Source organism: Salvelinus fontinalis, chromosome 37 (genome assembly GCF_029448725.1).
Source record: "Salvelinus fontinalis isolate EN_2023a chromosome 37, ASM2944872v1, whole genome shotgun sequence".
Taxonomy (NCBI): Eukaryota; Metazoa; Chordata; class Actinopteri; order Salmoniformes; family Salmonidae; genus Salvelinus; species Salvelinus fontinalis.
In genome coordinates this window covers 10334333-10406421 of record NC_074701.1, presented here as the reverse complement: position 1 = coordinate 10406421, position 72089 = coordinate 10334333, and the positions used below count along the sequence as shown (strand labels likewise).

General features: G+C 40.9%; 2 protein-coding genes across 2 annotated transcripts in view; both read left to right on the top strand.

The window, feature by feature from the left end:
- si:dkey-192p21.6 (uncharacterized protein LOC565246 homolog) overlaps positions 1–35946 on the top strand; it is a 41298-nt gene extending 5352 nt beyond the window's left edge. Inside the window, exons 2-18 of the mRNA XM_055901908.1 lie at positions 505–602; positions 1106–1227; positions 2253–2371; positions 4865–4934; positions 5046–5109; positions 6157–6239; positions 13355–13431; positions 14135–14165; positions 15067–15227; positions 19346–19458; positions 19674–19795; positions 23006–23129; positions 23362–23448; positions 24267–24344; positions 31795–31865; positions 32876–32988; positions 33265–35946. Of these exons, the coding sequence (XP_055757883.1) occupies positions 505–602; positions 1106–1227; positions 2253–2371; positions 4865–4934; positions 5046–5109; positions 6157–6239; positions 13355–13431; positions 14135–14165; positions 15067–15227; positions 19346–19458; positions 19674–19795; positions 23006–23129; positions 23362–23448; positions 24267–24344; positions 31795–31865; positions 32876–32988; positions 33265–33446 (1715 nt within the window). The 3' untranslated portion in view covers positions 33447–35946. The remainder of the gene's footprint in view (positions 1–504; positions 603–1105; positions 1228–2252; positions 2372–4864; positions 4935–5045; positions 5110–6156; positions 6240–13354; positions 13432–14134; positions 14166–15066; positions 15228–19345; positions 19459–19673; positions 19796–23005; positions 23130–23361; positions 23449–24266; positions 24345–31794; positions 31866–32875; positions 32989–33264) is intronic.
- Positions 35947–40656: 4710 nt separating this feature from the next.
- Positions 40657–70788, top strand: ret (ret proto-oncogene receptor tyrosine kinase). Its single transcript, XM_055901907.1, has 20 exons — positions 40657–41015; positions 57481–57717; positions 58181–58468; positions 60279–60517; positions 60609–60804; positions 61007–61206; positions 61492–61780; positions 62382–62513; positions 62763–62873; positions 63011–63124; positions 63344–63600; positions 63764–63911; positions 64657–64764; positions 65119–65336; positions 66848–66970; positions 67134–67204; positions 67621–67758; positions 68006–68105; positions 68674–68821; positions 69937–70788. The coding sequence occupies exons 1-20, from the start codon at positions 40952–40954 to the stop codon at positions 70092–70094; spliced, it is 3339 nt and encodes a 1112-aa protein (XP_055757882.1). The 5' UTR covers positions 40657–40951; the 3' UTR covers positions 70095–70788.
- The last annotated feature ends 1301 nt before the right edge of the window (positions 70789–72089 follow it).

Here is a 72089-nt window from a genome sequence, read left to right as displayed (position 1 = left end):
GTTCAGACATTTTTTCTTTCTTCGTTCAGCTAGCTAAGAACCTACCCAAAACTCTGTAGTGGTGAGGAGTGAGGCAGAGTTGAGTGAAGCAGCATCAATGGCAAACTTGACCTCACCCTTATAAATCATAATATCACTGGCGTAGGCGTGTTATCCTACCACAGATGAGAAGTGTTTTTTTCCCTCTTTCTATGGAAACCCAAAGGAGTCATACCTAACCACCCCAGTGACCTTCCATAGCCCCCCTACACACACCGACGTGCTCTGTCCATTATGCTGACACAGCGAAACTGGCATACAGATTTTGCGCCAACCTGTCATTCAATCATTTGACCTTTTTTGCTATTTTTATATAGGGACATAAAACTCAAACGGAAGGGGCATGTTTTGCCCACTCTGGGCCCAGTCTTAAAAAGCCTGTTTTATCTATAAGATTCAGATCAAGCCTTTTAATGTCATTGTAAAATTACAGTATCAATATTGTTATGAATCCATTGTATTTAGGACGGCCTGCATTGAAATTAGACCAGGCATGTCTTACGTTCCATAACCAGCTACCAACCGGAGTTGATGTCCTCTACACATCTGATTACTGCTACAAGGTACAGTGTCTATTACTGCTACAAGGTACAGTGTCTATTACTGCTACAAGGTACAGTGTCTATTACTGCTACAAGGTACAGTGTCTATTACTGCTACAAGGTACAGTGTCTATTACTGCTACAAGGTACAGTGTCTATTACTGCTACAAGGTACAGTGTCTATTACTGCTACAAGGTACAGTGTCTATTACTGCTACAAGGTACAGTGTCTATTACTGCTACAAGATTGAAAAGGGTAAAAAAAAAAGGTCAACGAGAGATTCAGAGAGGCAATACGATATTTAGGTAAAAAGACAGTTGCGTATTTTAGATCCATTCACAGGTGCAACAATGCTAGGTATATCTGGCCCAGGGTGCACATTACATGACATAGCGTATCATGCTTCCATATTTGTATGAAACAAAGGAAGTTATACGGTGTGTTCGACGGCAACATCATAACCAAACGTCACAGACCTGTGCCGCCTTAGAATCTGCTTAGGCTGTTTTCTCCCCCATTGCAGTGTCTGTACCAGCCCCTGGTCAGTGTTCTAAATGGTCCCCAGAATGCATCTGTCGTGGTCAGCACCGTCCTCACTCTGACACTGCGGTTACAACCAATGGGCAGAAACACGACTCTCTGCAGGTAACGTATTTATAGATATTGAACACCTAATTAGGCATGCGACTGACCTGGCATCTACTTAGGCAATACATAACAATTGCCATAGATAGTGTTGCCATCAATGAGCAACATACATGAATGAAGCATGATATTTGTAGGTTGCAGGTCTGTAATGTTCCCAGGTCTTGGCACAGAGCAGAATATACTGCATTGGCATTCCAATGATTGCATTGGAAATCCATTCGATTATTTACCGGGGGTGGGAATGTAATCCTGACCTGCTTTCTGAGCCTGACATATGCTCCTGCCGAAACTACCTCGCCGAGTATTGATCAGAGGCCTTTTTTGGGGTTAACAGGAGCTGACACTCCAATAAAATAGGAAAGAGCCATTAAGCCCGCAAAGAAACATGTCTGGTGGAAACCTCAGAAGAGACGTTCTACAAGAAGAGGCCGTGGCCATATTTATAAACAATCAGACCTTTACAAGAGGTTAGGGCAGAGCATTCCATTTGGGGCTCACCCTTGTACGTGCTCCAAGGGATCTAGTTTCACTCAACAAGGCAGTGGCAGGTTTCTCTTCTCCTCTTCAGCTGAGGTCTAGTCTTGGGCTTCCTATAGATCAATGCTGAGGTCCCTAACCAGACTGAGCCACTATCGATTTCCTTTATCCCTTAAAAAAAAAACACTCCAAGTGATAGCTAGCATCTCATCCCCAAGATATATCAATAGGAGCTTGTAATGCACATTTTTGGGTGTTGAAACCGGAGATGTATAGGATACAGCTGAAGGCTGCCCTACTGGCTTATAGACACTAGGTGTCCTCACAAGCTACATTTATTTCTGTGCAGAAACCTCAGAGGGCATAGCGTGGAAAGGACCATTTACCGCTAAGGTCAAAGGGAAATTCATACTCAAGTGTACTGTAGCAATGTCTAGTGAATGTATGATACAGCAGACTAAAAGGACAATCAAATGCATGCATTTTTGGTGATGAATGTAATGATGAGTGTCTTCCCCTTATTGAGTGCATTGTTGTTGATACAGTTGGAGTCAGTTGTATGAAGAAGCTGGCCATTACTCTGTCTGGATCCAAGAGTCAGAATCTCCCGTCAATGTCATTTGCTATCAGACTGTGGATGTCAGTCCAAATAACATCTATTTCCGTGAGTTAACAAAAACAACATCCTGTCATTTTGAAAACAAAACATTTAGAACAGCACCATTTTTTTTATACTAGATACTCATACTTTACCAAAACTATTATTTTATTTTATTTTTGACAGAAAATTTTACAAATTTTACATGTTTATTTCACAGATAAGATTATGTAAGATATGGACCGTTTGCATTTTTATATACTTTTTGTGGCATCACAATTATCGAGTACAGTGGATGACATGCAAAATGACAATACCATTTTAAGTAGAAAGTACTAATGTACTTGACTCCTACTAGGAGTAAGGTTAAGCCTGTGACTGGATCCTCACAGTTCCTAATTGAGACAGCAAAGAAGAGACATCAGCTGTGTTGTACACTTCTGTTGAGAAGTAAACCTCTTTCCTCTCATGGGACAAGATGCGTATCGATTAGATAAGACGGACGTTCTTGAAAACTGATAAAATAAAAGCTTTTCTGTTTGTTTTGGTCGGTGCTCTGTGCAGGAAAGAGATTCTGGGTAATACATTAGGGAGCGTGAAGGGATTAAGCCGTAATGGGATTTTGAAAGCTTCTCTCTCTATAATGTACACTCCACTTAACAATACTGCAGATTGTGTTGTAGATCAGACTGTTAAGGCCAAGTAGCCATTATCTGGCAGATATGTGACTAGTGTGACTGCATCCCCCACATTATGATCAGCTTCCATTTACTTCACTGTCCGGTGATTATAGTCAGGCCCCATAGGGCTCTCTCAACTTTAACTAACGGGCTGGTCATCAGCAGAAGCTCAAGGCTAAAGGGAGCAGGTTAGAGTTGGCCTTTTGCAATTTAAAAAGTTCACGTTATACTGAGTTGTGACTTGCATCTGTCCCTTGCGAGGTAAATTTATGTTTAAAATACAGTATACAGTATGTGATAGAGAATGTGTTGCGGTCCTGTAACTCTACGTGCATGTCAATTGTCTCATGAGCTATAACACCATGAATATTACAGTGGACGTGCAAGTCCACTCTCTAATGTTGTTAGTACTGTATTGCACACACAGTACCCCAGACCACAAGTCACCTGCATGGTTAATCTAAGCCATATTGCTTCCTGAGTGGTTTGTGGTATAGTGACCATTAATAAGCATTAATCTAACTAATATACATGCCTCAAGGTCATTTTAGGATCTAATTTCCATGTCCATTGCCGTTTCAGTGTTGAGTTCAAATGAAACTGATCCTGGATCTGTAAGTTGTTTAGCTGACAATGAAGATGACTCTACTGTACATATGTAAAGCGATTTGATTATTTTAACCAGGACATGATTTCCTTTCATAGCACATTTCTATGTTGAGGATAAGGACTTTACCCTCTCCATGTTTTGAGAGTCACGAAGGTCTTTTTCAGGAGGGATCCCGTGCGTAGTCTTTGTTCAGAGCGGATGTCATAGTGTGTATTCAACCCAGGATTAAACGGGCTCTGTGTTTGTTTTTCCACTCCACGACAAACAGGGAGCACTGCATTTCCTGTCCCCTCTGCTTTGAGTCCTCTAATTACATAGCTGTTTTCATATTCTATAGGTCAATGACACTTGTTTGGCCAATTTATATATTTGTATATTATATGGCTATTATCTTTCAATTTGGCACATTAACCTATCCAAGAAGGCAATATCACTATTCTTTCTGTGGCCCGGCCCCTGACATACACTGAGTGTACAGAACATTAAGGACACCTGCTTTTTCCATGACACAGACTGACCAGGTGAATCCAGGTGAAAGCTAGGATCTCTTATTGATGTCACTTTTGACATCCACTTCAATCAGCGTAGATGAAGGGGAGGAGACAGGTTAAAGAAGGATTGTTAAGCCTTGAGACAACTGAGGCATGGATTGTGTTTGTGTGCCATTCAGAGGGTGAATGGACAAGACAAAATATTGAAGTGGCTTTGAACGGGTTATGGTAGTAGGTGCCAGGCACACTGAGGGGGGTTGTACTCTACTGTCCCTTAGCTTACATAGATTGACTGCTCTGTGATGGATTGGTCTAGAATTTCATATTGGGCTGTGTTTGTCCCTTGAGGGATCCCCTGGTCACCTGGTTGGGTGACAGTAAGCCACTGGGGAGCTTAGAGACTGACAAGGGGGAGAAAATCGTTTGAGCTGGCCTGGAAGTGGTAGTTAGCCCTCGTATCCCTAGTCAGATCCTGTTTTGATAGAGGGGTATATAACTCTCCTGACATGGACATCCAGACTGGGCAGTGATGTAACACAGGAAGTTGTTGTCTGGTTTCTCTCTTCAGTTCAGTCAGAAAGGATTTGGGTCATTTAAACTCTATTCAGTTATTAACTCATTATTTGTATAGTTTTATTTACTAGGATTATAAAAATAAAAATAAAGTTGTATAATTTTTTTATACGCATATCCCAAATTTGCAAGGGAGATCCATTCCCCCGCTTCCTATTCGCAAGTGCCCTCCACTGACTCATCCACTTTTGATCTTGTTGTGCAGCTCTGTTGGTGGCAGCTCTTCTCCTGGCACTTATTGGTCTCCTATGTGTCGTTGTTCCCTACCTGTACAGGTACTGTATTTTAAATCATTTTACAGGGAGCTTTCTAAAAGCTGTATGCTTTGATCTGAAGCCAAACGGACGCGCTGTTGACAGTTGAAGCTCCTTGTTCTCCGTTTACAGGAGGCGTTGTACGACGAAGCTTATCAAGACCATTTGTCGCGAAGGACCGCAACATGCAATGGATGTAAGTATAGTACTCATGTTCACTTATCACAACGCAAATCTCACATTAGGATTATGTTTCTCTATGCAATACATTATGTTTCTACATCCAAAACATCACTTATCTTATAGAATTCATTGTCCTCTGGAATCTAAACTCGACTTCAGCTTTGATCTACTGAATGCATTGAAATGTTTTTCGTGCACTTTTTCCCGATTAAGTTTAAGAGGCATTTGAAATGAATGAAAGCCTCCAGACTCCGGTCACTAAGCCATTTGTGAGATACTAATATGATAATTGATACAAATGTTAGCAGAGTCAGCAGACCTACATTAGTGATAGATCAAGCATTGTATCTATCATCTTGTCTTGGTCCATGACGTGACAGCCTGACGGGCTCCTGCGTATTTCTGGAGAGCATGAATGGCTCCTCTCATCTTCTCGAGGAAGAGGCCTTCATCTCCCATATGCTCCCATGATGGCAGTCAGATCCATCATACAGAATTAGTGCTAGTGTCTTCCTGCTCTGGCCCTCCAAACTGCTGCATGGAGGCCAACAGGCCAGGGTATTCAAACTGGGAGGGCAGCAGGCCAGAGTAATCCAAGCCCGCTCTTTAAAAAACAAGGACGGGGCGGCCAACTACTACTCAGCAAGGCTAGAAAGGAGGATGGAGACATACACGTCCAACTGGATCAATCGGACTCATTTCTCTACTCTGTAACTGCAAATTCAAGTTTTCTTTGGGTTTGTTACACACTAGCGGAGGCGATAATATCGAGTAAGCATGATTTGACTATGGATTTCCACCAAACAAAATCGCGTTTTTTTTGCCAACTGTGAACATTACATACTGTACTGTTTACATTATTCAAGGGAATTTATTTATTCAGGTGTAACTTATGTAGTGTGCCACAAGTATGTAAGTCATAACTGCTTGTACTGTACTCACTGTACTCACGTGGTTATAACAGGTTATTACACTGGCTTGTACTTTGGTATAAGGCCTAAGTCATGTAAAGCGGCACACCCAAAAATGAACGTTTGTTTACTGAAATGCTTGTGTTCAGGATGAAACCCAAGGTTGTGGGGATGAGGTTAACAGTACCCAACCAAAACCAACACGACTGCGCTCATTGGACACTTTCCGAGGGTATGTACATGGAATTGATTGTTCATCTCTCTATCGCTACGTATGGCTTGTTTACATGCTAATTGATTTCAGGCTAATCCTAGGCATGCTACACAGAACACAAAAGGATGTATTGTGTAACAACATATTATACGGGTCACTGTCTGGTTACATGGTCACTTGAGCCTTTGTTTTCTGGCAATCGCTTTGGGCACGATTTGTACTATCTTGTTGTCTATCTATGGTTGAGAACAGCGTATTTCTGTTGGACAGGAGTGGTGTGATTTAATCTTGGATCCCTGCTCTACTTAATAGTGGCCTCGGGGCGAACACAAAGCACGCCTCTCTGGAAACAGGAAGCTGGTGTGGGTTTGACCTCCCCTTCGCCAAATAATTGATGCAATAATACCATCAACATATCAGCACATATCCACCGAGCCATAGATCTACAGCTGGGATAGAAAGGAAAGAGCTTCCCAGAGCCAGGGGTTTTTAGGATCATGGAGACTTCTCCATATCTGCTCACTTCATCTGATGATTTTGTAAATGTTGAAATCTCATTCCCTGTGTCTGCTCAAGCGGACGTAATGTTATTGTGGTCCGATTTGTATATCTTCAAATCAACATATCAAGCCTTCGTCAACCGGGAAAATTAAACTGCTCATCATCACGTTGTTTCAAAATGCTTTTAGTTACCAGGAAACTACCATGATGTAGATACTAGTGATGGGGGAAGAAAATCAATACAGTTACAAATAAATATATTTGGGGGGGGGGGGGGGTGATATGATATATCGATATTTGAATCCAAGTAGCGATTTGTAAAAATCCCAACGCTACTGTAAAAATCCCAACGCTACTGTAGAAATCCTAACTCTACTGTACTGTAGGTAGCGTTAGCTAGCACCAGTCGGCTGTACCTGCGCCAAAACGCCTGTATTTTTCATCCTATAGCTTGTTCTACGTCTTCTTTTGAACTGGTGGGCGAGCATTCTTTCCGCACTTCTATTCCCCTGACTGATCGGAACTCGTTTTCTCGTGGCTCTCTTGTCCCTCTGCAGCAGACATATAGTGAGCAATATGTTTGGAACATCGAATCACAATTCAAATGCACGATTCAAATCACAATACATGCAACATTCTCTAGAATCGCAATACATACTGTATCAGCACCTAAGTATCGTGATAATGTCGTATCGTGAAGTCCCTGGCAATTCCCAGCCCTGGTAGATGCATTACCGTATAATAAATCGTAGTAATAAATCCCATTTTCACACGCTCTAGAGAATACAAGTGTTCTTACTACTGTTCCCTGACACTAACCCGTAACTTTACTCTGGGCTTTTCACACATAATCAACGACAGACCTATCTCATCAGAAACATGTCAGAATGTTGAAATGTAGGCGAACATATGTCACTGTAATGACATATTACTGTAGTTATGGCTCTTACTAGGAGACAGAAGGACTCTGGTGCTAGTGTGGACGGGAGACGTACAACATGGGTTGATTCATAACAACCTTTATAATGCATTTATTCAATATCATTCATCAGGAGTTTTCAAAATAAAAGTCCCATTTTCGTTACAGAACGAAAAGTTATCAGTAACACTGAAATAGATCTTCATGTATCCATTGTACAACTGACATTTTTAGTTCCACAGTCACAGTACCCAACCCAATCCATGTGTTGTTCTAATGGCACTTGTTTCTGTCTGTTATTGGCAGAAAACGTAATGTAGGCCTAACATGAAGGTTACGAATGGTGCTCCAGACCAGAAGGCGCTGTAGGCCAGGTACTCCGTTCACTTCAGATCCAACTTGTCCCAGAAATCGTCACAAACAAGTTCATAATTCAATATGATAATATTGATCATTCCAATGGCTGTTTACCCAGTGGCATCTTGCCGCATTGAAAGATCTCAAGAGAGGATGCAAGACACACAATGCACACTGTCACTGATCACCAACCCTCTGCTGCACCCAGCCTGTTACGTGAATAGTGTGACAGAGGGTTGGGTACTGTGGCAGTACCAAATTTCCATTGTACAATGCTGAAATTAAATAAAGATTAATTTCAAGATACTTTTATTTTTTTAAACTTGTTGTGAATGATGTTGAATAAACGTGCTAAAACGTTTTATGACTGATACCGCAACGCTCATAAAGTTGTTACGACTGGTTTCATAAAGATGTTACGAATGCCTTGTATGAATGTATATTCTCTTCAAGTAAAGTTACCGGATTTTATCATATGTAATACAAAGTTACATTGGCCTGAGAAGATATACCGCTGAAACAATCTGTAACGTGTCGATGTTCTCATATTGGTTCCTGTATCAATTGAATGGCCTATACCTCGAGACGTGCTTTATCAAAGCACAACTCGGGGCTCAAGATTAACGTTCCAATGCACCTTAGCTGGATGAGTTATGATCCAGATGCCAGTAAGTAACAACTTTTCACTGAAGAAAAGAGGCATCAGTCATCTGCCATGAAGGCTGGTACATTTTTGAAGCCAAAGGGTTTTTTTCTCCGCTGAAAGACTTTTCAGCTCATTCCTCAGACTCCACTACCATGAGGTATAGAGAACAGCTCTGTCAGCTCAGCTTTGTTTGCGTTTACATTTTTCTAAAAGGATCTTGATTTTAGTCTTGTGGCACTTCTAAAAGCCTTCAGCCGTTTCACTTATTTTGAAGATTACGCTAAAGATTAGTTGTAATAAATTGAAGATGCAACAACAATTACATTAAACAGGAATGTGTAATTTACAAATGGAACCAGGGGGCTGGGACAATAACACGTCTCATTACAATATGACAAAATAGCGACATTTAACCTTTGTCACCTAAACTCACGTCATATAGCACGGTTAGGGTACCGTGTTAACATTCTGGCATTCATATAATGAATAACAAAGATAGTTACAGTGCGTTCGGAAAGTATTCTGACCCCTTAACTTTTTCCACATTTTGTTACGTTTGAGAGTTATTCTAAAATGTATTAAATACATGGTTTTCCTCATCAAGCTACACACAATACCCCATAATGACGAAGCAAAAACAGGTTTTTAGAAATGTTTGCAAATGTATAAAAAATAAAAAACTTAAATATCTTATTTGCATAAGTTTTCAGACGCTTTGTTATGAGACTCGAAATTGAGCTCAGGTGCATCCTGTTTCCATTGATCGTCCTTGAGATGTTTCTACAACTTGATTGTAGTCCGCCTGTAGTAAATTCAATTGATTGGGCATGATTTGGAAAGGCACACACCTGTCTTTCTAAGGTCCCACAGTTGACAGTGCATGTCAGAGCAAAAACCAAGACATGAGTTCGAATGAATTTTCCGTAGAGCTCCGAGGCAGGATTGTATCGAGGCACAGATCTGGGGAAGGGTACCAAAACATTTCTGCAGCATTGAAGGTCCCCAAGAAAACAGTGGCCGCCATCATTCTTAAATGGAAGAAGATTGGAACCACCAAGACTCTTCCTAGAGCTGGCCGCCTGGCCAAATTATGCAATCGGGGGAGAAGGGCCTTGTTCAGGGAGGTGACTAAGAACCCGATGGTCACTCTGACAGAGCTTCAGAGTTTCTCTGTGGAGATGGGAGAACCTTCCAGAAGGACAACCATCTCTGCAGCACTCCACCAATCAGACCTTTATGGTAGAGTGGCCAGACGGAAGCGACTCCTCAGTAAAAAGCACATGACAGTCCGCTTGGAGTTTGCCATAAGGCACCTAAAAGACTCTGACCATGAAAAACAAGATTCTCTGGCCTGAAGATTGAACTCTTTGTCCTGATTGCCAAGCGTCACATCTGGAGGAAGTTTTTCAGGGACTGGGAGACTAGTCAGGATCGAGGGAAAGATGAACGGAGTAAAGTATCCTTGATGATAACCTGCTGCAGAGCGCTCAGGACCTCAGACTAGGGTGAAGGTTCACCTTCCAACAGGACAACGACCCTAAGCACACAGCCAAGACAACGCAGGAGTGTTTTTGATTTTTTTAAATGTATACTAACCTGTTTTCGCTTTGTCATTGTGGGGTATTGTGTGTAGATTGATGAGGGAATTTAAAAAAAAATAAAAAATAAGGCTGTAACGTAACAGAATGTGGAACAAGTCAAGCAGTCTGAATACTTTCTGGATGCACTGTATGCGCACCAAAGTTATGAATAGACTTGATCGATAGGTGGATGTTTATTGAGAGGACAGTATACTTTTCATTCTGTGCTTTGATATTTGGCCACTAAAAATAAGCAGCATGACATTTCCTCTCAAGTTCTAGATATTTGTTATGACTAGATTGGGTTTCCATGTACTTGATGTGGCTAGCGATAATGTAAGTAACTCAATACTCAATAGTGATTGAGTGTAGCCATCCATTTGCTTGTAGGCTAAAGAGGCGGTGTATAGGACTTAAAGCCTAATTGCTGATGCATGTAAAGAGATCAAAACCCCCAAAATGTGATGGTATTATCGTCCAAGCGCATCCACAGTGGATATAATAAGTCTTAACCCCCTTTGATTTTGTTCCACGTTTGGTTGCGTTACAAAGTGGGATGGAAAAATATTTCTTTGTCTTTTTTTGTCATTGATCTACACAAAATACTCCATAATGTCTGTGAAAAGAAAATTATACAAAGGTTTAGAAATTAATACAAATTAAATAGCTAAAATATAGTCATTGCATTCACCCGATTTGTTTAGTCAAACCTAAATTAGTGCAGGAGTAAAATGTGGCTTAACAAATCACATAATAAGTTACATGGACTCACTCTGTGTGAAATAATCAGGGTTCATCTGTCTCCCATACAAACAACATTTGTAAGGTCCCTCGGTCATGTATTGAATTTCAAGGACCGATTCAACTACAAAGACCAAGGAGCTTTTCAAAAGCCTCATAAAGAAGGGGATTGATTGGTAGATGGCTAACAACAACAAATCAGACAGTGAATATCTCTTTAAGCGTGGTCAATTAATAATTATGCTGTGGATGACCACCCTGACACATCAAAGATACAGTTGTCCTTCTGAACTGAGCTGCAGGACAGGAAAGAAACTGCTGTAATCACCGCAAAATGTGTTTCTAACATGTATTGATTCAGGGGGTGAATACTTTTTCATTAATCGTAAAATCTTTTTTCGAGTTGTAGTATTTTGTGTAGGTTGTTGACAAAAAATGTCAATTAAATCCATTTTAATCCCACGTTGTAATACTTTTTTTAATCCAATGATAACCACTGTATTAGTCATGACGTTGTGTCTGTGTTTTGTATAGAAGCTAGGTGGTGTTTTGTTGTCATTCACCTGTATCTGGCTGGTGTTCGTCAAACTGTTTATCACAGAACCGGTATTACTATGCTGAGGAGCTTTACCTATTCCATTTGCTGATAAAGTGGTAAAAATGACAACAATCAAGTCTATTCAAATTAGGTGCTTTAACCTGACAATCATTGGAATTTGAACTAAATGAGTGAAGTGCTCATGTTTTGTATTGTAAAGTACCTTAATAATCACAATCTTTTGCCCTCTGTCACAAGCCAATTTCATAAGGCATTTGGAAGGATTAGGAATTGGTAATTTAATTTGACTAAAATGGTTCTCTCAAAGATGTAGGCCAGAGAGTCAGACACCAAATGCTTTTAATTTATAAGATTGGCAATAAGTCGTTATATTGCAGCAATTTACACAGGCCTCATCGGGAAAATGACTTAACCTTTGTCTCTGTCTCTATGACAACTAATGGACGTACTCGTTACAATCGGAATGAGGATGCATGTGACGTGTGTTTCTGTGCATGTGCGCATGCGTGCATGTGTGTGCATACGAGCATGAATGTATGTGTGTGTGTGTGCTACAGAGGTCGCTCGGCTTTAATATCCCTTTTGAGATGATAGTGCCAGATTCAAATCTTGTATCAGCAGGTTAGGGCTAAAAGGAGCAGTATGTCTTCTGGTATGTGCTTCTTAATTGAATCTGGGCAGAAAAACAAGCGAGGCTCAAGCTGAGGTAAACACAGTGCACCTTATCAGATCACCTCTACTGGGAGCTTGCTTTATGGTTCTCAAATAATGCTTTATTTATTTCATTAACATTACTCATGAATCAAAAGCAGAAATTGTATTTTATAGCTGGTGAAAGGAGCGAATCTGCCATTGAGAAAGCTACGGCACTATACCTGTGAAGCAAATTTGTGCAATGTAAATGTAAATACCCATTTTCTGAAATGTGATACAAACACCCGTCTCCCTTAGCAGCTGATTCAGTGTGGTATTCCATCATGTATGCTGTGTTTCAGCGGCCCTCGCGAGCACTAAGTTATAAGTGTATCATAAATTCGAGTCAAAAGTCTTTAGTCAGCAGTCCTGCACGAGTAGATCTAGAGGCAAAGTGTTCCTTTACTGAGTGATTCATTATGCTTAGATTGCATTTCCTTGTATTACGTTTCGGTGTGTGAAAATATACAGTGGTGGAAAAATTTCCCAATTGTCATAAAGATATCTTAATAGAAAATGACTCAAGTAAAAGGGATAGTCACCCAGTTAAAGGTAAAGTATAAATCAAATCAAATTCCTTATATTAAGCAAACCAGACGGCACAATTTTCTTGTTTTTTTATTCACGCGAAGGGCACATTTCAACGCTCAGACATAATCTACAAATAAAGCATGTGTTTAGTGAGTCTGCCAGATCAGAGGCAGAAGAGATGACCAGGGATGTTCTCTTGATAAGTGTGTGAATTGGACGATTTTGCTGTCCTGCTAAGCATTCAAAATGTAAAGAGTACTTTTGGGTGTCAGGGAAAACGTATGAAGTGAAAAGTACATTCTTTTCTATAGGAATTTGTGAAGTAAAAGTTGTCAAAAATATAAATAGTAAAGTAGAGATACCCCAAAAGTATTTTTACATAAGTACTTTACACCACTGAGAATATACCCACCCTTGGCCTTTTGATCTTTGATTCAGAAGTCATGTCTTTATTAAAAGTAAATTATGTAAAACAGAGTAGTTATGTACTGTACCAACATTTTCTTTATAATTTCATGCTAGGTGTCAATGTCCAATGATAACAATGCTAGCCTACCAGCTGGTTATATGTTCAACTGAAATCTATATTTTTTTCAATATTTATAGACTTTCCCTGACAATCATGGTTTTTGTGAACTATGGAGGTGGAGGGTACTGGATATTTGAACATGCACCTTGGAATGGTTAGTATACAATTCTAACATACATCACCACACCAGACACACCAAACTCTCTCCATGATCAATTCTACTGTAAATTCAGGCTCAAACCAACAAGGAGGGGAATGGTGTAATTTCTTATCTAGGCCATCAAAGACCCTCCCAATGGATCAATAACACTAACAACCTAAGGGAAGATGAGGAGGGAGGGTTGCATGTTAAATCTTAATGGAGACTATTACCAAATGCATCTCCAACAGTATTTAAAGGCAAACTCAATTCAAGCGTCATAATAGCCCCTTCATCACACCGGCTGAATCGTATAGATTCCAATGGAAAGGTGATGGATTTTGATATAACTACGTGGCTCCGACCGTCATGGAGGTTTGGACGTTTATAAACCACTCAGTCTATAAGTCCAACTATAAAAGCAACAAAAAAAACGACTTCAGGGGCATTGAATAAATGATTACTAATCAAACGGCCAGGCTGTTTTGGAGTGGAGCCCAGTTTTTGTATTGCGAGTCTTGATTATCTGGACAGAAGACCGAGAACTCTAGATCTTTAGTAGCCTAGTAGATATACTGTATGTTTTGTTTCTCTGACTGAATGACTATATTTAATCATGCACTTATGACAGTATGAATACGGTCTGTCTATGTCTGTCTGCTTGGTCTATCCATCTGTATCGATCCTTGTGACCTATAAGCATGTCTCTTTGTTCCAGGTCTTACTGTGGCTGATCTTGTGATGCCTTGGTGGGTTTCACTGCAACAACTGTTAGAATCACGCTGGAATTGTTACAGGCATGAGCAGAGGAAGCTCTGACACACGCTACGAGCTAATTATGCCCCTACGTTGGTCACATGATCTCTGATTAGCACTGCACAGTAACTAACACTACAATAACACGCGTTTCATGACCTTTTTGTCTCAACCAATTTGATAACTCATTGACAGTGTGTGGTTAGGACTCCTTTGCTCAGACATACAGACACTTGTTTAACACTGGACATGATTGAATATTATGCGCCAAATTGTTTAGTCCCAAATGTTTATTGAACACAGAAGGGTATTGTGCAGTGACGACGCGATTAGATGCAGGGCGTCATAGTCAGGAACTTTATATGGGTGGTGTGTATCACTGTAACAGGGTAGCCTATCTAGCAGAGCAATCAGTGTACATATCAGGGCAGTAATTAGGATAGACATGACAAAGAATACAGTGAATTGTAGACTTATATTAGTTATCCGGAAATGGTATTAGACCCTTTGACCAGCAAGATTATCATCCTTCGGTATTGTAACTAATTAAAGTGATATTACACTCCAAAATCAAAGTTTGCCCAATTTTTAATTTTTTTTTACCTCAAAATTGGTCATCTGTTTTGTAGATTCAGCTATAAGCCACAATCTAAAATGAATGGACAAGATAAGCATCGTGTAATTTCTAGACTTGAGGTGCTTATCTTATACATTTCTTTGGGGTTGAAGCACAGCTGGACAAACACAGTCGAAGGCGTGGGACATAGATTTATCTTGATATCAGAGTGCTTTTGAGGTAGGAAAACATCTGTCAAACTCCGATCATTGAGTGCAATGTCCCTTTAATTGAGTTGTCTCTGAGTACTGTAATGTTTCACTGTGTGTGTCATTCAGGTTTGTGTTCATCATTGGGACGTCTGTAGTATTGGCCTTCACCTCCATGCAGAAAAAGGGAGTTAGCCGTCGGCAGCTAATACGCAAGCTAACGTGGAGAACTGTGGTCCTCATCCTTATCGGCTTTTGTTTCATGAACTACTCTCCAAAGGATGGATTATGTAGGTATACACACTTTTTTTTCAACAAAAAATGTTGTTTGATTTACCAAGGAACGTCGTGAACCCTAAATCATAACCACGCATGCACCAGAAACATATGGGAGTAATGAAACATGCAATAAGTAATTCAAGTTATAAAACTAAACTCTTGCCAGTGAAGCAGTTCAGGAGATGAATCCGTAGAAAGTCATTACAAACTTTCCCCACCAGGATCTTCCTGTTTCCATATGACCTTACCATGATGAGTTTGGAAAACTATTATTTAGATGCCATTAGATACACTACATGACCAAAAGGGTGTGGACACCTGCTCGTCGAACATCTCATTCCAAAATCATGAGCATTAATATGGAGTTAGTCCCCCCTTTGCTGCAATAACAGCCTCCACTCTTCTGGGAAGGCTTTCCACTAGATGTTGGAACATTGGCTCATTCATCCCCCTCCTCTCCCCTGTAACTACTCCCCAGGTCGTTGCTGCAAATGAGAACGTGTTCTCAGTCAACTTACCTGGTAAAATAACGGTAAAATAAAATAAAAAAATAAAAATTGCTGCGGGGACTTTCTTCCATTCAGCCACAAGAGTATTAGGGTGGTCGGGGCACTGATGTTGGGCGATTAGGCCTGGCTCGGCGGCGGCGGCGTTTCAATTCATCCCAAAGGTGTTCAATGGGGTTGAGGTCAGGGCTTTGTGCAGGCCAGTCCAGTTCTTCCACACCGATCTCGACAAACCATTTCTGTAGCATTGTCATGCTGAAACAGGAAAGGGCTTGTTTGCTGTATGCTGTAGTGTTAAGATTTCCCTTCACTGGAACTAATGGATCTAGCCTGAACCATGAAAAATAGCCCCAGACCATTATTCATCCTCCACCAAACTTTACAGTTGGCCCTAAGCATTGGGGCAGATAGCGTTCTCCTGACATCCGCCAAAGCCAGATTCGTCCATCGGGCTTCCAGATGGCGAAGCGTGATTCATCAAGTGGAGGCTGCTGAGGGGAGGACGGCTCATAATAATGGCTGGAATGGAGTAAATGGAATGGCATCAAACACATGGAAACCATGGAAACCACATGTGTTGATGTATTCCACTCCATGAGCCCACCCTCCTTAATTAAGGTGCCACCAACATCCTGTGGATTCATCACTCCAGAGAATGCGTTTCCACTGCTCCAGAGTCCACGTGGATGTCGATTAAGGCAGCCTCCCCTCATCTCTCTTATTCAGAAATGTTTGGTTAAATGCGGAAGACACATTTCAGTTGAAGGCATTCAGTTCTACAACTGACTAGGTATCCCCCTTTCCCTTCCATTTACATTACATTTAAGTCATTTAGCAGACGCTCTTATCCAGAGCGACTTACAAATTGGTGCATTCACCTAATGACATCCAGTGGAACAGCCACTTTACAATAGTGCATCTAGATCTTTTAAGGGGGGGGGGGGGGGCAGAAGGATTGCTTTATCCTATCCTAGGTATTCCTTGAAGAGGTGGGGTTTCAGGTGTCTCCGGAAGGTGGTGATTCCAATGGCAGGAAGCATTATACCACTCCAGCCGATGCTTGGCATTGCGTATGGTGATCTTAGGCTTGTGTGTGGCTGCTCGGCCATTGAAACCCATTTCATGAAGCACCTGACAAACAGTTATTGTGTTTCCAGAGGCAGTTTTGAACTCTGTAGTGAGTTCAGGTGAGGACACATTATTTTTATGCGCTTCAGCACTCAGCGGTCCCGTTCTGTGAATTTGTGTGGCTCTGGCAGGGCAAACATTTGATGAACTGACATTTTTGAAAGGTGGCATCCTATGCCGGTGCCACGTTGAAAGTCATTGAGCTCTTCAGTAAGGCTATTCTACCGCCCATGTTTGTCTATGGAGATTGCATGGTCGTGTGCCGGATTTTATACACCGATCAGCAACGGGTGTGGCTGAAATTGCAGAATCCACTAATTTGAAGGGGTGTCCACATACTTTTGTATATATAGTGTATCTTCATTACAAACTGTGTAGTTCAATGTTCCCTAGATCTTGTTCTTGGTTGCCATGTTAAATGCTGGAACAATTGCAATGTTTTTCTTATGCAAAGCCCCTGTTGGATTGTGATTATGAAGTCTGACAGCATAGGGTAGCGGGCAGCGGCTGGCTGCCAGAGACGTGACAGGGTTAAATGAGGAAAGCTGTCGGGACAATGTGGAGTTATTACTGTCCACGAGGGTCAGAACGGGCGCCCTTCACACATTAGCCAACCCTGGCGCTAATGGACTTTCCTGGGTGGATGTCTCTGTAACCGGGTTAAAAAAATATATTGTTATTCCTCGCAGTGGGGAACACAGCATCAGGGGACATTTAACAAAAAAAGGATTTGAGCCAAAACAACCAGTGTTGCTGTAATGGACATTTTCAACAGATAGTGTTACATTGTACCAGCTGTAGACTGTAGATGCCATGTAGTGTAAAACCTCTCATAACAAGATCATGAGTTTTACCATCAACCACTGTAGACAGTGTTGTTTTGCCTCTGTCTCTCTCCGCCCTCCCCGTGATGCCCTTGTCATGTCTAACCCTGGGTTTTATCTAATAAGGAAATTGTGGTGCGTCGATCTGTTCAATATGCATACTGCTCTTGTGGTCACATGAAGAGGTATTGACCTTTGATGTGTTTTTACCCATTCAAAATGACCAGTCGCTTGTTAAAATGGGAAGGTTAGCTTCGCTGCCGATATACAGGTTGGTTTCAGTTTTTGGAGGTCAAGTCAGCTTTAGCTGTTATGAGGTGAATGCATGTACACTAATAGCTTAACCTATTGCGGTGTTTGGATACATTTCCAGTATTCAACTTTGATTCAAGTCCCACTCCATAAAATGTCCTTCCATTTGATTCTTCATCACTATGCTTTATTTTATTCAGGAACCCATTTATTTCCATTTTGCAGTAATTCGCCACTTCCAACTGGAAAAACTCTCTGACTTCTTTTATATTTTTCATCTTTAACAGGCTTATACTCAGAATATATTGATTAAAGCCACGTGAGGGCTCCTGAGTGGCGCAGCGGTCTAAGGCACTGCATCTCAGTGCTAGAGGCGTCACTCCTGACCCTGGTTCGATTCCAGGCTGTATCACAACCGGCCGTGATTGGGAGTCCCAATTCCTTTTCCCATATTATAACATCATCATTTCCCCATCTCAATTTCTACCATGCTTATGCATAAGCATGTCATATTTCTTCTGTAAGAAACATTTCAATTTACCCCTATCCATATGGGCCAATTCCCACAAGTGTAAAGGGTTAATAGTGATGCATGACTCATAAAGACCATGCAATAGCCATAATGACTAACTTCAAAGTAACTTTTGTGGATGTTTCATGCTTGCATATTGAACTTGATAATGATGAGTGTTGTGAGAGATAGCAGAGACAAGGGACCAATCTCATAGGGGTGTAACCTACGGATTTAACAAACGTGTTATTAGTCACCCAAAGCGCTTCCTCCTTTCCTGTGGAAAAAGACATTTCCGCTTCTTATTTGATTTGTCCAGATCAATGATTGGGATTATATATTTTTGGAATGATCTTTGTGCCGCAAAGAGATTTTCTATTAACTAATGTGGAGATTGCCATCAATCTCTGAACTGAAGACCATTCATGTCCTCCCCAATTTGCCTGGGCCTGGAGATAACAGGGAATCTTTGATGAGCCTTCCACCTCCCGGACACGTACCTCGACATCCGAAGACACCCATTTCCACCCATATCCTCCCTCATGGAACAGAATGATTGTGGTCGCCCAGCTGTCAATGGTTGATGCTATTCCTTTCCTGTGCAAACAGCTTAAGTCATCAGAAATAGTTATGCATCGTTTCAAGAATGTCTGTATTTCATTTTGTTATTACGTCAATGCTCAGTGTATAGCCTATAACTCCAGTATAAAAGTATAACTCCAGACAGTTGGAGCTTTTGTACTATACATGTATTTGTTGCAGTTCTTGTTGCAGGCTTATGAGGTGTATGACCAAAAGTCACAGTCCAGAATATAGCCATTTCTCTGTGTTGGCGACACTGGCTATATTACAGTGTTCTGGTCTATGATCACAGGTCTGTGTGAAGAGTCATTCTCTCTGTGTTACAGTATCTTGGTCTTGGCTGAGAATCCCTGGAGTCCTCCAGCGTCTGGGATTCACCTACTTCATACTGTCTCTGATGCAGACTTTCTGTGGCATGAGAGAGATCCCACTGAGCAGGGTGAGACTCTGACTTTGTCAAGTTGGTTTTCATCAGTAATTACACTCTGGAAAGCAACCTTATAAGACCATAGAAAGTGTAGGTGGTTGCTACGTGCAGGTTTTTGCATTATGTAACACTTGGCAAGCTAGGGTGCTATTCCCTAAAATGACATCCCGCCGACTACGCCAAGTTTCATGTGGCAATTACATGAATTGTGCTTGATCTAACTGTAGGATCGCTGGTGGGACCCTGTCCAGGATGTGGTCTTGTATTGGCCAGAGTGGATCTTCATTATTCTCCTGGAGACATTATGGCTGTGTCTCACCTTTCTATTGCCTGTGCCTAATTGCCCCACGTAAGTCAAATGCCTGAATACACACACTCAAAAGGTTTTTCAGTTTATCATGTGATTATCATTATAAAGACCTTGATAGATTATCACTATGTGATGTACCAAATCCAATGAACAATTATCTTCTCTACAATATACAGTACCTACATTGTGGTGTCCAGATTATGACAAAGTCACACATCCATGGGATTTGGATGGGTGACTGTTCTAATATGGACACCGTATAAATAATTTTAAAGCCAAGGAGTGATGAGAAGGAATAAAATTATTTTCAATATTTATACATGCTGTGGTGATGTGATATTTGGACCAGTAAACTGGGGTGATGCTGTGGCTGTAACTGGGCAGGTGTTAGTGTTCACTGTGCAGCATGTGTTTTGCTAGCTAGCTGGTGTTATAAGCCACTGTGATTTAAGGGTCTGTGGTTGTTGCTTCAGAGGGGATAATTAGCCAATCTCAGTCTGTCATGTACACTAAGACCAAGGCAGAGGATCCATCTTCCTCTCTGTCCTTCCTCCCTGTCTCTGTGCTCTCTGCTCCTCTCTCCTCTCTGCTTGACCCTGCCTGGCATTGTTGTGCCTCCCAAGGCAGCTGAGTATGTTTGACTAAATGTTGATTGTCAGAGTGTATGAAAACCATGTTTACTATTGTCCTTGTCTTTCTCATCAACATACACACTGTACAATATGTGTGTTGCGATTTAGATGTACAGTACCAGTCAAATGTTTGGACACACTAAGGTTATTATTCATATTTTTTTTACTATTTTCTACATTGTAGAATAATAGTGAAGACATCAAAACTATGAAATAACACATGGAATCATGTAGTAACACAAAAAGTGTTAAACAAATTCTATAACGTAGCAACCTTTTTCCTTTATGACAGCTTTGCACACTCTTGGCATTCTCTCAACCAGCTTCACTTGGAATGCTTTTCCATCAGTCTTGAAGGGGTTCCCACAAATGCTGAGCACTTGTTAGCTGTTTTTCCTTCACTCTGTGGTCCAACTCATCCAAAAACCATCTCAATTGGGTTGAGGTCAGGGGATTGTGGAGGTCAGGTCATCTGATGCAGCACTCCATCACTCTCCTTCTTGGTCAAATAGCCCATACACAGCCTGGAGGTGTGTTTTGGGTCATTGTCCTGGTGAAAAACAAATCATAGTCCCCCTAAGTGCAAACCAGCTGGGATGGCGTATCGATGCAGAATGCTGTGGTAGCCATGCTGGTTAAGTGTGCCTTGAATTCTGAATAAATCACAGACAGTGTCAACAGCAAAGCACCCCCACACCATCACGCCTCCTCCTCCATACTTCACGGTGGGAAACACACATGCAGAGATCATCCGTTCACCTACTCTGCGTCTCACAAAGACACGGCGGTTGGAACCAAAAATCTCAAATTTCGACTCATCAGACCAAAGGACAAATTTCCACCAGTCTAATGTCCATAGCTCGTGTTTCTTGGCCCAAGCAAGTGTCATCTTCTTATTGGTGTCCTTTAGTAGTGGTTTCTTTGCAGTAATTGAACAATGAAGACCTGATTCACACAGTCTCCTCTGAACAGGTGATGTTGAGATGTGTCTGTTACTTGAACTCTGAAGCATTTATTTGGGCTGCAATCTGAGGTGCAGTTAACTCTAATGAACTCATCCTTTGCAGCAGAGGTAACTCTGGGTCTTCCTTTCTTGTGGCGGTCCTCATGAGAACCAGTTTCCTCATAGCGCTTGATGGTTTTTGCGACCGCACTTGAAGAAACTTTAAAAGTTCTTGAAATGTTCCGTATTGACTGACCTTCATGTCTTAAAGTAATGAAGGACTGTCGTTTCTCTTTGCTTATTTGAGCTGTTTTTGCCGTAATATGGACTTGGTCTTTTACCAAATAGGGCTATCTTCTGTATACCACCCCTACCTTGTCACAACACAACTGATTGGTTCAAACGCATTAAGAAGGAAAGAAATTCCACAAATTAACTGTTAACAAGGCACACCTGGATGGACACCAATGGACCCTCTTACTGAAAGTTGTGGCTGCTTCGCGTGATGTATTGTTGTCTCTACCTTCTTGTCCTTTGTGCTGTTGTATGTGTCCAATAATGTTTGTACTATGTTTTGTGGCGCTACCATGTTGTGCCGCTGCCATGTTGTGTTGCTACCATGTTGTTGTCATGTTGTGTTACTACCATGCTGTGTTGTCATGTGTTGCTGCCATGCTATGTTGTCATCTTAGGTCTCTCTTTATGTAACGTTGTGGTGTCTGTCTTGTCCTGATGTGTGTTATGTCCTATATTTTTTTTATTTTTTTATTTTTTTTACCTGTTTTTCACCCCAATTTCGTGGTCTCCAAATGGTAGTTACAGTCTTTCCCCATCGCTGCAACTCCCGTACGGACTCGGGAGAGGCGAAGGTCGAGAGCCGTGCGTCCCCTCGAAACACAACCCAGCCAAGCCGCACTGCTTCTTGACACAATGCCCGCTTAACCCGGAAGCCAGCCGCACCAATGTGTCGGAGGAAACACCGTACACCTGGCAACCGTGTCAGCGTGCATTGCGCCCAGCCCACCACAGGAGTCGCTAGAGGGCGATGACACAAAACCCTCCCCTAACACGGACGATGCTGGGCCAATTGTGCGCCGCCCCATGGGTCTCCCGGTCGCGACCGGCGGCAACAGAGCCTGGACTCAAACCAGGATCTCTAGTGGCAGAGCTAGCACTGCGATGCAGTGCCTTAGACCACTGTACCACTCGAGAGGCCCTTATTTTTTATTTTAATCCCACCCCCGTCCCCACAGGAGGCCTTTTGTCTTTTTGTAGGCAGTCATTGTAAATAAGAATGTGTTCTTAACTGACTTGCCTAGTTAAATAAAGGTTAAATACAAATAAAAACATGTTAATTGAAATGCATTCCAGGTGACTACCTCATGAAGCTGGTTGAGAGAATGCCAAGGGTGTGCAAAACTGTCATCAAGGCAAAGGGTAGCTACTTTGAAGAATCTCAAATATAAAATATATTTTGGTTTGTTTAACACTGTTTTGGTTACTACATGATTCCATGTGTTATTTCATAGTTTTGATGTCTTCACTATTATTCTACAATGTAGAAAATAGTAAAAAAATAAATACAAACCCTTGAATGAGTTGGTGTGTCTAAACTTTTGACTGGTACTGTAGATGTGGCAATAGAAGACTAATCTAGGATTTTGTATCCAAAAGAGGTTATTTAGGGGCTGGTGGGATTGGGGATAATGGCCTTTATCCCAACTGTACTGGGGGAGCAGCTGGGTACATTGACAAGTGGTTATTGGGAGAAAACATCTACCATTGGCCAACATGCAAGGTAAGGAGCATTACAGTTTTCTCTCTTCTGTTTTTTATATAATATTTAAGATTTGAACACTTTTTAGGTCAGCAAATGATAAAAAGATTAACTAAAAGCAGGGAATCTAATGGCAAGCACATTGATACAAAACATACACACAACAAAAAAATTCACATGAGTGAAATTGCCTTTACATTAACCTGCTCCATAGGAAATGGCTTGTTAGTTCTTCTCATGTTGTGTTTTTCAGGCAATGTATCGTACTACCCAGCCCTTTGACCCAGAGGGGGTTCTGGGTACTATCAACTCCATTGTCATGGGATTCATGGGGATGCAAGTAAGCAGATCTCAAGTTTTTGACCCAATATTTTTGTACCGTTTTTACCAGATATGCACCTCAGTCGTAACTTTTAAAAAAGGCCAAAGGTTTAAGGCCCTCTTATGCATGTGTTTTCACGATATTTCAAAACCTGAATAACAAAGGTCGTGTATGGATATTTCATACATTTATTCATTTCATACATTTTTTCATTTTTTTATGATTTGTCCCTGCATCATAACACTAAGGTTGAATCACTAGTCTACTAAAATGGAGGTTGTCTCAGGGACATTTTCCCGCCTCATGTCTGCACAGCTGCTCTCCGTTACTGACACAGAATGTCGTCCGAGGGTGAGGACGGAGTTTCGGGGTCTTTAGGGTGGAAGCCTTTGAAACAACTCTTGCACTTTGATGGCGACAACGTCGTGTTAAACCGTTTTCGCAGTGGGAAGTTGCCATGCGAAAGCAGCCGCATAGCTCAATTCCCCGTGGGCGGTTAGCGCCGAGCCCTTCAGTCAGCGAGTCTCAGACGACACGCCAGGTGTCCACTCCCCTCGTCTGTGTTTGCCCATGCTAATGTCCTCAGCTGAGACATATTCATCATCACCAAATTAATCAGAGAGCGCCAGTGACTTACACGCCACATCTGGCACCAAAGGGATATGACAAACATGACCACCGTACCAGAGGCACACAACAACCACATCCACTTTATAGGCCAATTTAGTTAACCGACTACATCTAACCTGTGTGAAGGATTTTCTCCTTCAAAGTATCGGTAAGGATTAAATTACCTGTATACCTAGCCTGCTTATCAGTGTCCTTTATTCCCACAGGCGGGAAAAATTATACTTTTTTACAGGAAAAATGATGTCAGCGTCCTCTCCCGATTCCTAGTATGGGCCATCCTCCTGGTATGTACTGTAAAGCCTCCCACATCTGTTTCGATAATATTACTGCCATGTTTTAGTCTCTTTCTACATTACTTTGAGATAAGTCAACACCACAGCCCGTGATATAGGTAATCATTTCCTTTCAAATAAAAATACCAAAGACCAAGCAAGACTGAAACAAATGCCTCTCTGAAACTTTTTAGTCACTAGTTAGTCGTAACAGCTCATTAGCAGTCGGTCTGTAGTTGGTCTGTAGTCGGTATGAGATCTCTGTGTATGTTAAAACAGCACAACCATGTATGGCTGTCTGTTTCCGGGCAGACATAAGCGTCTTCTGTCCCGGGGGATAGTCTCCGTCTCTCATTGCTTGGTGTGTCTCTCGTGTGTGAATTCGGAATTTACGAATCCTGCATATTAGTTTAAGCTCCGACATCATGGCAAGGAGCTCATGTTCTCCTCTCTGTTTACTATGCTCTGCTGAAGTGTATGGTTGTACCCTACCCTAAGATTACATTGACATGAGCAGGTCCTGGTTTTATGCTACAGTATAAAGCAGTATTCCTCACTACTGGTACTCAACAACTGTAGTGTGTAGACTTTTGTCCCAGTCTAAGCGTAATATTGTTAGCGAACATCTGATTAGAAAAATCGACCAATCATCAAAAACCAAGCTGAATCCATTGTTTGAGTGCTGAGCTGGAACAAACGCCTATGCATTTTGGTCCTCCAGGACCAGAAGTGAAGTACACTGGTGGTATTGACGTAAAGATTAGTCGTTATGAAATAATTGTGATTCTTACATACTTTGACGGGGGATGTTACTGTTTTGGTGGGATAGTGCTGTGTGTGGGTGGTCTCAAAACAGAAAGGGATACAAGCTGGCCGCTATTTCACTTGGGGGGGACTTTATCCCATGGGGGAAACGGTAAGTGTTATGTGAAATGTAGACCACTCTTTTCATCTGTTTGACCCTCCACTCAAAACGAGATAGACAAATCCCATGTAGTGATTTTACGTTTAGCCTAATCATATGGACTATGTTGATTATGTCAAGAATGGGGGACATTGCATGATGCAGAGCTGGCAGAGTTACATGGCATTGGCTGTAGTTAGAGGTTCCATGTTATGGTGGAAGGGAAGGGCTCTTGAGTCCCAGGACCCGGTGACAAGGGGTGGTGATGGAGAGGTTTTGGCTGGATCAGAAACCCTTTGAAGTCTCAATAAGGCAAGGAAAAACAAGGAACCAAACAGACTCAGGATGGGAATATCTTGAGGCCACTATAAACACTGTAAAATGGAGGAGGCTGTTTGCCTTGTCTTATTATATTATAAGTCTTATTATAAATATTCAAATTTGCGTAGGTTTGATTTTCCATTATATCATAAATTAATTATCCTTTGATGCAGATAATTATATTTGACATCATAGATTATGTTAACATGAAGCAATTATTTTGATTATTATCGAGAGCAAAACAGACCCCAATTTCAGGTACAATCATACCTTTTTAAAGCAGATTGTGTAATGGGATTCAGATGCACCACCCTATAAAAAGGGGAATGTATTTGTGTGTTCTGTGAAGCAGTTCAACATCATCAGAGGAATTTAAATGTTATCTTCAACTCCTATGACAAATCTGTCCATTATGTTTCTTGGGTTGAATCTTATTGACTGTTATTATAGGGCGAGTAGCTTGGGGGAGCCAAAATAAATTAGATCCATTTTGTACTTCCCAGAGGCGCAGGGTGATAAAGTACGCCACCTTCATGTAAAAACATTACCAGCCAATGTTTGCTCTATTTTGATATTTCTGTCGTACAATTGACCAGTTAGCACTAGCAGCCATGACAGTATTACAATACTCTGTACTGTATGTTATTGTTATGTTGGAGGTGTCCTATAGAATAGGCAGATATATAATATGTTGTCTTCAAAAGCTGTCTGCAGAAATAGGGATTCAAATAAGACACTGCCAGTGGCAGTTGGAAGCACCGCATCGATCTGTTTTCTTATGTCAAAGAAGCTGAGGGTGTAATGCTTGTTCTGTAGAGGTGTCTTTTCTGCCTTTTTCTCTGCGTATCTCTGAGATGCAAACATGCTACAAACTAAGTCATTGCGGTAAGGAATTCTTTCCAAATAATATTTAAAAAATGGAAAATTAACAAACGTACAGAAAGATCAGTGCGAAGGCCAAGTTAAAGAGGAAGACATTTTTGAGGCTATTAAATCTTTTCAGTCTGGAAAAGCCCCAGGGCTTGATGGCATACCGGTAGAGGTATATCAAGCCTTTTTTGAAATACTAAAAGCTCCATTGTTAGATTGTTTTAACTACTCCTATAGAAATGGTAGTCTGTCAGGTAGTCAGCAGGAAGGTCTGATTTCTCTATTATTAAAACAAGACCCAGATGGCAAATATAAAGACCCAGTCTATCTAAAAAACTGGAGGCCCCTTACACTTCAATGTTGTGATGCAAAAATACTAGCAAAATGCATAGCACTCAGAATTAAAAAGGTTTTACCAGGTTTTGTTCATCCTGATCAGACAGGTTTTTTACATGGACAATACATTGGAGATAATATACGACAACTACTAGAAATAATGGAACATCATGATAAATTGAAAAAATCTAAGAAGCCAGGCCTGGTATTTATAGCAGATTTTGAAAAGGCATTTGATGAAGTAATACTTGATTTTATTTATAAATGCCTGCATTTCTTCAATTTCGGTGATTCTCTTATAAAATGGGTAAAAAAAATCATGTATAGCAACCCCAGGTGTAAAATAGTAAATAACGGCTACCTCTGAGAGTTTTGAATTGTCAAGAGGAGTTAAACAAGGGTCTCTGCTGTCACCATATCTATTCATTATGGCCATCAAAATGCTAGCTATTAAAATCAGATCCAATAACAACATTATAGGATTCGAAATCCAAGGCTTAAAAACAAAGGTGTCCATGTATGCCGATGACTCAAGTTTTATATTAAGTCCGCAAGGTAGATCACTGCAACGTCTCATTGAAGATCTAGATAACTTTTCTGTACTCTGTGGACTAAAACCTAATTATGAGTGTACAATATTACGTATTGGGATCTTTAAAAAATACTATTTTTACATTACCCTGCAGTTTACCTATAAAATGGGCTGATGGTGAAGTAGACATACTTGGTATTCATATCACAAAATACACTGCTCAAAAAAATAAAGGGAACACTAAAATAACACATCCTAGATCTGAATGAATGAAATATTCTTATTAAATACTTTTTTCTTTGCATAGTTGAATGTGCTGACAACAAAATAACACAAAAATTATCAATGGAAATCAAAATGATCAACCCATGGAGGTCTGGATTTGGAGTCACACTCAAAATTAAAGTGGAAAACCACACTACAGGCTGATCCAACTTTGATGTAATGTCCTTAAAACAAGTCCAAATGAGGCTCAGTAGTGTGTGTGGCCTCCACGTGCCTGTATGACCTCCCTACAATGCCTGGGCATGCTCCTGATGAGGTGGCGGATGGTCTCCTGAGGGATCTCCTCCCAGACCTGGACTAAAGCATCCGCCAACTCCTGGACAGTCTGTGGTGCAACGTGGCTTTGGTGGATGGAGCGGGACATGATGTCCCAGATGTGCTCAATTGGATTCAGGTCTGGGGAACGGGCGGGCCAGTCCATAGCATCAATGCCTTCCTCTTGCAGGAACTGCTGACACACTCCAGCCATATGAGGTCTAGCATTGTCTTGCATTAGGAGGAACCCAGGGCCAACCGCACCAGCATAAGGTCTCACAAGGGGTCTAAAGATCTCATCTCGGTACCTAATGGCAGTCAGGCTACCTCTGGCGAGCACATGGAGGGCTGTGCGGCCCCACAAAGAAATGCCACCCCACACCATGACTGACCCACCGCCAAACCGGTCATGCTGGAGGATGTTGCAGGCAGCAGAATGTTCTCCACGGCGTCTCCAGACTCTGTCACGTCTGTCACGTGCTCAGTGTGAACCTGCTTTCAACTGTGAAGAGCACAGGGTGCCAGTGGCGAATTTGCCAATCTTGGTGTTCTCTGGCTAATGCCAAACGTCCTGCACGGTGTTGGGCTGTAAGCACAACCCCCACCTGTGGACGTCGGGCCCTCATACCACCCTCATGGAGTCTGTTTCTGACCGTTTGCGCAGACACATGCACATTTGTGGCCTGCTGGAGGTCATTTTGCAGGGCTCTGGCAGTGCTCCTCCTGCTCCTCCTAGCACAAAGGCGGAGGTAGCGGTCCTGCTGCTGGATTGTTGCCCTCCTACGGCCTCCTCCACGTCTCCTGATGTCCTGGCCTGAGAAGTGGTCTGTGGTCACCACCTGCAGAATCACTCCTTTATTGGGGGTGTCTTGCTAATTGCCTATAATTTCCACCTGTTGTCTATTCCATTTGCACAACAGCATGTGAAATGTATTGTCAATCAGTGTTGCTTCCTAAGTGGACAGTTTGATTTCACAGAAGTGTGACTGACTTGGAGTTACATTGTGTTGTTTAAGTGTTCCCTTTATTTTTTTGAGCAGTGTATATAAATAAGCTCTCCACAATGGATTTCAATAGAAAACTTATTTAGCTTTATCTGGGACGCTAAACCAGACAAAATAAAGCGTGCATATCTATATAATGAATATGAATTGGGTGGGTTGAGATTATTAAATATAAAAGCACTAAACCTCTCTCTAAAAGCTTCACTTATTCAAAAGTTTTACTTGAATCCTAAATGGTTCTCAAGTAGATTACTAAGAAAAGCTCATCCATTGTTTAAAAATGACCTTTTTGCCTTTATTCAGATTGCCATGTCTCATTTTCGATTAATTGAAAAGTATCTCTCTTTTTCAAACAAGCATTGCAGAGCTGGCTACAATTTCAATTTCATCCCCCTGAAAAGATAGAACAAATATTACAACAAATATTATGGCTGAACTCAAATGTACTGGTTAATAAAATACCTGTATTTAAGGGAAAGATGTTTGAAAAGGGTATTTGTTCTTAAATTATATTGTAAATTGGAATGGTAGAGTTATCAGAATTGTACGGGAAGGTCTGCTCAATCCAAGAGTACAACCAATTGATTACAGCATTACCCCAAAAATGGAGAAGGCAGGTGGCAGCGGGAGGAGGTAGGGAACTGTCGGCCCAATATAAAGGATCAAAACTGGCGCAGGAATAAAAATAGGAATAAAAATAGCATAAATAGGAAAGTATACCAGTTTCATTTGAGGACCAGGATGTTGACAACTGTGCCATACAGATTGCAAAATAGTTGGGAAGAGATTTTTTATGTCCCGATTCCATGGTACAACACATCATCATCTGAGTTGATATATAAAACAACGCAAGATTCAAGACTTCGTGTTTTTCAGCTAAAATTATTATTATATAATTCTTGCTACCAACAAAATGTTGAATATTTGGGCCATAAAATCATCGAAGCTCTGCAGATTTTGCTGTGAGGATACAGAATCAACAGACCATTTATTTTGGTATTGCCCTCAGGTAACCTGTTTCTGGTCTCAGGTTCAGGAATGGCTGAAAATGCATAGCATTGATCTAAAATTGACCCAAGAAATAGTACTGTTAGGAGATCTGGAGAGACCAGGTCAGTCAATTACTAATATACTAATACTCTTAGTAAAAGTATTTATCTTCAACTCGCAATCTGTGGATTCTATTCGATTAGATAGATTGAAAGTGTACGTTAAACATCACAGCATAGTTGAAAGATATTTGTTGCATAGAAATCTGAAGAGGGTGGCCAGCAGAGATAGGTGGGATGGGCTGAGGGAAGCTGAGGGTTGGGATGTGGAATTGGAGACAAGTTGGAGTGGACTTCCTGTGCGGGAGATAGAATGATGGTTTTTGCATTGTTGTTTGCTGTTTTCTTCTGTCTTTTGTCTCTTTAGTTCATTCTCTTGGTTGTTGGTGCATTGGTGGGGGTTCTTGAGGGTGGGGAATAGAATTAATAGTATTTTTAATTTTTATTCTTGGGGGGGGACTGTGGGAGGGGTCTTGAATGGTTGAGGGACAGCTATTGGGGAACTGTGGGGGGGATCTTGGAGGGTTCGGGTTCACGTTTTTTTGGCCTGGTGGGAGATCTGTCAACATGCCCTTCAGCAGGGCATTGACCCTGGATGCTTCTGTGTCACTCTGGATGGAAGTCTGTTGGTTGACTGGTATGGTGTAGTTGTTGAGCGGTTTCACTGCAAGTATATGTTATGTTTTGGATATTCAATTAAAAATGACAAATTAAATAAAAAGTCATTGCATTTTGGTTTTGGGTTGATGATTCACTTTTTATTGGAATTCTAGCCCATTTTACTTACAGTCACATGGAACAGTGTTACCCATATGGATGGTGAAAAGAGTCAGACTGATTGACCAGCTCTTATTATTCACTTGTCTGATAAGATGTGACCTTCTAGGAGAGGTAAAGCTATACTTCAGCAGCCTCTTGTATCAGAAATATGCTCCTGACATTGGCAGTTAGCCCTTCCTGGTAAGGAGCTAATTGATACAGCCAGCCAACAACAGATACTCACAGACCAGAGGCAGTTTTCTACACAGAATCCACTTCAGGCAGACCAGTGACAGTATTATACACAGATAACACAGTTTGTGGGCGAAACGTTACGTTTGAACCTTAAAGTCAAATAAACTCCCGTGCTTTTCTTTTTTTGAGCGAGATTTTCGCCTATTCTTTCTGATACAGAGATTCAGCTACAGACAGACAGATGAGCTGTTTCAATAGTGTTGTTGTGGCATGAGTTCTCTGTCTGACTGAGGGAGCCTTGATATTCCGGGGCGGCCGTGCTTCCTCATCCCAATAAAACAGCAGCCAGAGCTAATTCAAGCTCAACGATCAGGGCTGGGGAGTGAGAGATTGAAATTGAGCGATTGCCCCACATACCAGCCCGCATTCTGCCCGCCTGCATAGCCTGGAGACTCAATCTAGCCACAACCAGGCTATTTCCACACCATCGATTCTGTCATCTATACAAATGATGGATATCCACCTAACAAGCATGTTTAGGTTCGGGTCTACAGGGTTTCTTAAAGGAATGCACAAGCACCAAAAAATGTTTTGAAATAAAGCTTAATTATTCATATAGGTAAATATATATATGATGCAATAAAGGTGTTTATTGATATTTGATATGCATATTTGTTTATAAGAATTGGTAGACAGAAGCATTATTCTTCTAGGCTACAAGTGCTTTACCCTGAAACCCACTACGAGCTGGGAGAGATCCAACTATGGTAGAGGTGGATTTGAAGTGGTTGGTTTGCAGTTCTTTCATGAGGAACCTTGTTGATCCTCAGGCTCAGATAACCAGTTAATCTGACTGACTCGCTTGACTCTGTCGCCCCACGTTTTAGCAGGCCCAATACTGCTTGCTTTATCGCCTGCATCGATTTGAAATCTGTTTCATTTCCACCCTCAGGGAAACTCAGCAGCCATCCTTTCTAAGTGCACGCGAGACGAAGGATTTATACCTGTCAATAAAAACCTTTGGTAAGTGAATCCTGACCCTCAATCCAGTCACTTTTCCTCACAAAAGAAAGGATGAGTTTCCAGCAGGCACAAATCATGGCCTGCGAAAACACGCATTTACTTACCTCTAACGACAGATACGGCTGTAAATAATCACCCCGGCTGTCAGAGAGTGTGAGTCAAGCCGGGCGATACATCCTCCGACAAGATCACTCTTCTTCACAGCCAGGAGGAAAACAGGCTGTTTTATACTCCCTCCCTACCCACCATCATGGCAGGAAAACTGTCCCCTAGCCAGCTCTCTGTAAAAGGTTCTACCTGGAAACACAAAGGGTTTTCCTACAAGAATAGCTGATGAACCCTTTATGGTTCTAGATAGCCCCTCCCTTTCTAAAAGTGTAGAGGGACAATATGGAGTTCAGGGGACCATGAAATGTACCATGATATGCACATACAACTCACACAGCGCTCGCTGTATTCCCACAGAGTATAAAAAGTAGGTGAATTCAATGTCTAGGCTTTCCCATCGGATGCACAAATATTTTGATGAACATTTCAATCACGGTAACGATTTTGCATGAAATATAGTATGATCACAGCCGTATATGTTATAGCTGACGTACTTCTTCCACGCTCACCCTGCATGTAATATGAATATGAATTAGTTTGATGTCATGTCAGACAGAGTACCGTTTCATCTATGGTATGTAAGCAGAATCTCCCATGATTCTCCCACATGAGCTTTTTCCTCTATAGCCATGCTCATCCTTAGCCATTATACCTGCCCTGGTTTTATAGGCAGTCCATCATGCTCAGGTTTTTGAGCTGTTGAGTATGAGTCCCTGCCGGAATGTCTGAAAGAAATTAACTCCCAGCCTTAGAGTCTATTTTATTTCAAGAGAAGCCAAGAATTAGAGTGACTATCTACTTGTGCACTGTGCAACATACAGTAGATCGATACAGGTGCAACTGTTACAACTGTGTAGCTTGTACAATAACGTGTATATGTGTTGTGCGTTCAAATACTGTAGGTCTCTGTCATATATCACCTGCATGGGCTGTTTCTCTTTCCTCCTGCTGGGTGTCATGTATTTCATCATGGACATTAAGGGCTGGTGGGGTGGCCAACCCTTCATTTACCCAGGTAAGTGCACAGGGAAGATGGCACAGGGGTACATTGCTAAGACATTAAGGAACAAGGCAATGTGTTTCAATCTGGCGGGCATAACTGGTCAAACCCGGTTGAAATTGTGTCACCATAATGTTGTCATTTCAAGCAGTTTTTTTGCGCTGGAAATGAATGGCAACTTTCCTAATGGGGATAAGTTGCTGAAAGGCTCCCTGATTCATGCAAGCACTTTTGATAACCATGACTTTGTTTTTGGATACCTTGACTTCCTGTCTCTGTGGTGGTCTGCAGGGATGAATTCCATCTTTGTGTACGTGGGCCACTCTCTCCTTGGGTCCTACTTCCCCTTCAGCTGGGAGATGCGCTTTGTGGACAGCCACTGGGAGAAGCTGTTCCAGAGCCTGTGGGCCACCTCTCTCTGGGTCCTCATCGCTTACCTGCTATACAGGAAGAAGTTCTTTCTCAAAATCTAATAGCGCCACAATCCAACAAATCAACTCCAGTGTTTGCTTTCATTCTGAGCCATTGTTGTGGGAATTATTGCAAATGCTTGATTGTTTATTGTTTAACTCTAAAGTGTGTTGTGATTTTAAATGCACTTTAAATACAATTTGTTTTGATCTGATGTGAAAGTGTATAAGTGGATAATTCTGTTATCTATGTAATTCATTCAAATCTGTACAGTGGTATGTTGTGTGTGGTAGACCTAACCACACTACACTCTTAGAATTAGTAGTAACTTGAGGAACCCTGGAGATCCTCAAAGAACCCATATAGCTCCTCAAGGAGCCATTGCTCGTCAATGGTCCATATTTGCACCTTCGGTTAGTTGAGGGGTTCTTGGAGGAACCTTCAATGGTTCAATGTAGCAACGGGTTCCTGGAGGAACCCTGGAGTGGAGGCGTGGCTTAGTAGGGGCATGGCTTTAAGATAGATACTTTTCTGGCCACCTGTTTAGAGTAATTGTCATTCCTGTTTATCTGTTCTGTTGTATTGTCGTCACGTCAGGGTTAAACACTGACAGTTGTGTTGCTTCAATGAAGGTAACAGAGGTGTATGAGTTCCTCAAGAGCCTATGCAAATCCCAAAATTGGAATAGTTAACACTTTGTTACTATATGTCATCAGCAGTGTTAATATTGTTAATATTATATGTATAAATAGTCAAGGAAATGTTAAACTTGCAGTGTACAAACTTAACATGATGAACAGGAATTACATTTACACTAACGGTGGCCAAAAATAACTATCTGAAAGCCACACCTCCAATCTGATAGACTGGTACCTCTACAACATATTATTAAAAAGGTTCCAAATCGAACCCCTCCCATCACAAAAAGGTTCCGTTTTGAAACTTTACACAGGGGTTCATTGAAGACCATTTTCAGAGGGGTTCCACAAGGAACCTTTTTGAACTGGAATGGTTCTGCTGGTGTTGGAACCCAAAAGTTTCTTCCAGGCACCTTTACTTCTAAGAGTGTAACGTCTCTTCCTGATAATGGTGCGGAATCTGGTCTATTTTACAGCTCAATTACTAGAAAGGGGAACTGTATTGAAAGCAGATGTCTGATTTACTGGTCTGTATGGACACCCCAGGATTTTTTTTTTTACATGATATCAGTTCTGTTGTGCACTGTGTGAGTGATTCAAATAAAATATACTGAGGTGGTACTCAACAACTTGGAGCCAGTGATTAGCCGTCATGAGTCTGTTGCCATGGCCACACCACCTCTCTTAGGCAGAGAGTGTGTGTCTACCATCTGCTCTCCGAGTGACAGTTTCACGTGGGTCAAGATGGACAGCTCACTAAGAAGTGCCATTAATATGAACATCACCTCTTGCACTAATACAAAATCAGGGAATTAACACCACTCAATTCGCCCACTGATATTAAAGCTGCCGAAAATGTCCCAGAGAGAAAACTATCATTTCAGCTTATATTTTTTTTAATCTATTCGTATTTCAAAAAAAATCTAGAAAATTCTTGTTTGAGGTGTTATATCAGATGGCCTTGCACGAGCAAGAAAACGCTTAGTTAAGAACTAGGCCTACGTTGTTCCAAGCACTCAGCTATACCTGTATTGTAAGGGTCGGTTAGCTAAATAGAATTTGATTGATTGACATTGTCTTGTGGGATTGCCATGTTCCATCTCTGCATTGCTGAGACAAAGAGGGATGTTAAGATGTAACTCCATTCCTGAGAGGACTGCTCTGAGTCAGCTCTGGGTAATTGCACTCTAAAAATATTATTTCACTATGTACGGATTTATAAATGAACATGAAAAAATGAACATCATTTCATAATTTGCATGTTGAATATCTGTTCATTTTCATTCTGTCTGGCAGCCTTTTCCTGCAGTCAAATTACCAAATCGCCCTCTAGTGGCCTCATAGGTGGAATGTTATAATTTTTTTACATAATTGTATAATTATAAATGATATTTCAGTCTTCTGTGATGTATATAAAGTGTAATATTGGGATGCAAACTCAAAATGTAATACATTTCAACTCTATATCTGATATGGCATATCAGCCTATAACCATATGTATGAGGTGTATACTTTTGTTTCAAAGTAGATTTGATTAAGACTACCAAGAAACATTCTGCGACCATGATTTAGCCCACTGCAGTAAATTTAATCGGTTGTAGTACTGAGTGTGTATGGTCTACAAAGCTTCATTTAATCTTCTTCTATTGAAGTAATGCAGTATTTTGCATCTGTGTGTAGTTGTGTAATCTTTTTAATAGCAGGTATGATTTGGTGTAGCATGGTGTAGTGGTATTGGTTGTTGGTTGTTTGTTCATATCACAGGAGGAGCATCTTGCCTTCTTGAGCAAAGCACAAGACTGTAATTGCCTCGCAAAACACACTGCCTGGTGTGTGGTTGTAGAAAAGCTTAACATTTCAACATAAGAAAGGAGAATCAATATGATTCCCCACACAATAATGAACAAATAAATAAATACATGAATTAGTGAGTCAGTGAATTAATGAATGAATGGATGAATGGATGAAAATCACAACAATATAAAAGTACAGTATTTCAAAGCAGATTTGTAAAAATGTCACAATCTCCAAAGGCACATGCCTGTCTATGAATCTAACCTGATGCCATGCTAACTGTAGATTGACGTTTATTGTCAGGAATCTTGCCCTGGAGACAGAACTTTCCGCTGTCATAAATTTCATGAAAACAAAAATTAGCATTTTGGTCTTCATTTATAAGGTTAGGGATTAGGGTTTGCAGTGTGGCTCCGATTGACTTTTGATGTATGACTTTGTCGCTGTGCCAGCAAGGGACTACCCTGCAGAGCTGCCTCCAGGGCAAGATTCATGAAAATAGATATCAACCTGCATACTAACTCTCCAGAAAGTAAAACCTCTGATAATGTTGTGGTTCCACATGCCATGAGATCGCTGATGCATTTTCTTCTCACAATATGAATTCACATTGACCATGCAGTACCAATCAACAGTTTGGACACACCTACTCATTTCACATTTTTTCTTTATTTTGTACTATTTTCTACATTGCAGAATAATAGACAAAACATAAAAACTATGAAATAACACATATGGAATCATGTAGTAACCAAAAAAGTGTTAAACAAATCAAAATATATTTTATATTTGAGATTCTTCAAAGTAGCCGCCCTTTGCCTTGATGACAGCTTTGCACACTATTGGCATTCTCTCAACTAGCTTCATGGAATGTGTTTCAATTAACAGGAATACCTTGTTAAGAGTTCATTTGTGGAATTTCTTTCCTTCTCAATGTGTTTGAGCAAATCAGTTGTGTTGTGACAAGGTGGGGGGGTGTACAGAAGATAGCCCTATTTGGTAAAAGTACAGCTCAAATAAGCAAAGAGAAACGACAGTCCATCATTACTTTAAGACATGAAGGTCAGTCAATACGGAACATTTCAAAAACTTTGAAAGTTTCTTTAAGTGCAGCCGAAAAAAACGCCTCTCATGAGGACTGCCACAAAGTTACCTGTGCTGCAGAGGATAAGTTCATTAGAGTTAACTGCAACTCAGATTGCAGCCCAAATAAATACATCACAGAGTTCATGTAACAGACACATCTCAACATCAACTGTTCAGAGGAGACTGCGTGAATCAGGCCTTCATTTAAAAAAATGATTTAACCTTTATTTAACTAGGCAAATCAGTTAAGAACAAATTCTTATTTACAATGACGGCCTACCCCGGCCAACAGTGCGCTGCCCTTTGGGACTCCCAATCACAGCTGGATGTGATTCAACCTGGATTCAAACCCGGAACTGCAGTGACTCCTCTTGCACTGAGATGCAGTGCCTTACACCGCTGCACCACTTGGTAGCCAAACGGTTGAATTGCTGCAAAGAAACCACTGCTAAAGTACACCAATAAGAAGAAGAGACTTGCTTGGGCCAAGAAACTTTAGCAATGGACATTAGACCGATGGAAATCTGTCCTTTGGTCTGATGAGTCCAAATTTTAGATTTTTAGTTCCAACCCCCGTGTCTTTGTGAGACGCGATTTGGGTGAACAGATGATCTCGAGTGGTGTGTGGGGTTCCCACCGTGAAGCATGGAGTAGGAGGTGTGATGTTGTGGGGCTGCTTTGCTGGTGAAACTGTGATTTATTTAGAATTCAAGGGCCACTTTTAACCAGCATGGGTAACACAGCATTCTGCATCGATAGTAATATTACCTTTTCTAGTAATTGTAGTTCTAAAGTCATGTTAATGTTTCATAAATTAATTATTAGACATTCATATAATGTGTAGCCAATTAATATACACTGAGTGTACAAAACATTAAGAACACCTCCCTAATATTGAGTTGCACTCCCCCCTCCCCCATTTGCCCTCAGAAAAGCCTCAATTCGCCAGAGCATGGACTCTACAAGGTGTCGAAAGCGTTCCACAGGGATGCTGGCCCATGTCGAATCCAATGATTCCCACAGTTGTGTCAAGTTGGCTGGATGTCCTTTGGATGGTGTACCATTCTTGATATGCACGGGGAAACTGATAAGAGTGAAAACCCCAGTAGCATTGCAGTTCTTGACACAAACCGGTGTGCCTGGTACATACTACCAATCTTCCATCTTGCCTCAATGGCACACATACTCAATTGTCCCAAGGCTTAAAAATCCTTCTTTAACTTTTCTCCTCCCCTTTCATCTACACTGATTGGAGTGGATTCAACAAGTGACATCAGGAAGGGATCATAGCCTTCATATGGATTCACCTGGTTAGTCTATGTCACGGAAAGAATGCTTTGTGCACTCAGCGTAATACCAGGCTATTGAGGCTGGTCTGATATATGGTGTTAGCTGGTATATGGTCCCTATTCTAAGGTATAACCTGGCTCTCCACAATATGTATTTTCAACATTATACTGAGCCCCAGGGCATTGCTGGATGCATGCACTGTCAAGGGGACCACGTGTCAGTGTCTCCTTCCATTTGAAAGCACTTGCACAACCACAATTATCTAGGACCACATCGCATACTGTGTCTAACAATACACAAATGATGTGATTTAAATGACTGTGATATTGAACATGTTGCAGTGCCTTTTTGAAAATCCTGCTGAAATCACTTCTGCTAGTGTGTGTGTGTGCGTGCAGGCGGGCATGTGTGTTTCTCTCTCTGTGTATTTGCCTCTATGCCTTTCTCTGTCTCTGGTGTTTGGCTGCACATACGTATAGCCCCACAGTGGAGGTGTCATAATACCCATAAAACCTAGCGGTCAAACAAGGAAATGGTTCCAATCGTTATTCCACCATAAATGTTTCCCATCAGGAATTTTAGAAACACTTAAGTTAAGGGCTGTGTTTAGTGTAGGCTTACAGTGGCGTGACGTTTTGATAACCGTGTAAATCTCTCTCGGACAAGGTGACTTTTATCAATATAATTCGGCTCTATTTACTCTCAGATTCTAAAATGCTAATAAGCTTCAAAGTAGACATCATGCAAGACTACAAATCCCTGCAAACTCATCTCTAGCTGACACGTTTGTCAACAGGTATTGTGTCAATGTAAAACTTGCACAAGACAGTTCACAGAATTGTCAATATAAAGAAATGTTGCCAATTTATTCGTTACTAAATTTACCTAACATTAGATACTTAATCCAGAGATTCTTACCTTTGCCTCGATTTAGCAGTCTCGTCCATCATGGCATTTGTATTTCTTTATGATGGCCACATTAGCAGCTAATTAGCATTTGTTTTTGGGGGGTGAAATACAGGCAAATCTATTGATAAAAGTCACCTTGTCCCAGAGAGATTCACACAGTTATCAAAACGTCACGCCAGGGTAAGCCTACACAAATCACAGCTCTTATTTGAAGTGCTTCTAAAATCCCCTATTGGGAAATGAATGGTGGAAATAAAACAATTGGAAGCATTTCCTTGTTTGACCGCTAGGTTTTATGATTGAAGTGATTGTTGTGTGATTGGCTGGTAGGCTGCCCTGGGGGGGAAGAGTAATCCATCACTCCACAGAAACCAAGACAATCAGCCAGCCTGAGAGTAATCCCAGACGAGACACAAAGTCTTCAACATCAGAAAACACTCCCCAGACTGAGGGTAACAAGGGCCGGCTCTCATTATAAGCCTTTGCCAGGGTCGGAGCTACACGGAGCACAGCTTAGACAGAGCACAGCTCCCACTCACAGGCTTGGAGACTTGTTAACAGCAGCCAGCCAGTTTTCCATTTAACTTTGTATATTAACCTACTTCATGTTAGGGGTTCGATTCCCACTGGACCAGTACCAAAAAATAGGATGAGAACGTATGCACTCACTTCTGTAATTTGTTCTGGTTAAGAGCGTCTGCTAAATGACTATAATGTAAATAACGATCCTCATCATCAAATGAGGCAGTCACGATGACCTGTCACCTCTTCACAAGTTAAACATGGCATGGCATACCTCATATGAAATATCCTTGAAACAATGTGAGTCTTCTGTATCAGAGCCCCCCAGTGGAATGGATACATCAATGGGGGATTAGGTGCCCTGGTACGGCATCTAGCTTAACCTTGCCCCCCACGCATTGGCAGAAGTTCAGTAAGTGTACACACTCACAGAGCTGACTTGTTATCAATCTATCATACCACTGACAAACAGATGGTTTGAGATCTATTCAGTCTGAGTTTCAAGGTCTTTTAGGGGCCTGTGATCAGCTCGGTTATCAAATCAAATCCAAATGTATTTGTCACATGCACCGAATACAACATGTGTAGTAGACCTTACAGTGAAATGCTTACTTACACGCCCTTAACCAACAAGGCAGATTTAAGAAAAACAAGTGTTAAGTAAAAAAAATGACTACAATTTAAAGAGCAGCAGTAAAATAATAATACAGGAGGTATGGTACAGAGTCAATGTGGGGGGGGGGTACCGGTTAGTCTTGGCCATAGACCTATCAAGACCTGTATTCTACCATTAAGTCACCTAAAAGTAAGGTCTAATAATGTCCAATAATCCTAGACATATGACATAAGCATATTTGAAAATAAACTTCACAAATAGGAGGCATGAGGTGAGAAGTAAAAGCACTGCACTTTTGAGACGTTTTTCATTAGCACTAATAGGAAAATTAGTGGGGGGGGGGGGGGGTGTTAATGATTTGACATTCTGTGATATATTATGTTTTTTGTGTGGGGAGATGCTATCGCGTACAGTGTGCTGCTCTGGCTGGACTGGAAAATACATCGCTGAATATTAGCTTGATTTAAACCATCCCCCTGCACTGCTCGCTACAGACGGTCAAGCAGCAAAAGCTGCAGAGACCAGCCCAATGGGACAGGCACTCCGTCAATGTACTTCATTGTTTGCCCGGAGGAGCTGTGTGCGGGAAAACTAATACATTACTATTGCTTACGTTTTTATCCGTAGGTTCTCTACCGTTTTTTTATACCAGTGGTCTCTACGCGTGATTTTTGATTATTCATCCTTCAACTTTCACTTATGATTGGCGATTATGGGGCAAACGTGTGCTTTATCTGTGGGAAACATCGTTTTGGTCCTCCTGCTGTTGTGTGAAGGTAAGGGTCAGCCTCAATTAGCCTCTATCGCATCTCATGGTTTTCTGGGAATGAAGTTTAAATCTATCTAAATAAGCGTGCATTATCTGAATGAACAACATAGCCTAGTTTGCATGTAGTTTACCTTTGTTATTATTCAAATTAGTTTCACTTTACAGAATAGGTGGACTTTATTTAATTTCAGATGAAATCAGATGGAAATATATGTAGTCAAACGAAACGTTATTGTCGCTGTGTGATTTATTAATGGCCGTGCATAAACGTGCGTAAAGCTTGTTTGAGGCTGAACGTTTTAACTTAGCTTAGTTATAATGACTTAAACAAACATGTTCAAGTTGGGGTGTAGCCAATCATTGTTTGTCCTCTCGTCAGCATCAATTCTCAGGGCATCTTTTTGAGTTCATAGGCAAGATGATATACAGAGATTTATGTGACTAATGTCAATTCGAATAAATGTTCACAAAATGTCAAATCTCAATTCCAAATATCTGGCTTCTTATGCAAGCAAATACAGTATGTTAGTTCCTAACACATTACTAAGACGTGAAGTCCTATGACTTAACATTCACGACAAATTCAATAGCATATTTATAGTCTAAAATGGACTAAAACTCGCATGCCATTTGATTCGTTTGGGGATTTGAATGGAATTCAGAGAGTATTTATAACAGTAACATGTTATAAGACAACAGACATGCTGCTGGCATATAGTATAAATACATTGTCTTTTCAGATCGTGATATGCATGGCATGGCACATGGCCCCCGTGAGTAAAATGCATACAGCTATATACCATAATATTATAATCCCATTCACAATCCCACTGCCCAACTGTACTAACACTCTCCCCCCAACCAGACTATATTTATAGTCTAACTCATGGCTCAAGAGTTTATAAATCGCAGTGTGTGGCCAGAGCTCTAAAGCAGAAAGGTTGTTCAAATATAGACCATTGTGTATAAGTATTGATAGAATAACTCATATATTTATCATCATTTAGAGCACATATAAACTGTTCATATAAAAGTCCGTTTAGCATTTCTCTTTAAAAATGTAATTATAGTAAGGTTACTTTGAATAGAGGGAGGGAAAAAAACATCAGCCTATGTAGCTAGACTTATTTCATTCACTTTAGAGAGTATAGAATTAATGTGTTACGTAATCACCCATGGGAGAGTTGGTTAAAAATGATTAATTAAATGCTTAAATTGTCATAGTTGTGTAAATGTTCTTTGGTTATTTTTCTCGGTGGCAGCAGTCGGCATTTAGTAATGCTCTGCAGAATGTACCACTCTGCCTTTATATTGTCGTCAGTCCACAGGGGATATCTGTAAGCTAAACTCGCAATAAATCACACCCAAATGATCTTGAGGAGCTGGAGCAACTATAAGTGGCCTATATGGCTATTACAGTGTCGTAAAAATGTGCAGATTGAAACAGAAATGGCCCTATACACTACCCTGTTTTGAACCAATGTCCCCACGTTTCTTAGGCCTATGAAATGATATGTTGTTTATCAAATTGAGTAGGCCTAAACTAGATTTCGAGAGTCAATAGTACGTTCTTTTGCAGGCCCTAGTCCTAATTGCATAGGTGTTGAATACAGCACCGGGCAGGCTAGACGTGAGCATTGGATGGATTCTACACCTGCTCGTTTTGTCGGAACAAAAGCCACGCGCCCCGTGACGGTCTGAGGGCAGGTGTGCGGCAGGTGCACCAGTCTCTGGGCAAACACTGCATGTTTGTTTTCTGATGAGAAAGTACAGGCAGTATAACAACTGAACCAACCCACCGTTTTAATAGCAATTGCGTCCTATAACGCATAACTAAAGACCGGGCAGTAAATGTATTTTTATTTTTATGATAGTAGGTCAATGGATAGGATTGGCCACTAATGGTGACAAGAATAAGGTTAGATGAGGGCCATCCACAAGAGGACATGACTGTTACTTGGGAAACAGTGGAGAGATGGAACTACAACATGTGTTTTGATGGAAAAACAATGTCTTTTGATTGAGTTTGCCTGTAATTATTTGTCACGTAATCATTCATAATTTAGTGAAGCGTACCTACTAATGATATCCAACCTGTAAGTTAGATGGAATCTCATACAGGTAAAAAGTTATTTGCCAAATGCAGACACTAACTATTTCTGATTATATATATTTTTTAAAGCAAACTTCAAACACATTAAAGCCACAGCAATTACAATTGCTTTTCATTGAAAATTAATCTATTTATATGATTTATCTATACAGGGGTTCTGCTTTAAATCAAGAGCCTTTGTAGAGTTGGATATTTGAACATTTAACAGTCATGTTCTAATTATTGTAATGATACCTTGGACAATATGGCCGCCCCAAGTTATCATCAACTGGTATACTGAACAAAACAATAAATGCAACATGCAACAATTTCGATTCTTTTACTGAGTTACAGTTCATATGAGGTAATCAGTCAATTAAAGTATATTCATTAGGCCCTAATCTATGGATTTGGGCGGGTATAGGCCCAACCACTTCGGAATGAGTTTTTCCCCTCAAAAGGTCTTCATTAAAGACAGAAATACTCCTCAGTTTCATCAGCTGCCCGTGTGGGTGGTCTCTGAAGATCCCGCAGGTGAAGAAGATGGATGTGGAGGTCCTGGGCTGGAGTGGTTACACGGTTGTAAGGTCGGTTGGACATACTGCCAAATTCTCTAAAATGACGTTGGAGGCGGCTTATGGTAGATAAATAAACATGGAATTCTTTGGCAACAGCATGCCAATCGTACGCTCCCTCAAAACTTGGGAAATTGTGTTGTGTGACAAAACTGCACATTTTAGAGTGGCCTTTTATTTTCCCCAGCACAAAGTGCACCTGTGTAATGATCATGCTGTTTATTCAGCTTATTAGCCACACCTGTCAGGTGGATGGATTATCTTGGCAAAGGAGAAATGTTCACTAACATGGATGTAAACAAATTTGTGCACGTCATTTGAGAGAAATATGCTTTTTGTATGTATGGTAAAATTCTGGTATCTTTTATTTCAGCTCATTAAACATGGGACCAACACTTTACATGCTGTGTTTATATTTCTGTTCAGTATACATGGTTCCTGCTTAGGTAATCAAAGAAAGGAAATTGGCGCTCAATGCTCCTGTAATGGCCATCAGTGTTTTGAAATGGTGGCTGGTTGGAGAGTTTGTGCACGTACATGCACAGGAGGTGTACAGATCGAGAAGCGCATGCAAAATGCCTGCTGGAAATCAGTATTATTTTAGCATAACGTTACATGGTTTTATGAAGGCTAAAATTGTATTTCTATTCAAACTCTCCAAAATCTGATATCTGTGTATATTTCCATACACGTCATGAAAGCGGTGACTACACAGGTGGCCTACAGATCAACACTTTTTGATTTATCATGTAGTCCAGCTCTGTCACATTTGTGGTCATGTAATATATGATTCAGATCGACTGACTAAATGTTTGCTAGGATCACTGTGTTCTCTCACGTGTACACTTAGCTACCTGTGTACACTTAGCATATTAATGTGTTTTAAAAAATATATATATTTTTTATTTTCCTTTATTATTTTCCCCTCACCTATTTAGAGTACATCAATGGACAATAACAGTTAGGCTTCTACTTCCAGCTTATACATACTATATATATTTTACGGACACAGTATATTTTACATGAGTTATCTTTTGTTTGCTTTTAGTCCCATCCTTCAGCTACCCTCGACCCCTCCCATCTATCTCTGAAGAGCTATAAATGTGTTATTGTCCTCAGTGAAAAATGTACTGTATTTCCTGAGCAAACCGCCTCTATACTTTGGGAAATGTTATATATCCAGAATCTTTGTGTATTAAATATATATAATTTTAAGTGTTTCAAAAGTTCAGGTTACTAAGATGAGCAAAATGTTAGGAACGTTAGGCCCTCATCTTTCATGAAAACCCATAAATGTAAAGTCATCTGGAGAATTTCCCCAATCCTTTCCATAATTTGACAACAATTGTCTGGTGGAAACAAATGTGTGAAATCACCATCAGGGAGCTGAGGGTAGCCTACTGTTATGACCAAAGGGTTGCACGGTCAATGTTCGAGGTTCAGGTGAGGTGAGGCACCTCAGTTGACCCTTTTCAGGGGAAAAGGCTACCACTGACAAAACATCAATCAGTCACCTGTAGGAAGTAGGAACATGGTGCATCCCATAAGTAAAGAGGCATGGATGTTTTAGGTATAAAAACATTGATCTGTAGATCTGCTGTTTTGACCTTATTACCCTATTTGTAGCCCTGGGAGGACCTCTAACGCTTGAAACGCTATCCCAAGTGGTAATCCCTCGTGATTGGCTCCCTACACCTCCCACAGGAAGTTCTGTTGGCGGACGGTTTACCTGGTTCTCCTCCTGGCATTAGCACAATCATTTTCATCAGCGTCCATTGCTTTTGAGAAGGACCAGACCAATAAATCTAATTTGATACATGACACTATTTGATTTAGGCCTTTATTACATTATATGATTTAGTTAAGCTTGTGTCCTGGGTTGCTTATGGATACATTCTAAATCTTCTACATTTTCTACTCTTGCTGTCAGTGCGTTTTCTTTTAGTATAATTGGAAGAAAAGAAAAAAACATGATGCAAAAACCGTATTTGTTAGAGTGCTACCCCATTTCTTTCTTTTTATTCCAGTCATAGCTTGGTTTATGGGAATTTTTCTGCGGTGAAAATGTACACTATAGAACGTGCACTATGGGAGCAAAACCAAGCCAAAATGTTGAATGTCAGTTCCCCACATCAACAAGTGTTACTTCAATGTTACTGCAATGTTTTGGAGATGAAAGCTCAGCTGTGCTCTACTCTTGTGTCTATGAGGACTTTTCCCATGGGCAGTAGGTCGCATGTGTAGGAGTTGACACACTGCCCTCAGAGTATCAGCATATTGTGGTAACACACAATGTATCACCTACATTTGACGTTCTAGCGACATGTTTTGCTTAGCTATAGGAATTGCTTTGAAACATTCATTATTTTTATATGGACTCCAGTTTTACCAGTGTATTTAGATTGGATAATGTCATATTTACTGTATTCATATTATGTACGTGTACTGTTATAGGTAAACCTAGGCACAAAATCGTATACTCAAAAACACCAGAATTATATAAATGTGCTTCTCTCTCAAAGACTGAGGTACTCATTGTATTACACTTAATTGGTTAATTTCCATATACAGCATGAGAGACCAAGCCCAATGTCTACAGTATGTATGTATGTCTATTGCTAGGTTCCTCTACTGCATGGTTGCTGCAACAACCTTCCCTGCTCTGGCACTGTCCCTGATCCTTCAGTCAGTCAAGGGTCACATTTCCAACCCATTGCACGGGCACATTCTAATTTGCTTCGGTGGAAGGACAAGGAGACATTGATTGAAATTGTGTCCTCGGGGCATTTAGTGCTCTTTTTTTTCTCACATGGGTCTTGACAAATAATTTCCCAGCGGTCGGCGATGCGTGCTGTGTTTGACCGATCATTTACAACAACGAAGAATACAAAGAATAAGCTGTGCTCTTTTTAAGCCTCTTTCTCCCTTTCTCTTTGACGAGGCAGGGTAGCGATAGATGTAGGAATGGCTCCGCGTTGGGATTGCTTTGGCAGTGGCATTTTGACCCATTGGACTAATATGATTTTCTATTTGTTGGATGAATTTAGGGACCCTCTCTTTATGTATAGGGGCATTATGATCACGTAGATTACATGGATAGCATGCCAATTTGATTGAACATGCAAGGCAAGTCTTTTAAAATAGAACACACCCCTTAACATGACATATTAGCGGGTATTTTATAGCCTAGTTGTCAAAATCAGTGACCAGGAAGTGCTGTTGCTGTGACCGAGCAAGCATGAAACTTGAGAAGTGGTAAATGAAGAGAAAATCCTAGGAGGAGGCAGAGCAGTTATTGCTTATGGTGTTGAACACAGACAATGCCTATGCGTTGGCTACAATACAGATAATCTATCACTGAAATGTATTTATAAAGCCCTATTTTACATCAGCTGTTGTCACAAAGTGCTTATGCAGTAACCCGTTCGAGGCCGCAAAGAGCAAGCCGAGGCAAATTGGCTAGGAAAAACTCAGAAGGAAGAAACCTACAGGTTACTTTAACATATAAGAACACGTCAAATAATGACAGTATAATAACATAACAGTATATGTTTGGAACTGCCATTGGCCTGATGTTGAGGAAGACATGAAAATAGATCTGCTGCTGCGTGACCTGTCCTCTGTTCACTTTCTAATGTCCCAGTCATTCCCAGAGGGATTCGTCAACTGAATTTGTAGTCGCAGCTAGGTTAGCTAACCCCTAAGGAGATGTTATATTAGATTTATTGTTGACTGATTAACATGGGACATGGCATTCGGTTCTTGTAATCTCCGAGGCTAATTGGATTACGTTATGAGGGTAATTGATTATTATGTTACTACATTAGTCTACCTGTGGTTCATCTATGTGCGTCAAGCAAGGAAATTGTTAAAAAGAAAAACATCCCCTTACTCTGACTAACAAAATGTTGAATTCAATTGCAACGCTATCACATAAACAGGCCACAGAAAGCAGTTCCACAACACAATAGCATGACGAATGTTCATTAATTAAATTAGCCCCGTGGACACAACACATTGTGTCTCAATCCACTATGCAGTAAATCAAATGCAAAACATTCATGGAACCGAAAACATCAGTTTGAGGTTGGCCTATCCTTATCACTAGTATGTTGCTAGATAGCGAGATGAAGCTTGTTAGTGTTTTTTGATGAATGGTCCAAGCTCATCACTAAGCTAAGGACTCTGTAACTGAACACCTCCCTCTGCAACTGGATCCTGGACTTCCTGACGGGCCGCTCCCCGGGTGGTGAGGGTAGGCAACAACACATCCGCCACACTAACCCTCAACACCCTCAGGGGTGCATGCTTAGTCCCCTCCTGTACCCCCTGTTCATCCACGACTGCGTGGCAGCACATGACTCCAACACCATCATTAAGTTTGCAGACAACGCTACAGTGGTAGGCCTGATCACCAACGAAGATGAGACGGCCTATAGGGAGGTCAGAGACAGAGCAGTGTGGTGCCAGGACAACTTCTCCCTTAACGTCAGCAAGACAAATGAGATGATCCTCCAAGACACCTACAGCCCCCGATGTCACAGGAAGGCCAAAAAGATCATCAAGGACAACAACCACCCGAGCCACTGCCTGTTCACCCCCGCTACCATGCAGAAGGCGAGGTCAGTACAGATGCATCAAAGCTGGGACCGAGAGACTGAAAAACAGCTTCTATCTCAAGGCCATCAGACTGATAAATAACCGTCACTAGCACATTAGACGCTGCTTCCCTATATACATAGACTTGAAATCACTGGTCACTTTAATAATGTTTACATATTTTGTATTACTCATCTCATATGTATATACTGTATTCTATCCTATTCTACTGTATCTTAGTCTATGCCGCTCTGACATTGCTCGTCCAAATATTTATATATTCTTAATTCCATTCCTTTACTTTAGATTGTGTGTATTGTTAGATATTACTTGGTAGATATTACTGCACTGTGGGAGCTAGAAACACAAGCATTTCGCTACACCCGCAATAACATCTGCTAAACACGTGTATGTGACAAATACAATTTGATTGGATTTGACTGTGGACTACAGGAAACAGAGGTGTGAGCACGCCTCCATTCACATTGACAGGGTTGTAGTGGAACAGGTTCAGAGTTTCAAGTTCCTCGGTGTCCACATCACATAAGGACCTTTCATGATCCAAACACACCAACACAGTCGTGAAGAGGGCACGCCAATGCCTCTTCCCCCTCAGGAAGCTGAAAAGATTTAGAATGGAGCCTCAGATCCTCAAAAAGTTCTACAGCTGAAGCATTGCGAGCATCTTGACTGGCTGCATCACCGCTTGGTATGGCAACTGCTCGGCATTCGATCGTAAGGCGCTACAGAGGGTAGTGCGTACAGCCCAGTACATCACTGGGGCCAAGCTTCCTGCCATCCAGGACCTATATACCAGGTGGTGTTAGAGGAAGGGCCTAAAAATTGTCAAAGACTTCAGCCACCCAAGTCATAGACTGTTCTCGCTGCAACGGTACGGCAAGTCTGGAACCAAAAGGCTCCTGAACAGCTTCTACCCCCAAGCCATTAGACTACTGAACAGTTAATCAAATGGCTACCCGGACAATTTGAATTGACCCCCTTTTTTTTTTGTTGCATTGTTTCTCTTGCACTGATTCTATGCACACTCACTGGACTCTACCCACACACTCAATCTTACACACACACACTACATCTGCTCACACAGAAAACACACACAAACATGCATATTGATGCCACATTGATGCCACACTTTCAAACTCTTTCACAGTCTTGACATACGCTGCTGCTGCTCTGTTTATGAACTATCCTGATTGCCTAGTCACTTTTAACCCTACCTACATGTACATATTACCTTAATTACCTCAACTGCCTCGTACCCCTGCACATTGACTCGGTACCGGTACTCCTTGTATATAGCCTCGTTATTGTGTTACTATTTCCTTTTTATTTAGCAAAATTGTCTTACTTTTTAACTCTGCGTTGTTGGGAAAGGGCTTGTAAGTAAGCATTTCACGGTAAAGTCTACACCTGTTGTATTCAGCATGTGACAAATACAATTGGATTTGATTTGATTAATAATGCAGACAAAAATCTGGACACGACAGTATCATGTAGCAATTCTGTATATTGCCAATGCAAACTAAGAACATTTTAATCAATAATAACTTTCATCCATTGAGTTATTGCTTGATTTGCAGCCTTTTAGTTAATTGGATCTTGTATAGAGTCTTTAGTAATTATTGTCATTACTGTTTTATTTTTGGAAACAGAGTGATCGTGACAGCTTTCAGATTTAGATTGATTCATATTCTCACACGTTGTTTTCTATACCTACTCTGCGTGGAATAAGGGGTTATACACAAGCAGATCGTGTGCCTGATGATTATGACCCATATGACTCTATGACAGACTTTCAGATTCCACAGCTGTAGTTTTTGTTCGGACAAAAATACATAGTAGTATAAGTCAATGAGCCCTACTTTACGTGCTTGGAAATAACTGTGCTTGTTTTTCTCTGGCTCATCAGTTAAAACAATGAGCATGAACATGTTGATTAGTATTGCTATTGATTGGCCCGCTGCCATATACTTGACTTTCCCGATGGGTCATTACTGGGGGACAGATGCATTGAATGAATGTTGACCTTGGTAGAGAGGGCATGGGCTTTGCTCTTGTCACAGTCACACAACTCAATGCCCAGACACAAGACCACTACTAGACCCACGTCTTTTCAGACCCGGATTCAAATCGTTTTTTGAAATCTTTCAAATACTTTAGCTGTGCTTCAATGACTTTGCCTGGCACTATGGAACCAATAGAATAGTCTCAAAACTGCAAACCCCTCCAATCTGGCACTCCAGGCAGGCTCAAGCAAATGCTCAAAATACTATTTGAACCCGGGTCTGTGTCTATCACTCCTCAGACAGATTAGTATACAGAGAATTGCTGGGGCTCAGGCTCTTTCTCTAGTGTAGCACATGAGCTCATAGATGGTAAATCTCTCCGGTGATGTGCGTCGTGAGCTAATTGAGTTTCTGTCTTTGTTCTGGCCAGCTGAGAGTCAGAGGACGTCCCCAGGCTGTCTGTTTGTCAAACTGGTCCAATCCTAAACATCCTTCTTATCTGTCACCGGCGGTCTGAGTACGCAGACATGTTTCAAGTTGTTTGTTTATGTCCTGCGACAGATTATTGTTTTTATCTAGGCTTCGGTTAAAGGAGGAGACAAGAAAAACCAATTCATTCATACCTATAGCATGTAATGTTTATTAAGTCAATGTAAAGAAAAAGTGACATGTCACCATAACGATAGCGGCAGCGTAGTGTTCTTTAAAAACCCCTCAAGGAACGATATATCAATTGATGAAAATTGATTTTTTTTTAATCGGAGGGTTTTCTAATGGATAATAATGTTGATACGTAATGCTTTGTGTTCATGGTGTACATTTTATAAGGTGTTTAGTTCTTTGCATTACACGAGGTAACTCACCCCATTCAACGCAAATGTCTGGCACCCACCAGTTTCGGGGGTAATTAGATCGAAGTGTTGGTTTCTAAAAGTCGTACCTTCCCATCGTAAATCCTGGCTACGCCTTTGAGCTGAAATCAATATGTTCAGATTGCATCACGTGTTTGCGGTCATAGTCCTTGCCGTGGTTTGTGAGAGGTCAAAGCAGTGAGCGCATCTGCTGAAGTGACTGTCTCTAACATTGAATTTCTCAGGTTTTCAATCATCACAGTCCTGAGTCACTCCAGTGTTAAACCTTTAACGGTATCACTGAACAAAGAAACCTATTTGCTCCCAAGCGGGCTTGATGCATTCAATTAATTAGCTTTGATATAAACTGCTTGCTTTTCTGTTGGCTTCCGTCCTGGAAATAAATTGAATTTTAACTGATATAAACCAATTGAGTCGCCAGCATATGGTTCACCCACCATGGCCAACCTCAAGCCACAGTCAGCCCCTCACTAGTGAATTCTAATTTCACCTGTTTGTTGTTTGACCGTTGATTCTTGTCAGTCCACATATGCCTCCCTTCACATCTTCTCTGAGTGTACCTCGGTTTCTTATGCCTCTGATTTAGGAGGTAAGGAGCAAGCAACTCAATACTTATTTCAGATATTATTTTATGTACAATCAGCTCTTATAGTTTGTCTATTGTCCCTGATACACAATGATGTTGTTCCTTTTTGTAAACATCGCTCAAGCATTTAAGATCAGATTTTTAAGAGGACTCGCTTTGTTTTGGAGTGTTATCTACACAGCACAGGAGGTCGGTAGAGCCTTAATTGATGAGAACGGGCACGTGGTAATGACTGGAGCGGAGTCAGTGGAATGGTATCAAATACATCAACACACATGGTTTCCAGGTGTTTGATGCCATTCCATTTGCTCCGTTCCAGCTATTATTATGAGCCGTTCCAACCTCCATGCGACACAGTTATCATGTTCCCCTGTTGCCTTGGATTTCGGGGCAGGGTGACTGTTTTAGTTGTTGGATCTGAAAAAAAAGGGAAATGTCTCCCTCTGATGGTCATTGGATGCTGCTTGGATTTGGACGCTGGATGCTGGATGCTGTAAGAATACGTGTCACATTTCATGCTATGCTGTCCATGTGAATACTCTGATTGGTGGAGCTTTTTTCTTAGCACTTGATATACTTTATGGTTATGTTGCTTTACAAAATCTGGCACCTCTTCACTTTCTTAATCCATGTTCAAATTTATGTCCAAACGTTGTGGTTAATACCTTTCCGGGTTTTTTTCAGGCAGATCAAGTGTTATCGATGGCTTTCATTTGAACAGATCTTGGTGTTGATTAATGTTCCTCACTTAACTTTGAGATGTGGAGAGAAACCAAATAATCTAGCCCAATAGCAGAATTTTATGGAGGGAAAATGCTTTTGGCCAGAATATGGCCAAGATTTTTCAGACAAGTGGACCACTGGTACTTCTGTTTGTTTTTTATCTTAGCAAAGCTTTTAATAAAGAGGCTCATAGCTTGGCTGACTGAATTTCCATCCTTCAGGAAGACTGGACACATTTTTTTCCACCAATTCGACCCCCTGTCATCCAAGCACAGCGAAATTAAATCAATGTCTGAAACCAGAGCCAAGGCCTCAACTGCACCAACAGAAATAGGAAATCTAGTTTCGCTGTCTGCTAATGACATTAGTGTGTTCCCTAAATGGCCGTCCTCACCGACGTTGGACAGGAATACAACAAGGGATATAATTACTGGTCTAACACTCACATCTCAATTTTCCTGTAAAACATGCATACATTAGCCTGCTATTGCACTTTATAGATTAGCCACAACCCCCCCCCCCCGGCCAGCAGGTAATGATTCATTTCTTCCCGGTATCATGTTATCCCCTGCATTTATACTTCCCAAGGTGAAACCAAGGAGGAACGGAAACCACATCCTTATGGACCATGTGAGAAACTCATTACTGCTTACGTGTCATTTGAGCCCCTCTTTTCAATTTCCGTTGACATAAGAATAAAATATATGCCAATAAAACGTCTATATTGTACAGATACAGTCTCATCATATAGTGTAGTCTCATTATTTGACACGTATGGTGGCATAATTGAAATAGGCCTATCAGGGAAGACATTTCTGATAGTTGATGATGCTGTATGTGCTGGCACACCCTCAAGTTAGGCAGTAAAAAAAAGTGTAATAGGATTGTGAAATTCACTGACATTGTAGGCATAAAAGCTACATTCAGTGGATATGTGTCCCATGGTACAGTCACCTCTAAAATGAATGGCACACTTGATAAAGATGAGGGAAAAAGACAGTGATTTACCCAATAAATTACTGGGAGTTAATATATAGATTGTGCGACTCTCTTCATTTTTATAGATGACAAAAAAGACAGTATAAAATAAATAATACAAATACTGAGATATATTGTCTGCAAATGTTTTTGTTACAAAAATATTATTTTATACTAATACAATTGCTCAGAGAAAGATATTTTGCTTAAGGAGTAATACGTTGTCTCAAAAAGATACGTATCAAGATGATTGGCACCCCTGATTTCAATACTTTGTGCACCCTAACATTGTGAGGATAACGGCACAGAGCGTTTTTCGATAATGTTTTATGAGATTGGAGAACACATTGGGAGGAATCTTAGACCATTCCTCCATACAGAATCTTTCCAGATCCTTGATATCCTTCGGGGTCTGCGTTTATGGACTGCCCTCTTCAATTCAAACCACATGTTTTCAATGGCAACCTGGACTCAGAGGTCGACGTAACACAGTAAATGTAAATTTGATCCGCTCCATTTAGTATGATATGTTACGTTTCACATGATGTGCATTCATTTGTGGATTTCCATCATCCATTTCGCATGATATGTTACGTCCTCCAATTCGTATTATATGCTATGAATTGCTAATATGTATGATACATTACGAATTCAAATTTGTTGTGGCTAATAGTGATGGGAAGTTCATGTCTTTTCTGATATTTTCGACTCATTCAGTCAAGAGAATGAATCTTTCGACTAATTTCGTTCATTTGAGTCAGTCATGCCCAGAGCGTGAAGGACCCCCTACTGACAGGCATTGACAGGATGGTCACAGCCACACGTTCAGTGGTTGGATAGAACACATTATATATTTTAGATAGAAGCAATAGCAATGTGAAGTGACATCAATCCATATATACAGAGTATTTCATTTTTTTTTACCTTTATTTAAGACCACAAGAGTACAAGTAGAGTACAAGTACAACCCTTTTCATAAAAACCTTTTAAGATGGTAAAAAAGTAAACATTCACTTATTCATATTATTCACATTCGTTAAAGAATTCTTGGATTACAAATAAGTCACTTGCTAGCAATGGCTAGCGTTACATTACAGTGCGCTGGCTGACAGTCATAGTTAGCTCGTCATTGACATGGCTAGCTAAGCTATCAAACACTTGGTTAACTTGCCGAAATAGGCTTTATATACATTAACGGTAACATAAATATATACATAGCCACATTCGCTAACGACTTCGGAATATATGAAGCAGTTTTCAAAAGACACTTTTGTCTGTTAAAAAACGTTTTTTATATACAGAGGAAGGGAGACATGAACCTGCACTCAGAATGTCTCTCTCAGACTGAAGAGCAGGAGGACTAACTCTTTAAATAGGGGAGACGTACTCAAAATCCACTAGTTGTTCTTTCGAGGAAAATAATGTAAAAAGGTAAGTATAAAGAAAGCTTTAGCTTTTTGGCTAATAGCCTCTTTCAAGTCAAGTTGAAACTTAATAGTTGCAAATTAGCTAAAATACTAAAGTTGTCTATTATGTGATTCAAACACGCAAACTTTGGGTTGCTAGATGCTCGTGTTATACGCCCAACTATCCTCCCTGACCAATCTCCCTACTTTTGTTTTTGTCTTAAGTAACCTACTGTCCTATGTAACCATCCAAAACATAATATATAATACAAATTGGAGGGGCAAAAATGAACGTTTACTATGTTACATGTGGATTTTGCGGCCAGGCTGTCAATGGGGTTCAAGTCCGGAGACATTGCCATTGCAAAATGTACATTTTGTGGTCAATTTACCATTTCTTTGTGGATTTTGTTGTGTGCTTGGGGTCATTGTTTTGCTGGAAGATCCACTTTTCAAGTTTCATCCTCATGGCAGAGGCAAGCAGGTTTTTGGTTAAAATGTCCTGGTACTTGGTGGAGTTCATGATGACGTTGAACATAGCAAGGGCCCGAGGACCAGCGGTAGCAAAACAGCCCCAGAACATCATAGATCCACCAGCATATTCTAAAGTAGTTACAAGGTTATCTCTGCATATGCACCCTTCTTTTGATGCCAATCCCACTGCTGGTTTGCATGGCCAAAGACCTCTATTTTCCATCTCATCTGACCATAGCACCCGGTTCCAATTCAAGTGCCAATGCCATTTAGCAAACTCCAGGCATTTACATTTGTTAGTTGCTGACAATAAAAGCTTTTTTTTCCTGGGAAACCTCCCAAAGAGCCTATTGGCATGGAGGTTGGCATCTAATTGTAGATTTGGAGACTTTGTGAACCCAAGATGCCACCAATTCTTTAACTGTGGCCCTTGGATTTTTCTTTACCTCAAAAACCTTCTTCCTCACTGGGACAAGATACACTTGCGTCCTCTACCACACAAGTGTATCACTGTTTTAGTGGTTTTAAACTTTTGAGATATTGCCCTAATATTGCTAAGTGGCATACATTTTTAACCATTGCCTGATTTATGAAGGTCAACAACCATTTGTTTCTTTACATTAGTGATGGATGGATGACAAATGGATTTTATATGCGTGTTACCTCATTTTCATGGCCGGGTTACCAAACAAGCATGCAGGTCAAGTGCCCTGGAGCCCCCAACCCCCAAAAAAGTAATCACACAAAATTACACATACGTTTTTTCCTATTTTTGGGGGGGTTGGGGGCCCTCCAGATAGTATATGAACATGCCATAAGCAATGGCAAAATTAGTAGAATTGCAGGAAATTAGCTTTAAAGCTGTTACATTTTCTCTCGACTTCATGGCAAAATGTGTAGAATAGCAGGAAATTAGCTTTAAAACTGCAACATTTTCTCTCATCCTCATGGCAAAATGTGTAGAATAGCAGGATATTAGCTTTAAAACTGCAACATTTTCTCTCATCCTCATGGCAAAATGTGTAGAATAGCAGGAAATTAGCTATAAAACTGCAACATTTTCTCTCATCCTCATGGCAAAATGTGTAGAATAGCAGGAAATTAGCTTTAAAACTGCAACATTTTCTCTCATCCTCATGGCAAAATGTAACGAGTAGCACGCGATGAACAGCAAATGTTTCTCTCTGCCCCAATTTTGACACCTATCTTTTTGATAATAGTTTGTATTACTTGTTAAATAAAATCTCTTTCTTTGAGCAATTGTATTAGTATACATTTCTTTTGGAGCATACATTATAGCTCAGTATTTAAATAATTTATTTTATACAGTCTTTTTTGCTTATCATTACCAAGGGTGCCAATCATTTTAGAGGTGACATGTATATTAGCAGTAGCATATTACAATGAGCACATGACATCAGGGATCGTGGTACCTATAATTCAACCCAACTAAAATGAAACATGATCCTGAAAAAAACAAAACTGTTAAGTTAAAGATCTTGGCTGCATTTGGCAACGAATCTCCCTGTCTGTTTTTGGCAACAGTGCTTACTTTTTTTCTCTCTTCAATCGAACAGCGTCTCAGTTACTTGCTACAGTACTGGGAATGTCAAAGACTGTGTCTTGATATTTCAGAGTGCATTGTGGTTATTCAGACTACATTCCCAGGTATGTAAATAGTATCCGGGTGGTTTGGGGATTCCATGTGTTACGAAAGCAGCTAGCCAACCGTGAAAAAGAGTCTAATCTCGCTATGTCTAGGGGTTCTTGGCCTGTCTAGCTGATCTCGACTCTATAACATGTCTGCGTTTAACGTGAAAGTAGGAGAAAGCTAACATGCATGTGCCTAGGAAGAAAGTGTACTCAACAGGGTCCCGGATGAGCTCTGTCCTGACTCTGTAGTTGTCCAGCCCAAGCAGTTAATAAATGTTCAGTTGTCGGTGACAAAAACAATAAGTAAAGCCATCACAAAAAGGTATTCAAACAAACGCAGAAAGACCTTGTCAAGCCTTACTGGCACTCTCAGCACCTGCCCCAGTTGCTGCTGCCCCCTAGAGATGGGATGTGGAAGTGTGCTGTCTACCTGTGCGCCTAACCTCTAACTACCTCCATTCCTAACACAAGGCCTTTCTATTTTTTGCAGGGTCAGTTGGGCTCTACTTCCCCCAGAATCAGTACAAGGAGACTGTGTACGTCGGGCAGTCTGCAGGGACACCCGTGCTCCAGGTCCACGCCATGGTGGAGAGCGACTCTCAACGGCCCCACTTCTACCTGTGCTACCTGAGGCCTCCAACCTATGCCCCGTGGTTCCACCTGGATGAGACCACAGGGATACTCTCCATGAATAAGACCCTGGAGTGGAGCGACTTTGACTCTGCATGTGAGTTTAATAGAGACGGAAGGTTGTGCACACGTATTGTTTTCCCATTGTTTATGGAATATGTTATGAAGTTGACCGTTCAATCCATTTACTTTGATATTGCAATTTTCAATTGTCCATTGAACACAACACTCCACTATATTTCCAATATACAGTTATATTTAACATTGTAAAATGTGTGAGGGGAAATTATTCAAGTTTTCTCAGCTTTCACGCTTTGTGCGTACTAATAACGTTGAGCTTCAAGGTGATACATCATGTTCAGGGATCTGCTTCCAGAATCTGGTTCTGACCATTGGTTCTAACGATGAACGTAGCATCAAGATGCTTTTGGGAAACCGGAGCCCAGGATAGTAATGTAATTGCATAGAAGCCCAGAAGTGCCCAGTCATCAAGAAATAAATGCACTGTGGGAGATTTAAATGGGGCACTGTGTTACTCTTTTGGTTCTCTTGCTGATCAGACAAGTTTTGGAAGCTTCCGCTGAGTGTCATTGCTGCGACCAGACCATTGAAGAAGTTCCTCTGTGGCCTCAGCCACCCCACCGTACAAGTCAGCCTGACCTTCATCAATGACACGGCGCCACCGTGTGGCCAGACCAGACCAGAGCTGAAGAAACTATGCTTCCCTGACAAAGACCTGAGCTCCCACATTAAGGAGAACAGGTTCCCCGGGGCCCTCCGCCAGCTCAGACAGCTCACCAGGCTTAACGTCTGCCCCAACTACACCATCTCCTACAGTGTAGAATCCGGTGAGGCTTGCTACATTCGTCTTCACCCACACTGTCTCTGTGCATTATATTATGAGGAACATCAAACACTTTGCAGGTCTCTACACCGGCGTACCACACCCCCCCGCAGCCCCCCCCCCCCCCCCCCCCCCCATGGTTGCCTCCATAGAATTAGGAACTAGAATACTAGAATGGACATGAACCTTCTTATGATGGTCTAAAGGGCAGCCATTTTGTTCAGGGAGTTGGTCAACCATGTTTTGACAGTGTTGTGATAAAATATTGTGTAAAATAATGAATTTGAAGAATTTATCAGCACTGTATGTTTGTCAGCTAGCTAACCAGCCAGTTTTAGAAGAATGATTCCATAACTGTTTCTAATTAACTGCCAATATGCCAACATTCCATTCAAACAATGCAGTCGATCTACAACTATACACTAGCTGAAATCAGTTGACGATAGGACGTAGACAAGTCGTAAATGCAACAAGTACTGATATTGTATCATGTAAAGAAAACAAAAAAGTATTGGGACTGACACATTTTTTGCAATTTTGGCTCTGTACTCCTGCACTTTGGATTTGAAATGATACAATGACTATGAGGTTAAAGTGCAGACTGTCAGCTTTAATTTGAGGGTATTTCCATTATATCGGGTGAACCGTTTAGAAATTACACCACTTTTGTGTATATAGTCCCCCCATTTTAGGGGAAGAAAGTATTGGGACAAAATCACTTATATGTGTGTTAAAGTAGTCAAAAGTTTAGTATTTGTTCCCATATTCTTAGCATGCAATGATTACATCAAGCTTGTTACTCTACAAACTTGTTGGATGCATTTGCTGTTTGTTTTGGCTGTGTTTCAGATTATATGTGTCCAATAGAAATGAATGGTAACTAATGTATTGTGTCATTCCGAAGTCACATTTATTGTAAATAAGACTAGAATATGCTTCTAAACACTTTTACATCAATGTGGATGCTACCATGACTACGGACAAATGCCCAGCTATCAATTTCTCGCATGGAATAGCCTTCATTTCTCAGAACAAGAATAGGCTGACGAGTTTCAGAATAAAGTTATTTGTTTCTAGCCATTTTGAGCCTGTAATCGAACCCACAAATGCTGATGCTCCAGATCCTCAACAAGTCTAAAGGACAGTTTTATTGCTTCTTTAATCAGAACAGTTTTCAGCTGTCCTAACATAATTGCAAAAGGGTTTTCTAATATCAATTAGCCTTTTAAAATTATAAACTTGGATTAGCTAACACAACATGCCATTGGAACACAGGAGTGATGGTTGCTGATTATGGGCCTCTGTACACCTACGTAGGTATTCCATTCAAAATCAGCCGTTTCCAGCCACAATAGTCATTTACAACATTAACATTGTCTGCCCCACGTTCCCACTCTTATAGAAAGCATGATATTAACTTCAATCTCTTTTTTATATTTTCTTTAAACAATAAACGACCATGGCTACAGAGATACTATGTGCACTTACTCAAAACAATATCCCATAAAACACAGGTGGAAAAAATGCTACTATAATATGATCCCCAATTAGAGACAACGATAGCCAGCTGCCTCTAATTGGGAATCATATCAAGCACCAACAAAGAAAAACTAAACTAGAACCCCACATAGAAAATAATAACTAGAAAACCCCCCAGTCACGCCCTGACCTACTATACCATAGAAAAACAAAGGCCCTCTATGGTCAGGGCGTGACAGTTCCAGTAGCTGGGTGAATGTGAAACTACAAAGTCTGGCATCACGAGACCAACATGACATGTTCGCATCTCCTCTTCATGTTCCGTTCGGCTCTAGATGTTCCAGCCCCATTCGCTGTGACTGACAACACCACTGAGTTGGTAGTGACTGCCCCATTGGACCGCGAGGAGAGGGAGACATACAGTCCCATGCTGATCTGCACAGTGCAGACTGACACGATGATAGACACCTTTTTTGTTACACTGCATATCAACGTCTACGACGAGGACGACAATGCACCTTATGTCAGTGGAACAGGCACAGAGGACGTGGTGCTGGAATTTGATCGCAAGCAGGTGACTTTACTTTACTACCAATACTGTACATCAGTTCATTGCTATACAAGTATCATTGATACCACTCTTGTTCTTGTTGTGTGTTTCTCAGGGAAGTTCTTTTGGCAACTTGCTTGTCTATGATAGAGACACAACACCCAGGTATCCCAAATCCCAGAGTCAGAACAGATTTGTCGGAAATGTGATGACCAATGACTCATGGATAGACGAAATGTTCGCCATAGAGTACTCTTTCAAAGAAGAGAAGGCCATTTTTGGCAACGTCCGAGGCACTGTTCATGAGTTCCGTGAGTAGTCCAGATGAGTTCCACGACCACTCGAAAGACTGGTTTCCCAGACACAGAGTAAGGCTTGTCGCTTTTCAGTCCAGGACTACACTTAATATGTGTCCGGGAATCCAGCCTGTTAATGTGACAAACTTCTACTAAATCTTTTGATCGGTTCATGAAATAAACAGCCACCCCCCTCTTCCCTTTGTGTGGCATGTAGGACTTGCACTGAAGAAGAATTTGTCTGTAACCGAGAATAGGACCTTCCAGCTGGATTACCTGGTCAATGACACTACATACCCCCGTCCAGAGGGAACTGTGATGCTGCACTACAATATCACCATCTTACCTGTCCCCATCCACTTCACCAATGTGACATACCTCTTCGCCCTAACACGTAGAGCTAATGTCTACTCCCAGGTACCTATCGAGTTCACATACAGCCCTCTTTGCTTGAGAAGAGGGATACTACTTATGAAATGCTTATGAAGCAGACAACTATTTTAAGATAATAGTATTCCGCTGTTCAAGAGTAATGCGATGAAATGCCATTAAAGCAGTCTGTGAGGTTACTTGGTTGATATTTCAGAGGTTAGCTCATCGTGGACCTATTTTTCCCCCAGTAGGCTAAATGTAAGATCATGTGTCAATCTGATTAGAACTGTAGCATTTTCCCTGTATGATTTATGTTCCTTCTCTTTTCAGGTCGGTAGGATTTGTGTGGACAACAGCCTGAAGTTCCAGGGCATCAATGTCACATACCGGCTAGCAGTAGCAGAGAAGACAGAGAATGTGTCCGACGACGTACAGTCATGCTACGCTGCGATTAGCATTGCACAGAGCCTCAAGGACATGGTGGGGGTGCTATATGTGAACGACACAGAGGCGCTTCGCAGGCCAGAGTGCCAGGACCTGCAGTATGTGGTTATTGCTCAAGAGCAACAGAATCTGCTGCAGGCTAGCACTCAGATCCTCATTGTGCTCGATAGCGATAGTAAGTACTCTCCTGAGATAATAAGTTCATCCCCAGCAATACCCCAGACTGATGCTGATTTGGCCACAGTGATTACCAATGAATGGGGTGTATGGCATTCATATTTGGAAGTCATCAGTTCAGTTATTTTTCAAGGCCTCATTGTTAGAGACCTTAGTACTAGTGTAGTAGAGACCTGTCAAAATATGTTAACTCTATCCATGTCCAAGACTCTATCCATAGCTTTGTCCGTGTCCAAGACTCTATCCATAGCTTTGTCCGTGTCCAAGACTCTATCCATAGCTTTGTCCGTGTCCAAGACTCTATCCATAGCTTTGTCCGTGTCCAAGACTCTATCCATAGCTTTGTCCGTGTCCAAGACTCTATCCATAGCTTTGTCCGTGTCCAAGACTCTATCCATAGCTTTGTCCGTGTCCAAGACTCTATCCATAGCTTTGTCCGTGTCCAAGACTCTATCCATAGCTTTGTCCGTGTCCAAGACTCTATCCATAGCTTTGTCCGTGTCCAAGACTCTTGTGATCTTGCTTGACAATCGCATAATAGCGAGGCATACCGTGAACATGCGTTTTGTCTTCATAAAGTTTGTGTTTGTGTTGTGTAGTTGATAAGCAGGGCCTAGAGGACCAGCGGTTCCTCTCCTGTGCAAAGGGAAGACAGCGTGGGGATTGTGAGAACATCAGAGGCCTGGGGGCAACCACAGGGAGGTGCCAATGGAGACAGGGCTCTGCAAAAGGTACCCACACTGTCATTGACCAGATTACCTGTCATTGACCAGATTACCTGTCATTGACCAGATTACCTGTCATTGACCAGATTACCTGTCATTGACCAGATTACCTGTCATTGACCAGGTAATCCAGCTGGAAGGTCCTATTCTCGGTTACAGACAAATTCTTCTTCAGTGCAAGCCGTATATGCCACATATAGGGGTATTTAATGGAAACAGGAAATGATGCCATTATATTTTTCCTTTATCTTTCAGGAATATCAGAAAGTTATTCCACCTGCTCCCCTGACCTCCGCACGTGCCCTGATGGCTTTTGTGATGCAGTTGAAAGCAAAGACGCATCAATTTGTCCTCAGGATTGTACACGTGAGAAATGTCCTAAATCTTTTACGGCCATTTATATTTGGCTACCTTCTTGACGTTCTTTATTTTTTGACGGTATTTCAAGAGGAATTTTTTAAATTGTTGAATTCAATAGATGCACATGTGTTTGTGTCTCTCAGTTGAACCCGTTATAGGTGGTCATGAGAAGGGCATCCCGTCTGGCATTAGAGCTGGCCATGGAACCTGCTACTGCTACTCTGAAAAATGCTTCTGTGAGAAGGATGATGTAGAGGGTGAGTTGTTTCATTTCAAATCCTTTTTGTTCTACGTGTACCCCCCCCCACACACACACACACATAGGTAACGAAGCAATATTCCAAATGGAGATGTTTCAGGATATGATACTGTATGTCAATCAAAGGTGAAATTACACGTTGCCCTTTGTTGTCAAAGGATGGTTTCCGTCGTGTTTTTTTGTTGACCACTGACTTCTTCTACCCTGTCTGATGCAGAGGCCATGTGTGACGAGGTCTGCAAGACCGTCATTGCCACCGCCGTGCTGCTCTCCTTCATCGTCTCCATCCTCCTGTCCTCCTACTTCATCCATCGTTACCACAAGAACTCCCCCAAGCCGCCCATCACCTCGGCTGAGATGACCTTCCGGCGGCCCGCACAATCCTACCCAATCAGCTACTCCGCTAACAACATGCGCCGCGGCTCGTTGGACTCCATGGAGAACCAAGTAGCCATTGACACCTTCAAAATACCCGTAAGGCCTTTCCTGAAAATGTTTGGGAAGTTTCCGGAATTTTGCAAACCTTGCTATACTAAATTGCCTTTTGAATGATCATGAGACCTGCAAATATATGTTGTATTAATAGAGACGTTTTTTTTTTTTTTTTTTTAAATGTGTTTCTTAATTGTTTTAACAGGAGGATCCCAAATGGGAATTTCCACGCAAAAACCTGGTGCTGGGCAAAACGTTAGGAGAAGGGGAGTTTGGGAAGGTTGTCAAGGCGACTGCATTCCGGCTGAAAGGAAAGGCTGGTTACACCACAGTAGCTGTGAAAATGCTTAAAGGTAAGACTAACCCGGACAAAGAGCAGAAAATAGGAACAGTTATTGTAAGACTCATGCAGTGAGTGAGTCCCTAGGTGTCTGTATAGTGAATATACAGTGGAAGCAGATTTTTATGATGTGACTTTTGGCCAGCCCATGATAGATATAAGGTGCAGGCAGTTCTGCCACCCTAGGCGAGACAATATAAAATTCCCCCTCGTATCTTCGCAGGGTAGAATAGTAGCCTATAGTATACAGTGTCAGCTCACAATTCATTTTCATGCACAGAGGTGCAATTTTGGTTTTAGAAGTGGGGGGGACATGATTATTATTTATATTTTTTTATCCGGTATGAGAAACACTCCAAACAGCCTACCCAACCGCTCGGAGGTGTCCGCATGGTCCTAAAGCACACCGTTGCCTCGTTTTGTATCACATTCCAATGATAAAACTGGGGGGGGACATAAATGCAATTTCAGAATGTGGGGGGGACATGTCCCCTCCACTCCCCAGTGAAAGTTGCGCCCATCGATATGGTACAGTTTGTCAGTCCCGATTCCTGACTAAGACCTAAAACAGATCACTTTGGCTACTCAAGCTCTGAATATAAGCTACCCAAGATGATTAAATCCCGCAAGTTTATTAAATACAGCCCTCGTCGGTATGTCCCCCTAGGTGGCCACCTAATCCTGCCTAGTGGGCAGGCTTATAAGGTGATGTATTTTATGAAAGCATTTCATGAATCTCTCTTTTATTTTTGCAACAGACCACGCCTCACATAGTGAACTGCGGGACCTCCTGTCAGAATTCACCTTACTGAAGCAAGTCAACCATCCACACGTCATCAAGATGTACGGCGCCTGCAGCCAGGATGGTACGGCTTCATACCGATCCACTCCGAGCACCATTTGAGGGCATCAATGTTGTTGATTGACTGTCCCTTCAACAATGGAGATGTGTGATACATGAGAATCTTGTCTTCAGAGCTTGTCCTTTATGGTAGCAGTGCCTCAGATACCCTGTCTGATCAAATTATGCTCAAAGTCATCATGAGATTGCGGTATCATAAATTGTGGACCCACTTGATCATATTAATGAAAACATGATGTCCTTGCAATGCTTAACCTTCCGGTGTTATACCTGGTATATGTGATGCATATTTCATTCAATCCTGACAGATACTGTAAGCCTAAGTGTGTGTTCTGAAGTGTTGTGTCTTTCCATGTAGGTCCAATGTATCTGATTGTAGAATATGCCAAATATGGGTCACTGCGCAACTTCCTGCGTGAGAGCCGAAAGGTGGGACCCAGCTACATGTCAGGCAACGATGCCAACCGCAACTCGAGCTACCTGGAGAATCCAGATGAGAGGGCACTCACCATGGGCGACCTGATCTCCTTCACCTGGCAGATCTCCAGGGGCATGCAGTACCTGGCTGAAATGAAGGTGCCTGTCTAGCAATTACCACTTTCAAAATATTCACCATGTGGCAAATCTTAAGTCAAATTTCACTCAGTCTCCCATTGACACTCAGTGAAAATTTGACTGAAGTGGAAGTAAGGATTTGCCTTTATTATACAGTCACCTCCAAAATTATTGTCACCCTCGATAAATACTGTATGAGCCAAAAAGACTGTATAAAGTAAATAATACAAATACTAAACTATATTGTATGCTCTAAAAACATAAATATTTATACTAATACAATTGTTTAGAGAAAAACAATTTTTACTTGTAAAACAAAATCTATCTCAAAATTGTAGGTGTAAAAATGATTGGCACCCCTAAAGATTCTGATCTATAAAATCAAACAAAATTATACCCCTCTCACCATTAACAATTTCAAGGGAGATTAGCATGTCTTGGAGGTAAGATCATTGTGCCTCTGTAACTTTCTCACTCATCATTATTTACGATTCATTTAGGATTATCTGTAATCACGGTAGCATCCACATTTATGTAAAAGTGTTAAGAAACAGTTCATTCTTATATACAATTAAAGTGACTCCAAAATGACACAATACATGATTTACCATTCATTTCTATTGGACACAAGATAATCCTACACAACTAACACAAACTGCTTGATGTAGTCAATGCGCGCTGTGAATATGGGACCAAATATTACATTTTGTTTGATTTTATTGATAAGAATCTTCCCAGCTAACAACAAATGTTCACACAACTTTAGAGAACGTTCCCTTAAGAGTCTCATTAGGTCATTAACCCTTTACAATAGTAGGAATAGGTTTGTATGGATAGGGCTACATTTGAATGTTTCTATGAAATGCATAAGCATAGTAGCAATTGAAAGGGAACAGTTGGGAGATTATGGAGAAATTATTAGACCAAAGTTGAGGACACAGCAGTTCACCTAACATAAGACATTACACTGATTTTATGTGCATTTCACATTTACTGTACTTTTCGCCGCGTTTGTTGATAACGAAATCTGAAAATAAAATGTAGAAAATAGTTTCAAAAAAGAAAAACCCTTAATTGAGTAGGTGTGTCCAAACTTTTGACTGGTACTGTACATGATTACATTGTGCATTTTCATTTATACAGCCATTATTATTCACCTGGGATTTGAATTTAACATCTTGGTTCATGGCATTCGGATCTTCCTGTTTTGGGTTTGTTCTTTGCTCTGGGTAAAGTTCTGGTTATTGTTCTCCTAACTCTAGTGCCAAAACATGCTAAAGATAAAAATAAATATTACTTGTTAAACAAAATCCTTTTCTCTAATCAATTGCATTAGTATAAAGTAATATACATTTCAAATTTTTTGGAGCATATAAATTGCTCAGTATTTTTTGGGGGGTCAATTCATCAAGGATACCAACATTTTTGGAACCCACTGTGTGTATGAATTCCATGCTAAACCTTGCTCGATGTCAATGTGACTCCAAATTTTATAAAGAAAGGAGTTTGAATTGACTTTTGTCCTCCAATAGCTTGTTCACAGGGACCTCGCTGCAAGAAATGTCCTAGTTGCAGAGGGCCGTAAGATGAAGATTTCAGACTTTGGTTTGTCCCGGGACGTGTATGAGGAAGACTCATATGTGAAGAGGAGCAAGGTAGGGAACCCAAATGTCAAATACCCAAGTACTTTTAAAAATGACTAAATTGTATTGTTTTCTGAAATGGTCAATTAGTTTGTTATCAATTGTAATAAAGATTTCTTTCACAGAACTGAGATCACAATGTCCATTCTCTTATTTTTTTGGCCTCTCTTTTCAGGGTCGAATCCCAGTGAAATGGATGGCAATAGAATCCTTGTTTGATCACATTTACACAACACAAAGTGACGTGTGAGTACCTTGTGCAAACAACTTAAAACACCTGTGATACATATCCATAACCAACAATGTTTGCATGATCAAAAAATATACTAAATTGCACAACTGAATGCATTCGACCAAAATGTGTCTTCTACATTTAACCCAAACCCTCCGAATCAGAGAGGTGCTGGGGGCTGCCTTAATTAACATCATTGGCACCCAGGGAGCAGTTGTTGGGGGTTAACCTTGCTCAACGGCAGAGTGGAAGATTTATCCACCTTGCCAGCTCAGTGACTCGAACCAGCTACCTTTCAGTTACTGGCCCAATGCCCTTAACCGCTAGGCTACCTACCGCCTCGGATAAACTATACAGCAAACAGAGTCACTGTTTCATCCATGCATTAGGCTGTGGTGCTATTAATGCGGTGTCCTCTGTCTCCTGCCAGCTGGTCCTTTGGTGTGCTGTTGTGGGAGATTGTGACACTGGGTGGAAACCCGTACCCAGGCATCGCCCCTGAACGCCTATTTAACCTCCTCAAGACTGGCTACAGGATGGAGAAACCAGAGAACTGTACTGAGGAAATGTACGTTTGCCACTTTACTTTACCTCAGCATCATTGTAACCACAATAAAACTCACTGTTACTCTATTACACTGTGATGGTAATGACATCCATGACATGACAAACCAGCAGCAAACCCACACTTATTCATTCTAATGATCTATTGTAAATTGTAGGTGAACCATCCCATTTGTTTATTTTCCCGGTGAATCGCGTGTTACGTTTTGTTGCTTCTGACCATTACGTGTTGTATGAATGTGTTTCTGCAGGTATAATCTGATGCTTCGATGCTGGAAACAGGAGTCAAACAAAAGGCCCATATTCATAGACATCAGCAAAGAACTGGAGAAGATGATGGTGAAAAACCGGGTAGGATCAAGCAAAACAACCAACACTCTTTCTCTGTCTAATGTGGTCGTTACACTGTTCACTGGTAGTTACAGTACGCGATGTCATAAATGGAGTAAACCGCAAATGGCCAGTCTCATGTCCAGCAATAAGTATAACCAATGTCAGGTGACCATCCCCAAAATATGGCCCTGGGCAACATTTGCAAAACGTTATATATATAATTACAGTAGATGGCAGTTAGTCTTGTGTTGAGGTAAAGAGGCAAAATATAGTGCAATTTTTAGGATGCCAAATACAGTGCAAAAATGTGATTCATATGTTTAGGATTTGAAACAGAGTACTTTGAATACTTTTTATCTCACACAAAAGTAGGAAATGTATTGCTCTAATATATTCGGTTTCCTATCAAATGTTTGTCATTGGATGTCTTATGCCAGTTAGCTACAAGCATAACCATATGGGAGGTTAATAAGTTAGGTCATAACTGCATGGTAGGATATGACTGTATTATGACTGTATTGGCAGTATGCTCCACCTTCCTGTCGTTAGTGATTAGCATAATCAGGTGTTTCTCTCCTGTTATCAGGATTACCTGGACCTGGCAGCGTCTACGCCAGCCGACACCCTACTGTACGACGACGCCCTCTCCGAAGAGGACACGCCCCTAGTGGACAGCAATAATGCCCCTCTCCCTCGAACCATTCCCTCCACATGGATTGAAAACAAGCTCTATGGTAGAATTTCCCATGCATTTACTCGATTTTAGAGACAGGACACATAAGCTCTGTTTTTGACATGCTGTGATTGGCTTCCTGTAGTGTGTGACTGTGATCTAGGCATACTTCATAAAAAAGTCTCCCATTTCTTAGGAAATGAGAGTCAGTGGAAAAGGAGAATCTTATGTCTGATGATCACTATTTGGACCTGCTTCTGGGTGTACATTCAACCTGACCAAATTGACACATCTGTAAATAGTGAACATTTCCATAATTCCCTCATATGACATATTGTAATCCAGATTCAATCCTACGTATTGATATTATATTAGGAAACGTACATTTTGGACGACATAAACATTTTCAAAACACATTCCAACACCCTCAATTTTCTATTAATTTGGAAAATACTGTTCAAATACAGTTTGACATTTGAAACAGGGCCTTGCTGAATCAATCATTATCTATTACCTTTGGATTCCAGACTGTCTTAAGTTATCTGAATTGTTTGTGTGTATATAGGCTACCTATTAAGCATAATGTAAGCGTACAGTAAGTCTTTTGAAATTAACTTTTGGCTAACATTGATAAACAATACTTTGTAAAAGTATTTTCATAAGAAATTCCCAAACAAATCCTATAGATCCTAAGCACTTCCAGTTGATAGTTCATAAAAGTATTTAGCAATAAGATGGCTGCCAGTGACTTAGTTACCATGAACAAACAGTGACTTGGTGACCATGGTGTCCTGTTACAATGATGCAATTCTTGCATCTGCTTTTTATGGACAACAGTTATCAATGGTGCATGAGCCAAGGATAACATTTAGAGATCATGACATACATTCCCAAAAATGTAACGATAATTGTTGTTATTTTTCTTTGAATCTTATTTAATCAATCCAGCATATTTTCTCGGTTAAACTATACAGGAACTATGGACACCATTATTGTCTGTGAAGTGATTTCTGCATAGGATTCTAAATGTATAGCCTTCTCGTGTTCCTATGTCAAACAACCATTTATAATTCACTTCTGAGAAATGTATTCTGTCCAAAATTTGAGGGAGTCTTACTGTCTGCACTCTACTTTTCCTTTACTCAGTGCCGAAAAATGATATGTTCTCGTTTTTAGGCATGTCATACCCGAACTGGCCTGAGAAGAGCCCGGTACTGCTCAACAGACTTGATGCCACTAACCCAGTCTTTACAAGATATGCCAATGATAGTGTTTATGCAAACTGGATGGCTTTGCCTTCACCCGCAAAAATTGTGGACAAGCTTGATAGTTAAAAGCAAAAAAACATTGTAGAAAATAAAGATTCCTAATTGGGTAGATGTGTATATTTATATAAAACTGTACATATACAATCTAAAGTTGGTGCCCATTTATTTCTGTTGCACGGGTATTCCAAGTTAAAATTGGGGATTTCAAAAGTGCATTTGCTGAAAAATGGCTGGAATTACATAGACCGTGTTTCAAGCATCTCTTCGGTATGTTAATCATTACCTCAAAGTCATGTTGGCCAAGTATCATTGCATGACCGTGTACCAGGTTGTATGTCAATGTTAATGTCTTTCAAGTGCCTGTGCTGCTTCTACGATAGCCTCCAATTAGTAGTGTACGACTGTGAAGATGTTGTATCCAGACCAGAAATGAAAGGGGACTTCTTTACCATTACCTGTCCTATATTGTAGACATGTGAGGTTAAGATGGACAAAGAGTGGACACTGAGTTCATCCAGAAAAACTGTAAAATTTCTACTTCATATTTGAAATGTAAAAGCCACTTTTGTCTTTCCTCTTTAATAGAATGTGGGCATGTTCGGTGTCAAAGCTGCAGCTCACCATTTGATTCCTCGTAATGGCAATCTTTGTGCAACAATTAGTTCGGATTTTGAAAACAAATGAGTGTCATCAATTGTTATTTTATCATTATGTGATTATGTTGCAATCAATAAAAGTTCAAATATGTGCGATCTATTTATATGCTAGGCTCCCTCTTCTCTCTTTCTTTCATCAGATGTAATAATGTAAAAAATAATGGAAGCTTACATTGTGAATAAAACCTTATTTATCTGAAGCAGTCAGAAAACATGACTTTCTTTCCGGTAAGACATGCTTGGTAGAATTAGATTACCTTATTATTTAATACAAAATATTTTGTGTGAGTCTGTTACTCTTTAAGATTGGTTTGATATGGTTTTAGTTTTAATTGGAGGAGGGCAGGAAGGGAAGCATGAACGTTAACTTTCCATGTCAACTTCCGAAGACCTAAATCATAGTTATGAGGCAAAGGAATTATTAGACAGAACGTGTGCTCAGCAAAACTGTATTATCATGAGACTGCAGAATATACAATTATTTTAGGGGATGGAAAAGGGTTTATGTGCCATATTGAATTCCTTGATTTGCCCTGTCAGAATGACAAGCATTTAATAAAGGATATTGGCTTGTTATTTAGTCATTTAGCCATTGTCTATAGAATAACATGACCTGAAATACTGAACTTGCTGCCCAGTACTAGAGGTTATAGCATCCGTTCATGTAACATCTATATTTGTTGGAGTAGATGAAGGCACACCTTAAATACTCCAAGAGATTATTTTGCTTATAAACTGTACAAACAAGAACACAATTGTTTCAGACCTTATGATCTTCATCATGTGCCAATTGAGTGAAAAATACTTTTCCACATTTTATTTTCAAAATAAAAGTTAGCACCCCAAAATCTGAGTGTGTCAGATTTATTTTCAGATAAAAGTGACATGGATGGGAATGGGAAATAAGGCACCATCTAATGCACTTTTATTACACTTTTAATCAACTTTTCATTTAGATTTTTATGAAATGTTGTTCTTTTTTGTAGCCTATGGCAAAGATTTCACCTATTGCTCGCTGCAAAGATATATAAACTTTTATTTTGAAGTACTGACCAGGACGCATAACTTCCAACATCTGATTCAGTATAAGCAAGCCCAGGCCCTGGTGAGGAGAACTATCCGTCAGGCAAAGAGGTCATGTTGGCATTGGTTCTGTGACCCCATTGGAAGGGAAAAACCTGTGGGAGAAGTGTGCAGGATGATTAAGAGGATGAGTGGAGTCCGAGGGGAGTGGGATTATCCAGTGTTGACGAGTGGGGAGGATGTGGCAGTAACAGATGAGGAGAAAGCAGAGATGATGGCCAAATCGTTTGTCGAAGTGCATAGCTTGGGCAAATTTGTCAGAGGGGCAGAGGGGCAGAGGGGGAGAGAGAGAACGAGAGAGGAGCATCCTGGATAGCTGGAT

Excerpts from the sequence above, each read along its gene's own strand:
- ret (XM_055901907.1), top strand. The coding sequence starts at position 40,952 with ATGGGGCAAACGTGTGCTTTATCTGTGGGAAACATCGTTTTGGTCCTC. Across the intron at positions 60,518-60,608 it reads TGGAATTTGATCGCAAGCAG|GGAAGTTCTTTTGGCAACTT; the intron begins GTGACTTTACTT and ends TGTGTTTCTCAG. Across the intron at positions 63,125-63,343 it reads TGAGAAGGATGATGTAGAGG|AGGCCATGTGTGACGAGGTC; the intron begins GTGAGTTGTTTC and ends TGTCTGATGCAG.